This window comes from Solea senegalensis, linkage group LG10 (genome assembly GCF_019176455.1).
Source record: "Solea senegalensis isolate Sse05_10M linkage group LG10, IFAPA_SoseM_1, whole genome shotgun sequence".
NCBI lineage: Eukaryota > Metazoa > Chordata > Actinopteri > Pleuronectiformes > Soleidae > Solea > Solea senegalensis.
Genome location: NC_058030.1, coordinates 9,684,971 through 9,757,059, shown reverse-complemented (window position 1 = coordinate 9,757,059; position 72,089 = coordinate 9,684,971). Strand labels below are relative to the sequence as shown.

The 72,089-nt window shown below is 41.2% G+C and overlaps 1 protein-coding gene across 1 annotated transcript; it reads left to right on the top strand.

Moving 5' to 3' along the window:
* The first annotated feature begins 19,085 nt into the window (after positions 1–19,085).
* On the top strand, positions 19,086–71,488 carry cspg4 (chondroitin sulfate proteoglycan 4). Its single transcript, XM_044037073.1, has 11 exons — positions 19,086–19,214; positions 49,010–49,173; positions 51,593–55,150; positions 56,813–57,001; positions 57,138–57,413; positions 61,040–61,216; positions 64,860–65,058; positions 65,368–65,499; positions 66,336–66,496; positions 68,338–68,521; positions 69,030–71,488. Exons 1-11 carry the CDS (start codon positions 19,148–19,150, stop codon positions 70,856–70,858), a joined length of 6,936 nt encoding a protein of 2,311 aa, XP_043893008.1. The 5' UTR covers positions 19,086–19,147; the 3' UTR covers positions 70,859–71,488.
* Positions 71,489–72,089: the final 601 nt, after the last annotated feature.

Below are 72,089 nucleotides of genomic sequence, written 5' to 3'. Positions count from 1 at the left end.
GTTGAATGGTTGACCTTTGTGAAATAGATATTTATTTTTATTCTAGGTTTGCTAGGACATGGGTACAGTAGTCATATGAGGGTGTTTCTGGTGGTGGGAAGGACGAAAAGTCCACTGGTGGAATACCTCCAGTGCACTGGCTGATTCGAGCACTACATCACAACAGTGAAATTATGTTAGTGTCTGATTGTATATAAAACAACAACAACAAACAGTATAACAAGGTTAATATTCCACACATGCATGATCAGCTTAGTTCAGCTGCTCAATCACGCACCTTACTACGTGGTGTTGTTCCTCCTACGCTACGCATCTCAACAGGCATTTGAACGAAAACGTGGCGGACACGGTGGAGAGTGAGCAGTTGGTGGCTAAGAAAAATGGCGCTGTCATTTTCCTAAATAAAATGTGTACTTTTACTCCAATACATTTCCCTTAACCATCTTCGTTACTCGTTACTACAAAATAAAAGTTGAGCTGGCGACGTAATGCCTGTTTGTTGTCGGTAGTTTTTAGCGGCGCCAGCTGTTAGCCGCGGATTTCGGCTCCGAGTGGACTTAAAACACATCAGCGGCTCGTTGTTTACCGTGTCCGACACCGAGGCTCTGGTCTCCGGGTTTCTGGTCTCCTGTCTCCGGGTTTCTGTTGTACACTCCGGACGCCGGGTTTCAGCTCTCAGCTGAGAGCTTAGCGGCTAACCGGTGAGCCAGCGAGCTCACGCTAGCTCGCAGAAAAAACACAGTCTGAATTAAAACACAGTGTGTAGAAGCTCCACAGACTCCAAAAGTTCCGAAAAGTTTCAAAAATACAAGCAGACACAGGGAATTTGTCACTTTCATGACAGAAGGTTAATTAATATTGTTTTAAGTTGTTCGCCTGTACCTATTATTATACTTTTATTGTTAAGAAGCCGCAATAAATGTCATATTTAAAATTGTAATTGCTCACTTTGTTTAAATACTTTTACTTCGATACACCGACTACACGTTGTTCAAGCTTCCCCGAGCTGCAGCATCCTCCTCAAATCTAAAAGTGCCATTAGATATTCAATCTAAATTGAAAGAGGATGAATCAAAATTAGTCGTGCAGCTACTACTGTATATCTTTATAGTGACAGTATCAAATAAATTACCTTAACAGTTAGGGACGAGCTGGTGAACGTAATCCAGATGTTGGAAGCTACAGACTCCTTCCCATATAATTTAAGACTAAAATTGGAGACAAGGGAATGAACATAAATAAATTTGTTTCCCAACACTGATATGTCATCACCTTACAAATCTGCCAAAGAGCATTTTTCATTTAGCCATCTGTATGTATACATAATATTAATAGTTAATGCTGTTTTTTTTCGTGTCCTAATAAAGGCTTGATGATGTCTTTTGAAAGCCAGAATCTCACTAAGCTGAAATATTACATTACGCTTTCATTTATATGTTAAATCTTTATTGCAGAATTATATTGCTCTTCCATTATTCATCAAATTAAGCTGTAATCCAAGTGCAGCTCCACAGCTGATTTTAAGTAAAAGCACTTTCCCTTTCCCGTGATGGTGGAGCGATAGGAAAGAGATGTGAGATTAAATTGTTGACCTCTTTTTTTATTCTGTGCATAACTGAATATGAATATGCAGCGCGTTGTTGTTGTTGACACACTCGCTTTCTGACTTGAGTCAGCTTTTGACACTAAAAGATGGCAGCTCCTGTTTTTCCACTCCTTCTCTCGGTGCCTTTGAGCTGTGAAAGAAAAGTGCAATCTGTTTTAGTGATTACTGACTGACTCATGACAAACTGCCCGCACTGAAGTGCTGAAGGTGTCTCGCCTCCATTTTGCAGAAGCCTTTTCTCCAGAATGTCTCGTGGCGTCTTTAAAGAACGAAAAACACTTCACAGTCAGCCGGAGCCTGCTTTGTGGCTGGGCGTTTTGTCTATTATGGAACACAGAGTGAGCAGTGTTACACTAAATCTATCTCCTACTGTGCGATGGCACTTAATGTTTACATACATGGAAGGAATGAGACTCTCCAGCCGGTTAAATGCTTGTGAAACCACTCATCACGTGGCAGCTGTACGTCAAGTTGTAGCTTCACTCTGGCGCACATAAAATACAGAAATATCACGGTATTAAGTGTGTTTTATGACGGTATATATGAAAGTGTCAAGTCAATGCTGACTAATCACTCCTGCCATTGTTACAGTAGGTATTATGGTTTCCTAATACTTACTTATAGCAGGTATTATAATAATTCATAGAATAATGTGTTTTCAGTGGAGCTTTTCTTCCAAAAAAAATCTTAGGACCGCGTTGGAGAAAAACTGTGCTATCATTTACATATTCATTTGTATGTCACACTAGGTCTGCTTCAGTGTGATTTTGTTCGGTTGACGTGTCCCTGCATATATTGTGATATGTGAACTTCAGCAAATGGTGCATCTAATTGTTGGCTCAGCTCAAGAGCCATGTTAATTTGATTCCGTTCCTCTTCGCATCCGTCCGGCGATTCGCGGTATTTAAATAAAATTTAAAAAATAAAAATTAATAAAAATATTAATTGTAACGAGCCAGCGGCATTAAAACAATCACCATTATTTTGAGAGGGGGGCACAAATAAAACAGGCCCAGCCAGCAGTTTTTAAGAGATAATGAAAAAAAGAGGTTAGGAATGCAGCAGAGGAAGGAAGTCATGTCATCAAGCTGTTGAACCATCTCCATCGGGTTAAGTGCCTAAACTCCTGACACTCTGATTGCAAATGAGTTCTGTGAGCTCCCATGAGCTGTGGTGTGAAAAGCTGCCTCTCCACAGACTGAAAAACTAGCCCTCTAGTGGTGCCTGGTGATCTGCTGATCACAAGGTCAGCAGATGTTGAGCTTTGGGCAACAGCTCCCCCTCTAGGGCCCAGTCAGTTTTAAAATGAGTGTCACAAATAATGTAATAGGAAGTAGGGCCAATTAGAATTGGGTCTGTTGAACTATATAGTCTAGGTGCCTGGAGGAGGATTTTGGCCTGTCTCCTCTTTCTTTCCTTCCTGAAACAGAGCAAATGGTCATTAATATAATTATGTACATATACTATACATCTCTATACTGTGCTCAGTTACTTTAATAGTACAAACAAAACATATGCTATGATTTACTAACTTTCTGCTTTCATTTGCATATGCAAAGTTGCATTTTTTTGCTTAGCACACACATACAATTTAATGTTCTGATGACTAAATAAACCCAATGGTACTTTCTTTTTGCATGCATTTTGAAATTGTGACTTTTCTGGTGCTCAGTCTTACATGTGTCATGCGTTTTCACTTTCTTATGTACATTTTATAGCATGCACATTACATTCTTAGTGTTTCCAGAGTGTCTCAACCGAAAATAGCCACTTCAACACAAGTATAATAAATACATGAAAGTGGAACATAAGGTCGGCAGAGCTTGCGAACAATACATTTCATATACATCAGACAGTGAATATGAAAAATGCACAATGATTAATATTTAATATTCGCTAATGCCCTCATTGTTTTCATCCTTAATGAGCCAAGAAAGACCCAAACGGATTTCATATTCCCACTGCTGTAAATATCCACCCATTTCAATTCCTTGTATGGGAGCAGTTCAGAGACATGAGCTGCTGCTCTTGAGATACTCCATAGTTTGCCAACTCTGCCTCCTCCTCACAGAGACTGATTTCCCCTTGTTTCCTCAGCATCTCTCACCTCTCTGCGCTGCTCTTTCTCTCGCTCACTTGAGCGGAGAAACATGTCTTTATCATAATTGTCAGAAAGCTGTGTGCGTTTGTTCCAGTGCTTTTCATATCTGATTGAAACTGACACTTTAACCTGAAATTCAGGTTAAAGTGTCAAAATGCTCCGATGATTGGTATGTATCCCCTGCTGGTCTACAGTTTTTAACATAAATGGATTGTGTACTTATGCCATACTGGACGTATCCTCATCATCTGTTGCCCTCTCCCTTGTGTCCTCAGATGTATCCTCCAGCATGGATAGATAGCGGATAATGCTATACCTGCTGAGTGTTCTCACGACCAGGCTGCAGGACATTTGTATGAAGTATGAGGACACAATAGCGGTGGAGGAAAATATGAAGGTGATGTGTGTTTGTGGCTGTAAACTTACATGTGTATGAATGTTTGTCATTAACAGGCAGTGTGGAAAGATTAACTAAAGTATGGAATAATACAACAACAATAATAATAATAACAATAAATAATCCAGGGAGTGAGAATTTGGTTAATTATGGTTAAACGTTTGAGTTTGAAGTCGGGCTTATTAATTTTACCACATTTTTTCCAACCATTTATGGGAGAAATATTTTTCAGCTTCTTTTTCTGTGCAAAACAAATTACAGAGGTATTGACACTTGGAAATGTTGTGAAACCCAAGAAGCAGCTTTATTTTTAACACTGTGTTCGACACATTGGTGTTGCTGTACAATACACACACATTCGGTTACTATGGCTGTGTGTGTTCACGTTACCCCTGGTGTCTAATCATTGTGATATGTATTTTCACTTAAATCCACATTGATTAAATTAGTGCTCTGTGTTTTAACACCTAAAGTCTAAATATGGTCGGCCTTGGACAGACTAAAGTCTTTTCCTGCTGTTAGCGACATACTTGAAATAACAAATGTCTGCATTTTCAAGCTTGAGGGACAGTTCCTTCAGATAATTGTTAATTTTTCCCCCCTGTGCTCTGGTGTAGTCAGTTCCCAGGTGCTGACAAGTCCACTTTATATTTGTAGACATTTGTAGAGCAGTCGGTTCGCTGTTTGTTTGCAGGTGAAGGCTTATGGGCAGAGTGACACGCAACCTGTCGCAGAGCACTCAACCCTCGATGAGGAGAGCCTTAGGCGTGTTGGAATGGAGCCTTCACCTTACCTTCCTGTGAGTCTCCTGCACCAGTGTTTCACTCATCGATATTTGATGAGCTGACATGGCAAGAATGTCTCAGAATAATGCTTTGTTTGGCATTGTTTTTCTTGCGTGTGTGTGTGTGTGTGTGTGTTTACGCATAATTTAGTAGTATTAGGTATAGGTGTGTTTGGTTTTGGGAAAGCGGGATGCTGCACAGTTTGAAAATGAACCCTGTGGAGTGTCTCACCACTCAGAAATGTGAGCTGATGTAGCTATAGAAAAAATGCTCCGTTTCCTGAGACCTTTTTAACTATTAATTATTTGAGACAAAAACTGTTTAATTTTGACATCATTACACACCACCAAGGTCACTTTTTACGAAATGTTTCTTTGCAAACATCCAACACATCATTATGTTGCGAGGATGCAGTAAACATATTCTTCATAAGACTCTTACATGAAGGTTATATTTGTGCAGCATCACTTCTGAAGGTCTTCTGCAGTCACAGGGCATTTATTCTCCCTGAAAGTTTTCTTTGTCTTTCAGACCAAAACTTCACCCTTCATGTTAACTGCCATTTAAGTAAATTATAGGAGCTGAGGCTTTGCTATTACCTTCCCGCTTGATAGTCATCAATTTCTGTCATTTTCAGAGTGCGTAGAGGAGCCGAAGACGAGGTTTGAGGAGTCAAGGGTTTTATAGAGTTTGAAAATGAGGACCGCTTGTCATTTTTTAATGGTTGTAGAAATAGCACTTGTACTTTGACACAGACTTTTCACCTTTAACTTGATGTGTTTTATAGATTAGTTAACTGGATTTTGATTTTTATATTTTTAATACATGTTTTTATTCAGTGGCCAACTTAAATGGCGCTTGACATTTGGAATCAACAGCCAAAGGTAGATACCTCATTCCTCAGTGGTGCTTCCACCCTCAACGTGGTGTATCTTATCTAAGGCCAGGATGTTCTCCCATACCTCTATAACAAAAAGCAGAAGAATATTTACTCTTTTTTTTTTTTGATGTAACAGGTAGTGTGAGAGTGGATGGTTGTTTGTCTCTATGGACTGTCGACCTGTCCAGTGTGTACCCGCCTTTCACCCCATGTCAGCTCGGATTGGCACCAGCGCCCGTCACGACCCTCATGTGGAGGATAAAGGTAAGAGGTGACGTTCTCACATGTTTAATATGTACTGTATGTTGCTCCAAGAAAGATGACTGGTGTATACTCAGCTTATATTGTGTGGCTTTCCAGTTGCAATCACTCATCTTATGCACAAGCACCAATGCCCCCGTTGCCGATTTAGTGAAAGTGTTGCGTTGAATTGTGATAGTGTTTGGGATATTCACCTTTTTTTGTTTACCATAATTCAAAGCCAGCACTGTGTATGAAGATATTATTGCAAATACTTATACAACCTTTTAACTCTTGTCTACTTCTTCTTCGTGATGTGACTGAATTGCATCTGAAGCTGTGGCCTTTCGTACAATTATGAGTTTGGTATCGCATGAGTACGTGGAACAAAGGTGGCTAATTTTTTATGTTTCATTATATTACGTGGCTTTGATTTAAGATACAAGAAACAGGGCTCTGCTGACACATGAAAATGTGAACTGTGTATTTGTATTTATATTTTTGAGAGGTCCAAAAAACATGGACATTTTGACCTTGTGGGGACATTTTTGTCAGGGCCTCATTATTTTAAGGGCTTTTTCAGGCTTAAGACCTGGTTTTATTATTAGAATTGGGTTTAGGTAGGGTAAGGAGCTAGGGAATTATGTCCAAGACTAAAAATAAGTTTGTATGAATTAATATTAATGTGCACCTGCTCGTATTTATTTCGTATAGTTTATTTGGTAAAAACTCTCTGGATGTGTTTACACCTGCAAAGACATAACATTCACACCGACAGCTCTTTTATCTATATGTGCAAACAGGATCTGCTTTTGAGGGATGGTTTAATAGGTCAAGTCAATATGTTGGTACTATTAAGAAAAACTAGGCCATCAATAACCCTTTACCGTCATTAGAAAGTAAAATAAGTCCTCCACATTATATAATGGCCCTGGATAGATATTGAAACAGTAAACCTGTGAAGTTCTACTTGTAGAGGGCCTGATAAATCACATTCAAAATAAGAGGAAAACGAAACACTTATTTATTTTTGTGTGTACTTGGGAGAAAAATAATGATCCGCCACTATCCCCTTCCACCTCCTCTTAAATGTCTTTCAGCTCTGTCTTTAGAGCTCTTAAAGCAAGGAGAAAGGATTAGCGGAGGAATTATTGACTAGTTTTACTTTGAGGCGAAAGCATGGAGGTTGTCCATTTGTCTCTGGCTCGGATTTACCAGGTGCAAAAGTCCAGTAATTACTTTTCCTCCGACTCTGACCTTAGGGAGCTCAGGAAAGTAGGTTTCTGTAATCCTTGCTTTTGTGTGATGGAAGTAGAGTCTCCTTGTATTCACTCCAGCTTACATTAGAATTCACTGCTCATGTTGAAGGAAGTATCTCAGATCAGTCTATTCTGAAGGTCTAAGCATGGAGAGGCTTGACGGTTCTGTGTAAGTGTTGTTTAGCTGTCAAGGACTCCATTTAATTAACAATTGGTGTATTTCTGTAGCGCTAATAAGCATGTTATTGCTTTTTCATATTAAATTACACCTCTTTGTATTAACACACAAGAAACAACATTGTGCGTCACTTTTTATTGATTCGTCGAAAGCGTTTGACACTGTAGACCACGATATTTTAAAACTTCGTTCACCAGTTTAAAAGCCTCGTTCACCAGTGCCTGGTTCCTAAATGACCTTAGTAATAGAACTCAATGCATTAAATATGATGGTCAGTGTTCTGAGTCGGTTACTGTCCACAAGGGGGAGCCTCAGGGTTCTGTATTAGGTCCTCTCTTGTTCAATATTTATGTCAATGATCTGGGTTTAAAGGTGTCGGATGCACACATTTATGCTGATGACACAGTTAGTTACTGCTGTGTATCAACTGCTGGCCATTGAATCCCTGCAGAAAGCCTTTGTTGCTGTCCAGCAGTTGTTACTTAACCTGAACAATGCAGACAATGTTGTTTTCCAACTCTAGGAAGTGTCTACAGATGATCCCCTCAGTGTCCACAGATGGTTCACATGTATAAATACTTGGGTGTCACAATTGACGACTCCCTCTCTTTCAAATCACACATGGAGAAACTCGTGAAGAAGCTGAGGTTAAAATTGGGGTTTTATTTTTCGAAACAAGTTGTGTTTTTCTTTTGTTGCAACAAGGCGGCTTCTCAATGACTTCAAAAGTTTGACATTTTTTACCATGCATCTCTGAGATTTATTACAAATTGTATAGTGACAAGACACTATTGTGGGTTATACTCTCGGGTTGGACCTGAAAGATTAGTCATTTGTACACTTTCATACATAAGGCAATACTCGGACTACTGCCCACCTACATTTGTACCCTAATTCTTTTTTTCACTAAGAAGTATTGATCCATACTTTTCCCGTTCACAAGATCATTTGTTGCTTTCTGTTCCATACACCTGTACTGAACTGGGTAAAAGGGCTTTTGTCCACCTTTTACATGGTATAAGTTGCAGAAAGACTAACTTAAGTTAATTTCATTGATCGCTTTCAAATCCAAACTGAGAATTCTTGAGGCTGACTCCACAATATGCACTTGTTTTTCATAATGTGCTTGTAAATTAAATCTGGATTCTTGTGTTTGTTTTATCGGTTCGTGTTTTAAATGTGTAACTGTCAAGTGTTTTGTATTTGCTGCTGCATATCTTGATCGGGACTCCCTTGAAAAAGAGGTTTGTAATCTCAATGGGATTTTCCTGGTTAAATAAATATTAGAAAACAGCCACTTTCATTCTTGAGATGTGCCTCAACACACTGGCGACTCTCATGTGGAGGATAAAGCGGTAAACGATAAATGAATTTCACCTCAACAAATCGCGCACCATTTTTCTAACTTTATTGCGATGCTTAATACACACAATGATGATGAGGCAATAAACAGTGATTGAGAAAATCTGCTATAATGTAATCAATGGCGTTAATGGAATTAGATCTTAATAGAGATCTAATGTCAGTCAGTCTCAGCTGCAGATTTGAATGGAAAAAAACGATTAAACCATCTGGAAATGGAGCACAATGGCTGCTGCCTGATATGCCAGTAACAATGAGTATTCCTACTTTACCTAAGCCAATCCACGTCAGATAAAGAGCACTGCATGGAGGCAGCTGTCGGTGACTTGGTTGCTCTATATCTATATCTCCTCCCCTGCGCTTATTGTGGAACCTGAGTTTTTCCGAGCATGTCTTTAATTTTTTCACCTGCCATATACAGATCTGCTTCTTCTTCATCATCTCATCAGTCTCTATTGGTGCAAGTAGGACAAGTCACAATGCTATTGTTTTCTTTTAAACGGGGGCATGATTCTTCAGTACATACAGAGTAGTGTTTCACCGTTATTTAACAGTAGAAGACATCTATGACAGCATCCAAACAAGGTGCAACAGACTTTAAACTGTCTGGACACGCATCCTGCACAGCTGCTCCACGTTTAGCTATTAAGCCGGTCAAGTGCGAGCACACTGAGCTGAAAAATGTACCTGACAAAGTCAACATGAGCTGTTTGTGAAATAAGTAATGTCGTGCATGTTTTGCAGTACTAGTAGGGGTGTAAGAAAATATCCGTTAATATTTCATGGTGTGGAACTGTATCTGGACAATCCTTCCCTTCCTTCCACTCCTCACATTAGACAAAGAAAACAGTATGTATTTTTTTTATGTTACTTTATGTAACCTTTACAATCTGGATTTGCTTCATCTAGATGCTTCACACAGCTACCTTACATATATAATCCATATTACATGCTGTTTGTGTTTCTGTCTTCTCCAGAGGCAAACTGAAATCAAAAACTCTGGCTTATTGTGTTTCTTGTTTAACTAATGAACAGGAAGTTGTATTGTACTTTTAGTGGTTTTTCCTTTGTAGATGTCTAGATAACTGCTGGGTATACTGCAATAACTCATTAACTGTCTATCAGTCTGACATAAAGAAGAAAGTTGGAAAAAGAGACAAGAAAGGGGAAAGTTGTGTACAGTATGAGGTGCAAAATGTACAAATGCACATTTGCAGTTAGAGCAGCGCAGAGCTTTACTGCAGAATTGTCTTTTGGCCGTGTGTGAGGCCTTATTATTGCAACAGAAGCCAGGAATCCTTAATCCACAGGGGTCTCAGTGGGAAGGAAAAGCTTCATGAACAATCCCCGGTCGAGGAGCTTGTGGTGAAATCCAGCGATCAGTCAACCCTGAGCCCCTGAGCCTCCTGAGGGTTTGGGACGCGGGCCAGTGTTTTACAATGGGCCCCATGCATTGAGAGGAAGACAAGGGGGGAGACAGAGGACATCGATGTTGGGACTCCATAACTCTCAAACATAAAAAAATTGGCCCAACATTTGCGTATTCATAGAACTGAGATACAAGGCTGCCGGGACACAGGAGAAGGTGTTAATTTCATGCAATGCCTACACATTCATATACACATCTCCACATAGTTTATCAGTATCACGCTGATGCAATTGTGTCTGGATTGAAATCTTTGCACAGGGGACCCCCTTTTTTTTCTCTTTTTTTTTGTTAAACAACTCTGCCTTTTAGACTTCACCGTCAATACCATTTCAAGACATCAGAGTCCAACCGAGGCGCGCAGGAGGCCATCGTGTTCATTTTAAAACTGTGATTTAGAAGTCATTCATGCTGCACTGTGCATAATCTTGCTATGGTGCTTAGCAGAACCTCTTCTATCACTCTGCGCTGTTGTATTGTTGAATTGTGAATGGGCTGCCACATGGCTGTGCACAGCTCATAAAATAAGAAAGGAGGCTTTTGAATGATGGGAAGCCTTGTTCAGATTCACTCTTAATTCACTGAAAATATGGGCTGTGGTGGGGTTTTTTTTTTTTATTCATAAAAGTACAGTGAAAAGTGAGAAATCACTTGTTGTAGCACATGTACATGCAGTATAGTTTCATACATAGCAGTTTGCTCTGCTCACACAAAACAGGACCATTTTCTTTTCTTTTTTTTTAAAGTTGCCTTTAACTAACGTCAACCTTTGACCACAAATAAATAACTTCACATGCATGATCCAGTTTCACAAGCATCCTGCACTGCCTTGTTCCCATTGACCCACGGAGCATTTCTGACCATTTCGGCTTAACGCACCGGAAATTACTGTTTACCCACCACAGTTTTGTTTATACGGTTGACGCGTTGCAAAGGAAACATAGAATGTTTCTACTCAAGACTTTGAAGTAAGAATTCTCTCATGGAATAATGTGTGTCTGACAGGCTCCTTAACAGGGAAACACCTAAACAACAGTGATTGCAATGTCACATTCAAGTATGTGCAGGCAAACAGGCCTGATGGGTGGTCATCAAAGCTCATTTGATCCTCCACCAGAGGGCAGTGCTAAGTGCTCTCTTGACCTCAGAGCTCTGCTCAACCCCCAGGTGCTGCAGTGGCTTCTCCTCCCAGAATCAGAATTGTGTTTATTTGTGATCAGTGCACACAGTGCATGCGATATAGTCTGTTCTGTAGTCCTGCAGTGTACTCTGGTATTCAGGAGGCAGTGTAAAGCATCGTCAAACTTCCCTTTTCCTCGACTTTACAAACCTTCATTTCCTTTTTCACAAAGCATAGATAGGAGGTGCTTTGGGTCAGTGCCAGAAAAGAGGATGCACGGCGTCATTGAGTGTTGCCATTGAGCTTATTTAAATAATCGCCTCTTCGCACTGTGCTACGCCTTGAGTCTGAATGTGTCTTTTGTGTTAAAACAAGCTCGGAGCAAACACAAAAGGCAGTCGAACAATTTTCTTTAGGCTCTCGGCAGGTGTCTTTTTAAATGTGAAGGATGTCGCCACACGGTACCGTCGATCAAGGTAACAGAATAGAAGGTAATTAAGTCTTTCAAGTCTGCTGAGTGCATCATGATGTTTTTCTCCACGTTTTGACAGAAGCCCAGAGCGACGACAAGCTAAAGACAGGAAGTAAATGATGTTTAGAGGAGGATAATGCAGGTGTGTAAAGTCTGTCTTTGTCCTTCCACAGTCTAAAGACATGCAGCTAATTTAATTAAGTTAATTAAGACAATATACAAATATATGTATTGTTTATAATGTGTCGTACACCCAAGCAAACAAAATAAGACATTTTGACAAAAGAATAAAACACAAAAACCAATTTAAATTGCATTTTTTATCAGTAGTTTACTTTTAAGAAACCTGAGTGCGAGTCGAGTTTTTCGTCTTCCTGTTTATTCACTGCTATAGCTGTGTGTCGTGACCCCTGGAAAGACGAGTGTCTCACCACCCACAGCCTGGCATGCAAGCTACGTCTTGACTTCACATTTTGAGATATACAGACCAAAACAACCGGAAAACTAATTGTGGGAACTGGATGACAAAGCCCCTCCATCTGTAGCGCGTCTGGTGTTATTGTATATGAACATAATGTGACTGTGTGCTCGATTGAAGACCTGTAGCAGGATTTTGGACAGCACTCTTCACCCCCATCATCAAAATCCCAGATTTTTGTATATCTCTGGAAGAATGGTTTCTGTCCCTCCAGTAGAGACTTGTAAAATAAACCTCTCTGAGACACTAATAAATTGCAGCTCTGCAAAGAAAGAAGGATTCTATATACAGTAGTATGTCTGCAAAGAAAGATGAGTTCATGAAGGATGAAATCATAACATCAGGGAAACTTGATTTAAGGCTTTGGATGGCTAATGTCCAGTTCGGCTGTGTCCACATCTGTGGAGCTTTATTTGTGTCCTGTCTGAAATGAAAGCCTTCATCATTGTGTAAGTCAAGTGATCTAAGAGAGAACTGCAATTCTGCATCTCTCCTAGTCTCTGTTTAGTCTTGTGGAAATCTGGCCTGTGATGGCCGATTTCGACCAATCACAAAGCAGTTCAGAGAGAGCAGGTGCTCCTATTGGCTGTTCTAGTAAACCCACAGCATTTAAGCGTTCCTTTGGTGGAAACATTAGTATAGCATTTGAGGCAACTATACACTGAAACAAATCCATGTGCATTCTGATGAGGCTTTCAGAGATTCTGTTGGGGGCAGGAGCTCAGAACAGAGAAATCTTAAATCCCAACGACAGTTTTAAAAGAATAAATGGGGTGATTGATAGCGTTTCCCATTCATTTTTCATTTTTCTGTCTTGTGTTAAATTATAGACAGATTAAAATGGTGCTTATCCAATACAACATGCACCACAGTACAGTTCAAACATCATCCGTTTGGCTGTCGTTCAAAATGTGTTTACTTCTAAAACTCTGATTTATACAGACAGAAACAAAGCGTGTTTGCTTCTGATAATAACCTTGATGGTTTTGAACTCCTCCACATGCAGAATGTCCACGCTTGTTGATCATGGATTCAAGTTTCCATGACTAATTAATCACATAAGTCTAAGTTCACAACACTCATGCATCCCACCACCACCACCACCGTGAAGAATACATCTACATTGCTCTTAACTTCATTCCTGGGGTTTTTCAGTATTTGCTATCGCTACTTATTGAGGTCAGTTGAGATGAGAACATTTACAAAAATGTTTTTAGAAAAGAAAAAACACTTTCAATCACTGCCCAACTGTCTCTCCAAAGATAACTGACAGCTTCATATGTTCCGTCTTCATGCTGCATATTTGCTGCTTGGAAGCACAGTGATGTTTCGGAGCTCAGCGGGGAGACTCGGTGTTAACAGTAACAACATTTGCCTCGCTCCCATCTTTCCTGCCATTTAGCAAATCCACAGGCGAGCAGCTGAACAAATGACACTTCTCTCCATCTAGTGAAATGGTGCTTGAAAGAATTTGGTTCTGTGTGTACGCAGACATTGGCACTTGGTTAATTGGTAGAAAGATTTCCGTCACACTGCTGCTCGGTTGGCTCTGATGACGGAAGATCCAGTTTTAGTCGATCAGCTGCAGTGTTTGTCTCGCGGTACTGCTCGTGTTTTGTTTTTTTTTTCTGTAACAAAGCAAAGATTTGTCACAATTTAAATTCAGGAACAACAGAAATGGTTATTTGTGTTGGAAATCGTTGGGTAAGCGATGCGAATCAGCTGAGGCAGAGAAGAGAATGAAGTGCTTTTCGTAAATACAATCCTCAACACTTCTGCACAGTTATTCACCCTGTGTGTCACACCTAAGGAAACCCATCTCTCTGCAGACAGTATCCCCCGTCATAGCACGCCTCAATTAATGGAGATTCAGTCAAAAAACCTGCCAGGAAAGAAATAAACAAACTGGATGGTGATGCATTAGCTGAGAGAAGCAAAAGAAGTTGATGCCAATGGATTGTCAAAAAGGAAAAGTAATAGGCTTATGGTGAGGAGATACTACAGTAAGTGCCTTCTGATTGTGTCGTAGCACAAAATAGAAGGTTTAAGAATTATATGCCGTGCTTTTTTTATCATCACTAAATGTTTGCTGTTGGACACTGACTTATTTGAAACTTGTGTCCTGTGAGTGAACGGAATTAATTAGCGACTTTCAGTCAGTGGGCAGAAAACCAGTGTAGCTTGGATGATTTATTAATTAAAAAACCCTTCACTAATTTGTACGGCTTCCCTGTAACTGCTTGCCATATAAACACCGGGCTACAACATCAGACTGGAAGTTCAATCAACACCTCGACAGCAATGTTACGCGTATTTATCGCACTGTAACACCTCACTTTCTGTAGGCAGGCAGATTCCCTAAGCTTAAAATGGATTTATTTGAATTAATACTCCACTAAAATGTATCTATATAAGCCTGTTAACATCGTCTGTGTATGACATATTTAGCTGTTTGGCAATAAGCCCATGTGCCAAATTATATATGGGACTTTGGAATTATCTTATCTTAAAGCCTCTTTGGGTTCCAGAGCTTCTTAGACAGAAACACTTAAAATTCATAAACATTCCCGCCATGCGTCATGTCACGATGTTGTGAGAGCAGGGAGGTAGTGTGCACACTATACGCATGTGAAGAGATTACTGATTATTATGAAGTAAAGGTATAGACAGTGCTTAACACTGTTTATTACACCACCACCCAAAGCCATTGCTGCCCTAAATTAACAGCATTGATCTTTTTTGTTTTATGTTTCTGTAATTGTTAATATACCAGTATGTAGAGGCACATGAATTTTCAAATGAACCTCCCCCCCCCAAAAAAAAAACAGTAAAATACATTGTTATTTTATATTGTTATTTTATATTGTTTTCTCGTTTTTATGACGGGTGAATATTTATGAAACATCTGGAAATAGTTGGTTACATCTCAAGGGTGTTTTTCAATCTAAAATTGTAAATTGAGTCAACTTGCTCACAATGGGCCCATCATAATGTGATATATAAACAATAACCCATAAGTATGACTTATTTCATCCTTTCTTCTGTTGTGGCCTTTCTCCAAAATGAATGATCCATCACAGATTACATTGTGAAATAACCTTCTTTGTCCTGCTCAGAATCAAGATTCCTGTGAGCTTCACCTCTCTGTGCTGTTTTCCTTCACACCTCCTCAAAGTGTTGACGTGTTGTTAACTGACGGGGGTTGCAACCTGCAGTCTCCCTTTTTTTAAAAGGCTTTCTACTCTTGCGTGGGACCCGTTGACGTTGTGCAGGTAGTTTCAGTTTATTCTCATTCTGGTGGAGGAGTCACAAATGACTGTGACGCAGTCGAGATCCTTTTTCCATGCACTTCCTTTTTGAATTGCCCTCAAAGAACAACGAGAGCTATGACAAGTGAGCCGCTGCACTGTAACTGAGTGGGCTCATTTTAAAGCATGGGAGAGTGATATCTTCTGAACAAATGAAGTCATTTTATAATGAAACAATTCCATTGTAGCGTACTTTGTAAGGTTCTATCCCACTGAAGTTCTCTCTGTTTCTGAAACTACTTGATTATTACAGAGTATTGTAAGTCATTGAAATCTGCACAGACTGCTGTAATCATCTGGAATTTGGCTCAGGACCGTATCCTGCTGTTGGAAAAACAACGCTGACATACTCACTGCGGTTTAATCAAGTCTGGAGCTTTTTGCGAAGATAGCGGTGGTCTGGCCAGACGGGTGCAGCAGCCACACAGGAGGGTGATATTTGAGAACGTGCGGTGAAAACTGAGCTCCATCGCGCTGCCCAAGATAACTTGCTGATATTTCAGCAAAATGTCCCCAGTTACCTCTGTGTGTGAAGATTACATCAAGTGGAGAAGAGATTATATCTCATACCCACTCCAACCTCAGTGGATTGACTGAGATAGAGTAGGTAATAAGATGAGATGCTCGAATCAAGTATTTTGTGCGCCTATTTTTGGGATATGTTAACATTGTTTAGGTTTGTGATGACACCATTTACGCGATGGTGTCTTTAATTCAGGACGTAAGTGAGCGCTGTAATCAGTGTGATCAGCGCTGCGAGACTGTGCAGTGTTTTCCTCCCCGCCATGAAGTGACTGGGAGACAAATTCTACTGTCTGCTGCTTATCAAAATGAATTCTACACTTTATCTGATGCTCACGTTGGGTTCCTGCAGACTGAGTTGGTCAAGTGGGGGTCTTGACTTCCTTTCGAGACAATCCCCCCCTGCTGAGCCAAAGGCAAATAAGGGATTTCATACTAAGAAAGATTGTGTTATTTTGGGAGATTGGCCCTTGGTTTGTTTAATTCAGACTGCTGATGTTTCACATCGGCCTGTTCTGAAGTGTTGAATCAATGTTTGGACTATCTCGTCCTCTGTCTTTCCACACTTGTAAGGGATTAGTTCACTGTCGGTGTGGAGGAGGAGGATTAATCACGGTGACCAATGACACTTTCAATGTATGCACGGGTATGTGCGTTTTGAGATGAACATTGATTTAGTGACCCTCATAAGGACAAAGAGTTACTACCAACGAGGCAGTTCTGTGTCGCCTCTCTTTCCTCATTAATTTGGTTTCTTGGTCTGCAGACTCGGCTCATTTTTTTTACATCATAGTGATCGCTTTGGGCTGAAAAGAGCTCTTCTAAATGTGATGTACAATACCTGACCTGTGCCAAGCAGCAGATACTGTAGACACAGTGGACCATTGAACAGCATAATAACCAGGTCATTTACCCGGGAGTAGAACAGTAAAGCAGCTCCAAATGAATACTAATGTTACTTGGTGTGTGCTGGATGTATTTATCAGTTAATGCCGAACCGTTAGGAATAACATTTTATATCCGGTGATGCTTTTAGCTTGTTGAACTGCGAGATATGTTAGTGTTTGTATTGTTTCTGTTCATGCAATGTTTTTCATAAGTGAGTTCCTGTGTTGTTTTTTTATCTCGTCCTTAACCAATGCGAGGATTTGTATGCACAGCGGGGGGGGGGTTACATAAATTAAGTTTCACTGTAAAATGTTGCACTGAAGATATAAAGGTAGATAATGAATGAAAGACGAGTGCATGCTGATAAAAACAAAGCACATTCACAGGTTTAAAGGGGTTTTTATGAGGAGGTAAATGCATTCAACATGTTTTGGTGTTTTGTTAGTCCTTCAGAGTACAATGATGGATTTTTGGTGAGAACAGTTGACCATAAACAAACAACAAGAGGCTTCTCTTTACATTCGGCTGATAAAGACTCCACACAACACGCACACACAAAATGAAATAACTACATAATAATGTCATGAATTGATTTAACCTATTTTCATGAAGTGGGGTTCACGCACTTGTACTTTCATCATGTGGAGTGCTCGTACTGAAGGAGCCACAGATTGCATAAGACTGCATGTGCTCTCACATACTGCAGGAGCCCACTCATATCAGTGGGTGACATCCCTCTTGGGCAAATTATGCATCCCCGGGGAGGCAAGAGCATGACATTGGTGCAAACGTTTTGGCTTAGCCTCAGAGGGAGCATTTTAATTGTAGCTCATGTCATGCCGGAATAATCACGGAGGCTGTAGTGTCAGAAAAGCTTCTCTGCAATAAATTGTGTCATGCTGGAGCTGCCATGTGCTAGTTTACAGCTTTTCCTACGGCTACAGTCATTCACACTCTTGTGTTTCTCTCTGTGGCTGTTTTCCCAACAAGTTAATACGCCTCCAGTATGGAACAGTTAGGTCATGTGCCACTGGAGGTGCTGCTGGTCCAAAGGAAAAGCCCTCAGATTGAGTCAAATGAATGAGAAAAGCCACACAAACATGATTTAATTGTTCATAAGACAGCTAATATGAAGGTAATTTCTTAAGGAACTGGGTTTTTTTTCTCTCCAAAGTACTGACGAGAACTGACATCAAAGTTATTTATCACATCAGAGGCAGTGTTTAGAAACTAGCAGACAATGCTGAGACTTTCATAGTGAATGTAGCAACTTCATCTCAGCATTCCACCACAAAACATGAATCCTTGTGAAGAGTGTTGCCCACCTCATAGAGGAAAAATAAGCAAGTAAATGCACGGCGGAGAGCAGTCAGTGACGGCACTCACCATAAGTGAATGCTTTAGAAAACTTCTCCAGAGTCCCTGACTTGATCAGTGGAGGAGAGATAGTAAATGCAAATCCAACACAACCTCAGTGCTACTCCACGCTTAAGTGTGAGTTTAATTCGCTTGAGGACTGAGCTTGTTGAACAAAAAATATATAGAATGAGACACTGATCAAGGGAAAAGCTTAAAAAAAAAAAAAAAAAAGTTAAAGCACAGAGTGAATAAAGCAACCTGATTTTTTTTCCCTTCTTTAATTAAAAGTAAAAAGGTTTATTCTTGCGGAGGGCTGGTCTCTAAAGTCCACTCCAATTACTGAGTTGGACAAAAGGAAGGATTCTACAGATTCAGGAACAGAGAGAGAGAAGAAGAGATGTGTTGTTTCTGTGGCTGAGCATGACTTGTATAAATGTATGTATTTGTGTTTTGAAGGGATGGGTTTGTATGTGTGACATTTTGCACATTTGTGTCTACCGACAGTTGTTGTGTAAGCGCTGTGGCAGCAGAGAGGGACAGGATTTGATGTTGAAGATGTGTGTGAATGTACTGCAGAGTGTAGGCCTGTGTGTGTGTGTGTGGGTTAAGTAAAAAAGGGCGTCCCTCTTATGGTTCCTCCCCAGCCCTGCCCCTTCACATAGAGGAGTATCCTGTAGCAGGTCCCAAAACTGAAACTCATTCAGTCCCTGTTTGAATGGCGTGTCTTTAACGTGAGAGTTGAGGACTTAACTTTCAGCACGAAAATATGAGAGCCCTTCATTCAGTCCTGGTCCTGACCCTGCTGCTCTGTCTCCCCAGCGCTGGTCATGGAGGTAAGTGAAACCACATATGACTGTGTTAGTATGCTGTTCCTCCATTCTGCACACATTTGTCACAGATGCATGGTAGGAAATCAGATAACTGTCCTCTGAGAGGCTTCCCCCTGAATACTTAAGTCAAAACTGATTCCTCGAACTAAACAAACTTTAATGTATACCTGCAACAATTACAATATTGGACACAGAGTTCAGGCATGATCGTATTTTCTTTACCTTTTTTTCGTTCTCCATTCTCTCTATACTGTACCCGGCCCTGAAACCTTTATTTTCCTGGATGAAACTTAATACATGGGTGGAAAAGATGTGCCAAGGGTAAGACCCTGTTCCAAGGTCTGAGACAACATCTGTCGGACTCTCATCGAATGCCTTTTTTTTCCCTCCAACTTTAATTCTGTTCCCAGTTGAATGTGTGAATGCATTTACCTTGAGAATGTTTGCATTGAAAGTGTTGCCAAAGGCAGGAGCGAGTGAAGCTGAAGCCCTCTGTGGTTAAGAGGTGAGCCGAGGTTTCTCTGCCAGCAGCAATGAATGCCTCTTTCAGAGGGAAGTGCACAGTGACAGCAGGCACTGCGTCCACTCCACCCAAAGAGGAGAGATGAAAGTGAGTGAAAGAAGGAGAGGGGATTGAGGGGAGACTGTGAGTGTGCACTGCACATATATGCAAGGGAGGGGAACGCTAGGAGGCCAAATCATACAATGGCCCTATACAGCAGCAGTAAAGTCAGCTACAGAAGACCTTTCTCATGCAGTAGATCTTCTTGTATTTTCCCTTGAGTACGGGGTAAATCCACTATGTGGATGTACTTCTGCATTCTTGAAACCGCTTAACCACCTCAGTGAAAAAACTGCACATATGGAGAGTTTGTGGGATGAGCCGTGGACTCCGAGCAGCTGTTGAGCCCATTGTTTTCTGTCGGCTGTCAAATCTGCAGACTCTCGGTGCAAATTTCACTCCTATTAAGTCTGGGCAAACTTCTGCATGAGAGTCTCATTGGCAGCCAAAGTAGAAAAAGAAAAAAACCGAGTCTCTTCATCAGAACAAAGGAGTATTGCTTTGTTTCAGTGGCACAGAATCAAACCTCAGCTGCGGAGTTGGATGCAGTTTTGTTTTTTTTCCTTCACTGTGATCTCTTCACCACAAGCATGAAAAGAGTCATCTGCCCCTCTGTTTGCTCAATTATAGATAAACCCCACTCTCTGCTGCGCTTCTGCTAAAGAATAAGACATGCGCCGGGGTAAACAGTGGCTGCTGATTGAGTGTGGTCACTTTGCATTTGACGGCAATTTACTGAACCCTCTTGCATCACTCTGCAGTGTCTTTATGCAGATATGAATACAGTAGTTGGCAAATAGTGCTCATGTGTTTTTCCCACATATAAACCAAATGTTCCTCTAATCAAAATTATGGCACAATATAATGGGAAATAACTGAATGAAGGAACAATTCCTCCTCATCTAATTATGTGCTGGCACAGTCCTTGCTGCCTCAGTGTGAACAGAATTCACCCACTGACCCTGGAGAACTAAATGCTAATGTTGACCAGATGTACCAAGTCACTGATTAGATTTTGCCCTCCCCTTTTCTCAAAAAAAACAAAATGCTTGCCACAAGCTGTCGGGGGACTCGTCTGACTACGCAGCAGGCTTGCAGAGGGAGTCATCTCCTCCCCGCGTTTACGTCTTTCAAATGCCGCAGGCCACATGCCACGTGATGTCCACATACCTTAGTGCTTTATTCAAAAAAAAAAACAAAAAAAAAACACACAGCCCATGCTGAAAAAGTGGGTCTGCAACAACCCAGAGACTTTTCTCACAGAAGCAGATCTGATTCAAAGCAAATCGTCATCACGGAACAGGGAATTATGTTTTGGTTATAGCGTTTTCATAAGTCTTCTTAAGTGGTGCAACAAACGATTTCCCGTGGTGTGAGCTCACCAGATCGATACTGTAATTTCCTGAGTTAATGTGTTCTATCTTTCATTCTCAAACCTCCTGCTCAGTGCGTCTATCTATTACAAACTTCCATCTACCTGGGTTGACTAAATACTGATATACTGGTGTCAGTGAGTATTACGTTCCGACTGAATTTAGAGTGGATGCCACGCAGGGGTTTGTGTTCGACAGACATGTGACAGGCTTTTTTTTTTAGGGCTGATATAGGGATGAATATTTTATCGTGGCTCAATCTGAAAGTGGACATGACATGTTGCTGTTTGGAGTCTAAAAAATGCCCTGCAGCTCTGCATTTCGTCTGTGGCTATTAAGGCTCCCCTTTAACCACCACTCCGCCAGAATTTGGAAAAAATGACAGGGCAGCTCTTTCCGAACCATAAATGGCTCCCTTGTGCTTACGTGTTTTTCAGTTGGCCTGGCAATAGAAATTGTTTCCTGTCTCTCTCTCTGTCGATAGACGCACAAGGTTTGGACGTTTCTCGTGTAGATCGATCTGCTGCCACTTGAATGTGTGTCAAAAATTGCTCAAATAACGTCCGACGCAACAAAAATGATCACATCTGCTACACACGAGGCTTATGCAAATGTCAGTATTTTAGAGATGTCTTGCTCCTGAATGTGTTTGCACTGTCAGCTGCAAAACTCAACGGAGGGATTTGCATCCTGAGACACCATGAGCCTGCTGTCTCCCCTCGAGTGTATTTGTCACTATGGTTACAAGAAAAAAATAAATATAGATTCTGCCTGAGCTTTGTGAAGTGTCTGTATACAAGGTTGCTGTGTGTGCCTTAAGAGTTGGCAGAGAGAACGGTGTGACTACAAGTGTCTGCACAGAAGATTATTAAGTCCAATATTTGCATTGGGAAATTGATGAGATTAGAGTTGCGAGCGCGCTATGTTGGTCCCACAGACGCGCCGTGTGTGACCCTCGCCTCACCTCTTAGTTTAAACACCACACAATGTTAGGACAGAATAAAAACTGGGCATTGGGAGTAGATCCATGCAAGGAAATCAGTGTTTATAAATGCAGAGCTTCTTGTCTGTTCTTTCTCCAAGGAAATCCTTCCATATGTGACCCAAGGACAGAATGTACAGAAACGAGACTAGACACACTATGAAGCAAGTCTTAGGCGTACGTTTTTGTATGCTGTTGTCATTTTCACTCGCATCAATGAATACTTACAACTCAGCACGAAATGATCTGTTTGTCTGTCTAATCTATCTAACTATCCCATAACTGGTCCTTCGGGGTCTTCTCTGCTGCAGAGAAAGCACCTTCCCTCCTGGGTAATTTGTAAACTTTCTGCTTACAGAAAATGAAAGCATGGGAGACAAACATTATTTTTCTACTTTCTATTGTGAAATAACTTCCTGCATTTCAGTGAGTCATAGTAGTTCATTTCGTGTTTTTCTGGGGAAGTCTGGCTCAAGGCGAACATAGTTGCAAGACTCTGTAAAAGCTGTATGAGCAACAACCCCCCCACTCCTTTCTTCTCCACAATTTTGGTCGAGTTTCTTTTATCTGACCTGCAGCAATGACGCGGGAAGCACATATGTCCAGTAATTAAACAACATGTCTATAATGGAAATGGTTAGAGGCTTGATCCCTACCAGCTTTAACTCCTGTTTCCTTGTGCAAGACACTTGACCAATGTTGCCTGATGACAGGGAGCTGCTGTCGTCACAGAGATGTCGGCTAAAGGCCAGACGTGCAGAATCAAAGTGTCAAAAGATTTTGATACCGCAAGAAATGTGAGCAGACTAACAAGAGGACATTGTACGAATAATCCAGTTGGTTAGGGTTATTTTTTATGTGGCTTGATATGGCGTGTATGTAGGTCAAAAGTGATCTGTTCACTGTTATGGATGTTTACAACCAACAGAATGGGTAGGAATGTTTCTATTCATGTATTTATTCCTCTTTCAAAAGTGATTTGTCTAATGTTGCTGCAGAACTGCACAATCTAATGGCAACTCCCTCAACAAGGACTCCTCTGATGTGTAGAGCAGCATAAATCTCGTTTAACACCTTTATTATTAATTTCTACTAGTTTTAGATCATGCATACACCCATTTAACCTTCACATTGAGCTGGCTCACCACACTAATCTCTACTGTCATTCCACCAAATGCATAAACAGTGCAAATAGAATTGAAGACATTAGTGATCAACAGGCACCAACCAGTTGATTTTTGCCTCAAGGTACCAAGACTCTTTATCAGACCCAGTCTGCAGTATTCTTTAAAGCTAGTCTGAACATCTTTTCCTCCAAGTGGCATCTTTTACACCTTCCAGAATTCATTTAGCAGGTAAAAATACTATAATTACTAAGAATATAACAACAAAAACAAACGAAGAAACCAGTTTTAATTAAGCATAATTATCCTTTAAATCGGGGGAAGCATGTGAGGAAGCTATTGTCGTTCTTCACAGGGCTGCACATGTGCCAGATGCACAACAATTCATTCTCAGTGTGTTGTAAGAGAAATACTGCCATGTCTTAGGCCTTGAGGACTCTATACTCTCCAGGCAGATGATCTTTTCCCACATACATTGCTCTCTTTGAGTTTGCTGGCTGTCAATGTCTTGCTCAGATTATATTTTCAGGCCATAATCTGTTCATAGCAGGCAGACAGCCCACACACAGACTTAATTTAGCCTCGGGTTTGTACACAGAAGATTTTCTGTCCATAAACACAGGCCCAGATTCTGTCCCCAGGTGGAAGGTGAAAGGCTATCTCACGATGTATTCCAGTGTTGTTTTAACCCCTGTCACATCATGATGGTAAAGAGTTTCGCGGTAGTTTAGTGATGAATGGTTTGCAGGACCTTACCTGCAGCAGAAGCAGTGTGAGGTGATAGTTGTATGAATGAAGGAGGAAAATGCGCTGTGTTCCCTCTATCTGGAAAAGCTCTGCTATTATTCCTGTACCCAAAAAAGCAAGCTGTAAAAAGAACAATGACTACCGTCCTGTAGCACTCACATCTCTAGTAATGAAGTGTTTTGAGAAAATGATTATCAATTTCTTGAAATCAGTTGTTTTCTAGATCCCTCTCAGTTTGCATACAAGAGTAACAGAAGTACAGATGATAGGCACTTGGAGGATCCTACCTCAAGTGCACGCCTCTTATTTGTTGATTTTAGTTCGGCTTTTAACACGCAGCAGCCACATCTCTTAATTAAGAGGTTGAATGATTTTAAAGTCCTCCCCCTTATTATTGAATGGTATCATTCATACTTAACCACTCATAGACAGCAGGTCAGTGTTAATGGGACTCTATCTGAACCTGTGTCAGTTCACCAGTCCTTTTTACCTTATACACAGATGAGTGTAGAAGTTTTTATTCAGATAATCATATCATCAAATTTTCAGATTTTAATCTCTATTGAAAAAGAACTGCGACCCATCTGACTACTTTATGGAAATTCAAAGGTTTGTGAATTGGAGCGAGTACGATGATCAAGTTAAACGACTCTATTTATTTATTTACGACTAAATAAATACGACTAAGTACTGAATGTCGCAGATGCTCGTCTTCAGACTTTTTTTTGTGTGTGTATTTCTTAGGAGTTGAAGGAGCAAACCATTGACCATGAAGTGTATTTAATGAACAGTTCTCAAGACCCTGACCTACATTTTGGCATAGACCATGGTAAAACTAACTTCTACCTTTATTATACTTAATCATTGTTGGCTGAGTCATGGACACAACGAAAGTGTCCTGGGGAAAAAAATGGTGCTTTTGCCAACAAAATTATACTCACATACTCAAAAATGTGCATTATATTATTTTGAGTAATGACATTGGATTACCATACACTAATGCCATGCTCATTGGGGTATCTGCTGCATGACGAAAGAGTCAAGGGGCCATGTTTTTACATTAATGATTTAAATGATATTAGAATAACAATACAGGGGTTTACAAAATAGTTCAAAACGGTAACGCCAATAAAAAAGTATGTTCTTCCTCCACAGCAACTGCATGAAGGGAAGTCAGTGTGTTTATGATGAAAATTCTCATCACCACTGAACAGCCAAGTTTTCAATAAGCAGCAATTATGCATGAGTAGATGGCCTCTACTGGTTTTAACCTTATTCATTTTTCAGATATGTTTTATCTCTCTTTTGGGGAGGCAGGTGGAGTGAATAAGGAGGAATTAGTTCTCTCCTGGCTGCCATTGGTTTTCCTATCCATTGGAAATAATTAAAATGGAAAGTGAATGGCAAACGTGTTCTTGCTCCTAATGTGGAATCAGGTCACTTGCCCAATCCACACTCATTTATCATAAATGTTATCAATTGGTAATGCCATCATTATCGTACGTCCTCATATTAAGAATTGGAATATGATATTTTTCCACACAAACCAGTTAGTGATAGTGAACACACTCTGCGCCTGGGGAGCATTAGAGATTGGTGGCCTTGATCGGGGGCATTAAACCGGTGCCCAATCCTTCTCTTCTTGGACATGTGGCTGCCCCAAATTATGATGATAGAAAACAATGCCTGCTTTGTCGTCTGCCTCACAAGGCACGATCAGTAGCTTCAGACTGTTGTGTATCATGGGATACGTCTCCTCTGTTGGGCTGATTCGTCTGAGATGTGTTATGAGAAGAGAGGTTTCCACTCCAACATCTGGATGTGGCTCGGTCAGCTAATACCGAGCCAGAGCAGGAGGCATTAATCAAATTGTCCCTCTGTTTCGCTCGCCTAATATAGACAAAACAACGACAACGAAAAGTATGTGTGCGCCACAATTAGCCAACATTTGAAGAATGTTCGATGTGAAGGAGCTGCTGGAACGGGAATGGAGAGACGAGCTTGTTATCTGATGTGTTTTATGTGAAAGTTAAGCCACAAACAATTTCTTCAATATTCATGTGTACCATGTTACATATTACATGTGTTAAGTTTCATTCCACTCTCAGCTATTCCTTTAAGACTGGGGTCTACTATTTATATGGGACGGAACAGCTCACACATGAGAATGACTCACTATTTTAAATATAGAGAAGCTCACTGTAAGTCTGGGGACTCCCTCCAGTCCTGGGGACATATGACTCATAAACACAAGGCAGCTGTGGTTAATCATGAGACATCTGTCTATGAATTAATAGTTTTTGTGATTCTAATTAGGTCTTGTCTCTAAACATCATTAGCCTTTGCTCCAAGACAAGGGAAACAATTGAGCTTTAGCAGAAGGTGGTATTATGTGGCTCTAGTCTGTGCATTTGTTTTGTTGTTGTTCCCTGACATTTTTCTCACAAGTTGACTTTCTTTACCAGTGGGATGGTTTTGAGTCATATGAAATAAGTATAGATACCTTCCTTTCTCTTCCATACCGTCTCGACACGGCGGTGGGATGCTGCTGTTACAAACCCTACTTTTCACAACACGCTGACATGAAGGCATATCAACGCGAGCTCCCGTCTGGTTAAAAATCTTCATCAGCACCACTGAGGCACTGCCAAGGCACCATGAAGTGTTCAGAGTAATTTGATGCCAGGCGGCCTCATTACAGGCTGGGTTCAGACAGAAATGTGGGGCTAGGGATAGCACCAGGCCTGGGATCTACCAGATGACAGTCTGAAATAGCATGCACCAGATAAATATAGTTAGACAAAATCACTACATGGGTCTGACGAAAGATGGAAAGGGGGAGGAAAGGGGGAATCAGGGTGGGGATTGTGTGTGTGTGCGAGGGTGTGTATTCTGTTCGTGCTGCGGTTCACACAGACCCCAGTGTTAAGAGGCTCGAGCAAACGTCATCACCCTGCTGGTGATGAAGGCTTAAAATAACCAGAGGAAAAGATGTGTCCCATTTGGTTTGAGTGACTGTATGGCAGCGTATGGAGCAGAGAATAGTTGCACAGTTGAGCTGAAGCACACGTCACTGGTTCGCCAAAGCAGACAACCAAGCTCCTTGTGTAATCGTGTGTTCAATCTTTCACACATTTATGGAAGAAAGGATGCAGATAAGCTAAACAAAATACTTAGAAGAATTAGTTCAAATATGATCCTGAAGTATAAGCCAGAATAAAAGTATGTTCAGTTTTGCATATTTAGTGCTAGAATGGACACATAGGCTAAAGGAAATGTCTCACAGAAGATCATTTTATTTGTCAAGCTATAAAGAATAAAGACTATTTTTAAAATCCATACCACACCCATGCTGGATAGTAGCCTGTTGTCTTCAACTAACTGGGATCTGACAGAAAAAGCTAGTTTGGGTCACTGAAAGGTCACAAAATATGACCGCCAAGAGCTCTCAGGCTCACTTTATCTTCTTTCTTTAATCCATAAAAGCACGATAAGTGATATTTTTCCCCCTGTTAGCTGTTTTCCCAGATGCCAGGCCTTGAGCTAAACTAAATATAGCTTTACTGTAAGAGAACGGGATCAATCTTCTCATGTGAGCAAATAATGTTGTTCTCAAGGTATTGAAACAAATTACAGCGAACGTAGAAATATTGATGTTTGAGTCCACAGTTGTACTTTTTCATGTGACAGTGGAGGAGGCTCGGCTCAAGTACAGTAAGAAGTCACAGAGACAAATTAAAACCAATTGGAAACTGACAGCAACAGCTGAACACACTGAGAACAACAAAGCATCAGCCAAACCAGAAGAAATGCAGATGACAGTACATATGAATGTGCACAAAGAAGAACCTGTATTTTTGTGGCCAAGTGTGCAATCTGATGTTCCATATTGTACCAGACTTGGCAATAGGGCCTTGGGGAGGGCTACAGAAACTGGGAAGCTGACCATGTGACCATGGAGCATCAATTTGCAGCCAACATTGCATTCCCAAGCATCTCCTCAGAACAAATCTCTATTGTGTGAGTCACGACAGAGGGGACACACTGAGTGTTTTACGCATCACTGAGTTCAGTTAAGGTTTGTGAGCTTATTATCGTTTTGTTTCGATGGTCTGCTGAAAGGACAGTGGGGTTTAAACGCCATGGAGATGTTGCCACAACATCCATTTACTTTCAGAACAGAACCCATTAACTTGACCTCTTTAGCAGTTTCAGTCTAACAGCAATGTGGTCTGATCCTTGCACAGCTGTTGGATGGCTCATTTGCACACATACTGTATGTTGATCAACAACCTTTGGATGGTAATTAGCTCTTGGCCAGCCTTTTCTGACTGCCTGACTCTCTAGTGTACATCCATATATTATAATAAATGGGACATTCTTGGTGTTTATTCGCCCTGCCTTTGATTAAATGTCTTCACTTATTTTGTAGATGCTTTGAAAAGAACATTTTTAAGTAAATAGTTAATGGGTTGTTCTCACCAAATGTCCATTTATTGAATGCTGAATGAGGAAAAAGTCCTAGCCCTAATACACTGAACTGGTTTATATCATATAAATCTATATTTTATATATATATATATATCAACAGATGTATTCTGGTGGAGGCGACAGCCCTTTATGATGTTGAATGATTGGCCTCAGTTCACACTTAAAGACTTGTAGGTGAACGGGTGGAGTCAGGTTTAATAAGGTTGAAGTTATGAGTCAACTGGATGAAGAAGCAGGTTTAAGGGGAGTTGGTGTACAGTTTCACACACACACACACACACACACACACACAGGCTTCTCCTTGAGTTTAGAAGACAGTAAAAGAGAGGTCAGCAATTTAACGTGGAAATATTTGATGGCTAGAGACTGTGGTCCGGACTTTAAAATAGTTAACATCTCCTGTGACTACATTTTATTCGCGTCGAAACGCTGGTTTTTACTGCTCTGGCAAACTTTCCCAATCAAAATGAATGCTTTCCACTTTGCAGCCAGACATAATCGGACTAGATACGACGTCAGCTGGTGTGTGCAGAGAACTGATGACTTTGATACAGTCAATCGTTGAGAAATATGAAAAGTTGCTTAAAAAATAACACCAAGAAGTATTCTTATCTCCGTGGCAGTAAATATTTCCCTTCTACAGTTTGTCACTTTGTGCGTGTTGGGTGAAAGTCCTAACAGTGACTTGCTCAACAGCTGCTGTTGCACAGAAATCTTAAGTGTCATCCAACTAGCAGCTACTCGCGAGCGCAAATATTTTCCTGGCAGCCGAAAGTGGAATAATCTTGGTTCACTCTGACTTGCCAAATTACAGACTTCGTTTCCAGCCATTGAACATGGATGTCAACAGCGCACTGTCTTCAAGGTTGTATGTGTAGTGTGTCTGTTTCCCTGTTGCATTGACGCCATAAGTCGATACGTGGCAGAAAACATGATTATGTTGGTGATTAATCAGTGTGATAACAATGCTTGGAAATTATACATAATCAAGAGGGACTCTGAATAGTAAGTGAGTGATTGGGCCTAATTACGAATATCCTTATTACTGACTTCACAACTACCACTTATGCTTGAGGCCCTACAACTAATGCGGTCATCAAAGACATGTTGGCATTATCGTGACCTTCCCCTCCCGTCTAATTGGAGCCCGTCACTTATTCTCTTGTGATTTGCTTTCTTTTTGCACAGATTCTGCGGGGCAACCAGCCATACCTTGCAAAAAAAGATATCTTCACAAATGTTTTAGTTGGACTCCTCCCATCCATATATCACACTGCAGAAGAGGCGTTTGTCAACATAACAGCTAAAAATTATGATGTTTGAAAGATAAATGAAAATACAGTACAGCGTATTTTCTCTTGAAATATGCATTACTGCCAGGGAAAGTCCAGCCGTTACCTGACATCTGTCTTTGTGTATGCATTTCAGCATTCCTGAGCCGTCTGTTGGGCTGAGTGGATACAGTTAGGGAGCTGATGCAGCAAATTAACTGCATGGATGTGTCTGTGGGGTTTGGGATTTAGTCCCGAGAGGTTTTTGTAAGCAACACCTTCACCGATTCCTGGCGTCTAAATAAGAAAAAAAAAACAACACCATTAAAGGATAGATTCACATATCTTCAAGTCTTTCCTTCTGTAAATAACACTTGTGTACCCATGAGTGTTGTTAAAATATTGGCCCCTGTCTTTAGTGCAAGAATTATTGCTCGTCCAATCCAAGAGTTGCTTTGAGAAATCCCCAGAATCTGCTCTGTGGAGCAATATTGTCTAAAGATAAAAATGTAAGTTTTGCAAGGTTGTGGGGTCAAACATACTGTATATCCATTGGCTATAGGTCAGCCCATCCAGTGCAACGTTGTCTAAAACGAGATATCTGATTTTGTATGCAGTTACAAGACAACTGATCCTAATGAATTAGGGAAATCCCTAATGTAACCTTTAGTTGAGAACTACATTTTGAGTATGGGTGGGATTTTCCACTATCTTGTACATAAGAGTCTTAAATTCTTGGATCATTATGTGTGTGTGTGAGTGTATAACCATTTTAATCTTACAGTACCGTTTCACTCAGCACAATTTCAAAGTGCAGGATCTGCATAATACTAACTAATGCATTGAAGCCCTTTATGATTAAATAAGTGACCCCTCTGATTATCAGCCACCTTCTTTAAAGCCAGTGGATTCAGGCCTCTGTGGTTGGTGATGTGAATCTGTGCTCCCCTCTAAGGCTGCATGTACTTTATGTTATATCAAGAGAACACTGTGGTTTTACCTGAACCCGAAGAGACCTTCTCAGCTCTCCTTTAAATGCAAGTCATAAACTATTGATTTTGGTCTCTGTATGAGCTTCCCGCTGACTCCTGGATCGCTCCACAGTGAAGTCATTTCAAACGTAGTGGTATGCACTGGTATATGTACTGGAACAGGCGTATGCACTGGATTTATGAATTAGGCATAAACTGCAAGCAGATGTCCTTTGTGACAGATCGTTGACTTCCTTCCTGTAAGTATTGAGCTTCAAAATGTTGATTCGGGGCTCCAAGACATTGTTGAGCGAAATAATTGAGAAAAAAAAATGGTTTGGGACACATGGTTTGAGGGCATCGAGCACATGTTGGTGAGGTGGATGCTGTGATGACACAGAACTGGACTATTCATTTCCTTTACTGACCAGGACTGACTCTTCACTGCCCAGCTCCAGCCCTGCCACACCCTTCTCTGTTTTCCTCTGTCTCATCCTCACACACCCCAAACAGATCTTGTCCAAATGTCAGAAAAATAGGAAAGTAGTGATTTATTGTTCCATATGACGTCACTGATGCGGTTACTTGTTGGCAGCGAGAGAGACAATGTTATATAATAATTATAATAATTGCAAATATCTTATTTGTGTGTCCTGTGCCTTCATCCAGTCATAACCTTTACAGATATCTGAAAACCTGTTCCCCAGAAGTGTGGGCATCAACTCAGCGACAGTCTACAATCAGCATGTGGCAGCAAATCAAAATTCCATTGTCTCAGAAGAAGTTGGATGTCCAGAATGATCACACAGTGTTCATATAGTGGGTCATCATCACATTTCTGTGTGATATTCACAACGTGTCAAAAGAGTGGTCACCTCATTTGACCTTAAGCACAGTATGAACTTTCCAGAACCAGTTTTTCTATGTTTATGAAAATGTTGCAGTGATGCTGTTATTCTTGCTGGATTGAGCTCATCTGCAGAACATCTGAATGCCAGCTGGGTGATAATGGATGCCTTTGGCAGGATTATTGAGAATCAGTACATATTTGCGCAACATTCATGAATGTCTGGAGAAATTCAGTCCTTCAACTTAATTTGAGTTGGACGAAACCACTGAAAATGTGTTCAAAACTCAAGGCCACAAGTCATTTAAACATAAGATTCATAAAGACTGAGTTAGTATTCATTTGTAACACAATCTTTGTTACATACATGTTTCCAACGTATTGGATTAGACTGTGTGATTCAGTGTAGATGTAATCGTCTATCTAATAGAGATGATTATCATATTAGAATAATGTAATAGAGCTAACAGTGCCATGGGAAGAGTTGTTAGAAGGGAAGAGGGTGAAGTACGCAGACGTGGTGGCAGAGGGCAGGGAAGGCAGATGGGCTGTGAAGCTCTATCCTGTTGAAGTGGGAAGATAGAGGCTTTGTTGGGGGCTCAACATCACGTCTCCTGAAAGACCCAGGGCTACAGGGAGCCGAACTCCACAAGGCCACTAAGGAGACATCAGAGGAGGCGCAGAAGGTCTAGGTCTTAGGTCTAACTCAGGGAAACAGACATCCCTCCCATGCATAGTCATAGGAGATATGACATGCCGAGTCCACCATTATCGGCTTGGCTTAGATAAGTTTGAGCTGTGAGTGTGCTTTTTAAGAGAGGTGGGACATTTGAATTAATTGTATTAAAAGTAAGAGATTTCTATAGTGTGATGGAGAAGCTCTACATTGTTCGCACCAGGTGCCTTTCTTCACGGCAGCCTCGCTGCACTCAGTGTTTCTACTTGTTGAGATTAGCCTTCGCGGTATATGATTTGGTTATAAGTGGCTAAAAGCTTGAAATGGGTTTTCAGCAGACGCGTGGCAAGAGCCACAAGCATCGCTGTCCATTAGCTGTTGTTCAGCGCTGCCACTCAATGAGAGGTGTTCACGGTAAGGATTTCTTACCCGTGAACAAGCATTGCCGTCAAAGTAAATCCACAATATGTGCTTCACATTAACTGCAGCTTCTCATTGACCATGACTGCTGCGCGACGCATTGGCCACATCAGATAACTGAAACGGTTAAAAATAAAACACATGATTAAGGTCTTATGAAGCTGCTGTCGCACCGAAAGTGCCGCTGCTGGAAACGAGACCAACGCCCTGACAATAAGCCAAGGCCTTCTGGTGAGGCAGCAGATCAGAAGCCTCAGGAAGGAGCTCTCTCCCCCCCAAAATATATCTTTACTGCTCACCAGAAAATCCCCTCCTTCCACTGGGTACATGGCGTACTTTTCATTTTGAGTATTTCTTTCCATTTGTCCTTTCCTTTTCTGCAGTTGGGAAAGTGTCGGTTGGAGCAGCCTTTTGAGTACACAAAGGCTCCTTTTACAGTAGCCATGTGAAAAATAACGTTTTGTGCCATTTGTTTGGTGAGCTTTTTTGGGGAGGCGGTTTCCTCCACAGCCTGGATTGGATGGCCGCTCCCGTTTGCGATGGAGTGCCCTGCAGCTTATAAATGTTGTTTTTTAAAAAGCCTCCTGCGCTCGTCTGAAAAACCACCTCAAAGCTTGGCAGTGTTGAGAGACAAATGCTGGAAAACACAGCAAACACATTACTTGTCACCATCTAAAGGATGTGTGTTTGATAACCGTAAATCAGCGTGAGTCTGCGTGCGATGCCGTTTTCCAAAATCCTGTCAAGTTTCACGCTTGGTGTTTATTTACCACGCCCCGCGTGAAGCTGTGCAGACATTTTCTGTCACTGAATGTTCAGCTGCTAAATAACATGATGACTTTAGATGCCGCGTATAGATTTATTGAATCCATTTTCACAACTGTTTGTTTTCCGTGTTGCAGAACCATAATTGCTGATATACAGAACCCTCCATATGGCAGTTGTAGAGTGTGATGAGTACTTGGAAATGCGGCTCCGTGTTCATGTCATTAAGCACATTCACACCAGGGAGCCACCAGTCTTAACTACTGTACGTCATCTTGCATAAAGTCATGTTTTTTTCCTCGAGGACACCTCATTGGACCTTTGAAGTGGGAGGACACAGCTTTACTCAACCCTCAGCTTATTTTGTATAATTCAAGCCGTCATCCCTGTAGTCAGAAACCCTCCCCTATAACCTTCACGCCACCAGCATAAGCATATGATTTTGCTTAATCATGAGATCCTTCATCTGTATCAAAGGCTCTATTTTTTGCATCTGGCTTGGTCTGAGTGAGTTGCAGTGAGTGTGTCTGTGGTTCACTGGGAGGATTCTTTGAGAGCAGGAAATGGGGATCCTTATATGTTTATGTGTGGATCTTTGAGTTTTCATGTGTGTGGCCTGCTGGAAGCACGAAGGCAGAGGGATGACTCATGCTGTAGATTTGAGGCTTCTCACTTGTCCTCCTGCCAATGCATTCAGTTCCATTGTTTTATTTTTATCCACATTTATGTCTTGCGGTCTGTGAAAAACTTTTTTTTTCACAAACCTGTTTGCCAGAAACATGGTTTAGAAACAAAATGGATAAATATTTCCTTCAGGAAAGAAAACCATTGGGTATTTGGTGAGAGCAATTATGCTCCCAAATCATACACTACTAAAATATACCTTAACGGACGAGAGATCTGTGCAGTTGACGATAGAAGTTAAAACAGCACCGTTTGTGCAGTATAAAACAACACTATAGCAACTAAATAACTGACTGGGATGCATCTGTGATCCAGCACCACACCCTGTATGTGAATCAGAAAAAGGAAACAAATGGTCATGCGGCTTTTAAGCATTGTGTGTGCCTTAAAAGCCAATTCTGCAAAAGAGAGCCATATACACGGCCAACTTTTTCAGTAGCAAAGACTTGTTAACAGTTTACACTGCTATTACCGAGCATGTGCACATTAGATTGAACATAAACTGTCTCAGCAGGTAGGGACGCCAATAGTGAGAAAAGTGTGGCTTTTTATTTGTTGTCGGTTTTAAATTTGGAGATGTGAAGAGTAGCAACTCATTTTATGTAGCAACTGGTTTTCTGAAGACGGAGAGAAATGAGCTGGCTTTTCCAACCTTTTCCTACCTCCTGTCATCTACATATGCTGCTTGTTCTTGGCCTGGACCAGCACAGCAGTATGAACAAACTGTCTCGCTGCTTTTTAATTTGTCAAAAGATGCCTCAAAATCAAACCATCGGTACATATGCAGCATCAAACCTGCCAAGATAGGCTCTTCCCTCCCTTTGTTTTCTTTCCTTTCGACATTTGTGTTTGTTATTGCATCTGGCATAAATTTGGTTGTGAGCTGTCACCGGTTTAAAGTTGTTGTTTTCTTTCGAAGAGTTGCTGGGATCAAAGCGATCAAAGAAAGTCCGCAAACACCAAGAGACGGAGATAATATAACCCACACACGATGGGGAAAAATTGCAAGTACGTTTTTACGAATGGTCGGCCTCTAAGAGTATCACACTGAAAACATGTGTTCACACATTAACGTTAAAAACAAAAAGACACACTCCTCAGTCTATGATTAGTGCAAGAAACTCCCAAAAGGCCCATTATCATGAGAACTTGAGAATGTATTTAAAATCCAGAGGAATTTTAATGACACTCAGATAGCTTTCAACTGGGTTGGCTTGGGTTAAATTTACGGTTTCCTTGAGCTGTTTTCGTTTATTATGCAAACTCAAACCGGAGAAAATAAGCAGACAACAACATCACAGGTAGCCAATGACTCCTTTCAATTAATAAGAACGTAAATGTAGATCGTATTTGAATGCAGTCTCCATTTTACATAAACTGTATCAGACCCTGATGATTGGTTTAGTGACTTGAACATGTCACTGTATGTTTCTCTTAAAACTCTCATCTTTGAAAGATAATTAATAATTGGAGGTTAGACGTGTTGTGTCAAATGACTTGTTCACTAAAGGCTGAAGCAGAAGCTGAAACTTTTTAGAGGAAGCATTTTTTTCCTGCTTGACGGATCATCCAGATCTGTGGGGCAAAAAAAGAAGCTAATCCTCACATTTATGATTACTGTATGTGCTGGCATGAATTTGCCATCTGCCTGTGAGGTGTGACATGTAAATAAATGCATATGTTCAGACAATGTCTTGCCTGTAAGCAGCAGTAAACACATGTGCAGATGCTTGGCGCTGGCCTATACTGTAGGCGGCTTCCTACTCCGGTCGTGATTTTTTTTTTCCCACAGATACGATAAGTATATTACCTGGAGTAGAAATGTGTATTTTATGCAGCCAGTATTAAAGTAACAACCAAGGAATCGCAGATACAGCTGAAGTCTTGTCAAAGGGGTTGTCACTCGTTTTTTTTCCCTGTTACGGTCCTTGATTCAGAATGAGCTGAGGAACAAATCAATACATCGCTAGACAATGGTTGATGCCAATCAATGAAATCTTCAGCTACACCAGACATGACCAACATTATCAGTATCACAAAAGAGGGTCTCATGAGGGAAGTGTTTTTAGCTATACCCATAATAATATGTCTTCAATAGCAGTCAACATACACATACAGCGCTGTATAATTGACCTACAGGCGCGTTAAACACGTGTCGTCATGGCGTTGGTGTCTGTCAAACGACAGCATGTTAAGCACATGTTCACGAAGCATTAAAGAGACAATGAGAAGGTGAATTACAGAACATTCGCTCCAGAAGGGACCATTATCTGTAATAGTGCCGCCCTGACTTCCATACTCGCCTATAGGGAGCAGTAGATGGCGATTATTTAATGAGATTAATTTGCATATATGGTGCATAATTAGTTTTTAGGAAGGTGAACGCAAGTGTATGGGTTCACGTGTCCGTGAAGAGACAACTAATGACCAACTGTAAATGTTCACGCCACAGTTCACAGTTTATCATACAGGTTTTAACAGTGAAGTTGTTTGCATAGTGTAAAATGAGGTGTATAACACGACGTTAGCTGCTGAATTATCTTGCACCTGCTTTAGAGCCATTGATATTTACACTTTATTTTATCTTTATTAAATATGCAATAAATATTATAATATTTACACATTTTATAGTGTCAGTACTTGACATTATTAACTATCCAGGTGGACTTTCTATGTTTCTGGGGTTAGGGTTATTTATGTTTTTTGTTCTCTGCAACATCAAAGTCCACAGTGTTTGCTACGATCCAGTTTTGTTTCAGGCTACAGGTCCTTTGTGAAGGTGAGCATTGATTGATTTTAGTTTTGAGCTTTGTTTTACTCTTCAGTGCAGATAGTGACTGTCTCAATGGAGTGTTTTCCTCCAACAGTGAATAAAAACACGTTGTTTTTTTGTTTTTTTTAGGCACTCTGCAGTGTTGATGATCTCCCTCTCTCACACTTGCTTGCACTGACGCTGTGTTTCAACATTGCTCTCTTCCAACCCCCGAATTCATCAAAGTCGGACAGTCTTGTCAATACTCACCGCCCCAAAGTGGGCAAAAAGCCATCCAGAGCCTCAGTGTGATGAACAAATCTGCTCATAAATCTAAATATAGCCGAGGAGCTGTCAGCCTTGTATGTAAAATTATGTGTAGTGATGCGTGTATTATGCACAAAATCTTCACAAGCCATCTGTGCCTATGGCGCGTCTTACTTATACCATCAAATGACTCACCTGTGTGTAGCACTCCCATCAGTACATACAGTTGTGTCATGGCGAGATTAAAGGTTTGTCTACCTGATGATGGATGAAAGGCTGAAATGATGCCCCAGATTTGGATCATCAGACACAATCTGACACGGTGCACAATGTAAGACAAAGGCCCCATTACTTTGTGTCTTTAGAGACCCGAACAGGACCTAAACAGTCAAAGCCTTTGGTGCTTCCAGGTCACTCACCTCCACAGATCAGTGTCGTGACTGAAAAGCAGTCAACTGATCTGATTATCCTTGACGTGGGTGGTACCGTTACTTGTTTCAAACAAAGTGCGCAGCAGTCGGTTGAATCAGCCATGCACATTTGGAGATTATACAAAGGAAGCTTGTGAGCAGCTCCTCTCAGACTAAATGAAGGAATAACACAGTCATCACTTAGAGACAATGAGGTGCATTACGTGTGATTACATCTGTTGGATAAACGGAGAAGTAGCTGGAACAACAGCCCACTCAAACTCTTCGCACTTGTTATCATCTAAATCCAAATTGAGTGTAACAAGGACCTTGTCTGTCTATCTGTTGGAAGTTGTGTGCCAACTTGCTGGGAAGGCAAAATGAAATTAAGCTCTGCAATGTAGCTCGCAGTCTTTCTGTATTCTCTCTTTGTGTTTCTACATGGACTGATGCAGTGCAGATGAACCCATGGTACTGTGGTCCTTACTCCTGACCTTGGTCTTGTCCTAAGAGTTTCACATAAAACAAGGAGACAGCATTTGCTGTGTATTGAAGGCTTAAGATAACCTGCGTGGACATTATGTCCTGACAAGAACGCTGGGATTCAGAGAGAGACCCTTCTTGTTGTGAGACACCAGTGCTGACCACCAGACTGTACCCCCCCTACATTTAAATCTAATTGTTTTTTTTATTTCATTTTAACCAACATTCTGTCGTCTAAATGAGTGTTTCTCATTATTTGCACCTTTCTAAGATGATGGTCCATTGCACTAAATTCACAAAATAAATCATGAATGAGTGTATAGTATAAGGTTTCTGACTATTTTTACTGCCATTTCTGTATCACCTAATATTATTTAATAAAGCCTAGTATTATTTAGGGATGATACCACTTTTTTGTGTCCGATACTGACATCACAAACCCGAGTATCTACCGATACCGATATTTGTCCAATACAGTCGTTTTTATTATTATACCATTTATGAAGCTGTGCCGAGTCATTTTAAAGACATACTTCACCCATTGTGTTACAAATATTGTTCTCCCACAAAGAAGAAATAATGACTCGGCGAAAATGCTTTTGCTGATTTGTATTGACAGTTTTACATGTGATATATAGGCTTTTTGGCCTGTATTGGATTTTAAATTTATATCTGACCGATATCCGATCTAGTGATTCTGACCAGTATCGGAACCAATACCGATACTGACCGATACCGATTCCCTTCCCTGGTATTATTTCGAAACAATACCAGGGAAGGGAATCAGTATCAGTCAGTATCGGTATTGGTTCTGATACTGAAGGTATTTAGACCTTGAGTAAACTTGCCTTTCATGATCCACCACTGCAAAGCCTTTGTTCTCCCAGTCACCTGTCATATTTTTTTTCTTTTCTAAACAAAGGGTTTTGTCACATACGTAAACAAACACAGCTGCCAAATGCATGTAAACAGTGGCCTCTGTTAGAGGACACACGTTGCCACAGCATATCCTCAGGTTTACTGTGGTGTGCAGAGTTGTCACTGTCAGTGAGTGATTTGGCAGTGATGCAGAGTTTGTTACCCATGGGGCCATTTAGTCACCACATGTTAAAACCATTGCCAGAGATGCGGCATGTTGAAGTCTTATATGCTATGTGTCTGAAATGGATGGCACTGAGGGGGGAAAAAAAAAGCTTACTTTTATTTCGGAACAAATTTGAATGACGGAAGTTAAAACATATCGCTGGTTCCTTGAGTACCTTACCTCGTGTATGGAACCATGTGCTGTCAGGCTCCGTTAATCAGTTTAAAGAAAGGTTAGATAAATAAATTATACGTTTTCACATCAGACTAAATCCCCAATTGTGCTTCCTGGTGCCTTTTCAAATAATCACGGCTGTTTTGACTATTCTGGTTTGAGTCATAACATTTCAACAGTATGTAATTATTCACATGCCACTCCGCAACAAAAGTAAACCAATGTGTAATTCCGTCTTTTAACAAAACATCTGTATTGCTTAAGAAATGTGATTTTTGTGTATTTGTGTCAGTTGTATCCCATTGGACGCACATCATAGTTTGTCTTTCTCTCTAACTTGAACCCTTGCAACAAAGAGAAGTCGGTTTCACTTTTAAATCCTCTGAGGCTTTTTATGTCAACTATACCAGCGACTAACATTTTCCACTGAAACCAGTTCTAGCCACCCTGTGTCCTTTCAATAATGAAACCAAATTGTGGAAAAATTAAACTGACATGTGTAGTATGCCGGAGCTGGAATAGTGGAGTGCTGTTCTGTTCCAGGTAAGAGTAGATTGGAGGGTCATGAAAAAGAGGTAACTGTGAGAGGGAGTTGCTCCAAATTTTCGACTGAATGAGAGCTGAGCTGGAGAAAAGTGTCTGGGTTGACTGGGTGGAGCAGGGTGCGCCTCCTCAACAGTAGCCTGGTGGAAAATGGTTGTGTGAATGGCGGGAGACTGTGGGCTGACTCAGCCAGTAGGTTATGACTATGTGTATGTGTGTGTGTGTGCACGCACACATGGCTGAGTTTATGTTTGCATCATGTACTTCTGTCTGTGGGTGGGTGCACTAGAATGGTTTAGAGTAACGCTGGCTGATGGAGGGGTTTGAGATCTAGCATCTGGATAAAGCATCTATTTAGGAGGCATAATTCAGTGGAGTTAAGCAAGAGGGAGGCGTCTCCAGGGTTCAGGGGCTGGGGGGTGAAGTGGTGAGTTCAGGGAGGGGGTTCAGTCTGAGCTGGACAGGGTCAGTCTGGTGGAGTGTACTTTCAGCTGGTTCTCATTACGGGGCTAATGTGACACTCTGATCTTGAACACAAAATGACTTTGCAGACCCTAGTCAAAGCCGGATATGGGTTTTTCGGAGGCCCCTTCACTGCAGCTTCTGTATCACAGTTCTGCTACTTGGAGTCTGGTAAGACTCATTTACAGAAAGGCTTCACTATCAGATTTAGTCATGGAAAAGTGTCGAGTTGAGGAGCTTGAAACTGGTGTGAAATCCAGTCTAAGGACTCGAGGCATTAGATCAGTGTGAAGTTGAAATGAGGTCAGGAACCTTCTTGAATTGTTTGGTTTACTCTTGAGGTGGTGAATCTGTGATGAACCATGGAAGCCGTCCTTTGGTCACATTCCAACTTCATGAACTCCTTTATTCAACCTAAAAAAAATTTTTTAAATCTGAATTGAACAACTTTCTGGTTTGTATTTGTCAGATTTGTTAGAAAACACATAAATGTCGTTTCACAGCAGGTAATGTGCTTATTGTCACATGACACATTCAAGGCAACATACCACTTACAAGCATCTTGCTATGAAGGACACAAAAGTTGTCTGTTGCTTCTTTAAACTGGCTTATATAGAATACAATCTTTCTTTCATGGTGTCTCAAGTGGCAATGGCGGTATAATGCAAGGTGCTGGTCTGGCCATTGGGAGCAATTTCAGGTTTATTGTCTCGTTTATGGACATTGGTTACCCTTTTCTGAAAGTAAACCAACCAAAAGGTTTAGCTTTGGCCTTTAAAAGAAACTCAAAACGTAAAGAATACCATGGCTGTAAAGATCTACAAATCATTTTGCATTTTTCTAAATAAATGGACCCTTGGAGAGAGATAAAATACCAAAAAAAACATGCAACAAAAATAGAGAACATCGGTTAACATATTGGATCTGCCTGGGAACCTGACTTAAACCTAATCTCTATCCAGTGTTTCCCCATCTGAGGGACGTTTCTTTGAATGCGAGTCTTAAATCTCTTTGTGTTGATGTTTAAGTGGAGGGATTTATGACAGTCAATTGCTACTCAGCAAAGTGTTTTCCAGCCCACTGCAAAGCCTATGTCATGCTGATAATTAGTGGTGGAGTGACTGATGCCTGCACTCGTACTCATAACTACAGTCATAATGGCACTCTGTGTGAAGACTAAATGGAGCTATGAATATGTCAGAAATGACCGTTAATGGTAGGTGAATCAGACCGGTGTGAGGGCAAACATGCAGACATGTCTTTGCAAAAGTGATCCGGACTCATTCGTACCTGCAAGTGTGAAAATCCTAACACCTTTTAACAGCTGAGTGTGTGTGCGTGTGTGTGTGTGAGAGAGACGGGAACATTAGGCGGTTTGTTACAGTCAGACCATTGTCAAATGAGTTCACACAACACAAAGAAGTGCCCACAAAAGGGTTTCAGAAATGAATTGTAATGTTGTAATGGTCATCAATTCGTTTGAAGGAAATAATAATGGTAGATTGTCAAAGGCAGCTTTGACTGCACTTAAACAGCAATGACGCTTTAAAACCCAATGAATGACCTAGAAGTGCAGTCTGGTGACATTAACTGAAGTTGAGGGTTTTTTTTAAGTCATGGCACTGGGGCAGTGGCTACATTCAGGATAGTGTGACTCCTCGTCTGAAAGCTGGAAACCTCTACTTGAGGATTAAAGTAGTCGACTCCTCCACTGAAAATAAAAAATTTCGCCCATCAAATATTTATGCTCCCCCTCAACAGTCTCGTTAGAATTCTTGTCGAGAGGTAGATAAGAAGATCAACACCGCTAAAGTCCGAGTCCAAACCTCCAATAAGGAGTTGGCGCCTGGAGGCTTTTAACTTAACTTGCTCTACTGTTTACTGAGAAAAAGTTTAACATAGGCAACTTGTTCTGAAACTTAGTGGATATTCATGGAGGTTGGACTGCAGCTCCCACACGTGACTCATTCAGTGCATTTTCCCAACATTCTCTATTTTAACTGTAAATGTCAAATCTGGTATAATACTCCTCTGTGGATCTTAGCTTATGTTGCTACCTGATAAATCGCTCACAAATGCAGAAGAGTGCAGGTGACCCAGATTTTGCTCAGTTTACTCTGGTGGCCAGGACTGAAAGTCAAAAATTCTAAGATGTCTGACATGCAAATATTGGTTAAATTATTCAAGGTGTTTTCTATATATAGTGTTGCACAACCATTGTTCACTGGTTTCCTTTTCCTCTCTCTTCCCTGTCCCTATAACCACTTTCATGTGTTGGGGTTAGTTCTTTCACGCTTCCTTGCAGGTGAAAACCATAGGAAGATGAGAAAGTGGGTACCATAATTTGTTCTGTCGTGGTTTAAAATGATGTCAACTGAAATTGGCTACAATATGTAGCAACTGTAAAAACCATAATCTATCTTTGTGGTGATTATAATTGAGGATAATTTGGTGTTTTTGGGCACTACATGTATGCACTTGGCAGTATTTAAAGAACATATGACAATGTATTCAAATAATGGAAATTTTAAAAACATGGGGATGATTTCGATATCCTCCAAGCTTCAGACAGTTTCAAAAAAACTTATTTTTTACATTATCCACATTAATCAGTAGGTATAACAATAACACGGAACACATAACCTCTTTGCTCTCCCTCTTTGTGTTGACATTGTAAATATTAGACTTAAGTGACTACACTTAACTGCTCGCTAATTTCTAGCTGCTATTACTTTAGACAGTGCTGTGGAACAAAGCCAAAGCAGGCTGCCCAATCATGCATTATATAATGTCCACTGTGACTGTATAAGATGACCTGTAATTACAGGTGTAGAGGAGCAAAAGTAGAGTAGAGTGATGTAAGTGATTCACTTTGCTGTTTTTCTGTCTTCCTTTCTATCCTCTCCCTTGACATGCTACACAACCCATTTTGCGTGCAGCGAGATTTCACATTGTAATTCATTACTGGTATGTTAAAATGTCCTTCAGCTCAGTCTATAAACAGCCCCGCTCGAGCTGAGGGAAAACAGAGAAAGTCACAGCTAAATGTGTAAAGAATCACTTGTTAGAACAGTTCTTGCAGTAAACAGTATTTGGCAAATGACAGTGTGTGTGTGGGTGGGAGACTGTGTATGTGTATGTGTATGTGTGTAGAGGGGATCAGCTGGTGTGAGGAGAGATGTAGGTTGACATAGTATAAGGGGGGGGTCAGTCTGCTGATGTCACGGAGAGATTATTTTAACAGGACCCACCCACCGGGGCCTTGGCGGTCGATGGCTTCCGCAGCGCGGCTGAGCTGACAGAGGCTTGCTTTGTATCGGCCGGTCATAAACTTCTGCAGAACTCTGAGTCACGACAATGCTTCTGTTCACGGCTATGTTTGTCTTGCAATTTTGTGAGGTGAGTGAAATCATCAGTCCAAAGTCACTCTGACCTGTGGCTCTTTTATTTGAGTGTGATGCGCCAACAAGCTGCATTTGTCACACACCTGAAGGAATTACGTAAGCGCGAGTTTGAAAATTTGAGAATGTCCCATTGTGCACTTTTGAAGACGGACAATATATCTTTTCTTTCAAGCGCCTTAAAATACAGAACAGTAAAGTTAACGTCGACCTGAAATGCAGCCAACAGTTTTATGGAAACATTTTCCTTGGTAAGAAAGTACAGATTGTAAAAAAAAGAGTGTATGGGGAATTTGTGAAGTATAAATCAGACAGACCCTTCTTTTCCCGAGATAGGTATGGATGTTATATGATCTTCCTTATGCTTCGATTCCTCCTGATTCCTTTCTCTCTGTCTCAGTTCAGGATTTGTCTTTAAAACATACTGAGAAAAGCCCCCTTCCCTCTTTTTTTTTCCATATCCATCCTTAAACATGGCCCTTTCTGTTCATTTTGTGTGGAAACCCAGCCTCTCTGAACCCCTCTCATTAACAGCACAAACCCAGACAACACTGAGTCCTTCACATCCTGCCTCTCCTCCCTTCACTCACAGGTCCATTTTCCTAAGCTGAAATTACATTACACCGCCATTCTCCTTTCACAAGGAAAGGTCATAATTTTTCGTAGCTGTTGCCACCCCTTTACTGTTCTGTGTAAGTGCAAGTTTGACAAAGAGAGAACCTGACAAGTTTGAATTATTACCAGAGAGGGGGCCACACGCTGTGGCTCTACAAGCCCCTTTTTTTTTATGTATTGAATTGCTTCACTTTGGCGAGCACTGGACTGACTCTGATGCAGAGGTTGATGGGGATGTGAAAGAGGGCTAAAACGATGCTATGTGGGCTTTCACACTGACATAGCCTGGTCTGAGAAATGGCTCCATTAAGCCTGTAAAAGTGTGTCCCTGGTGACTTCTGAAAAGTCAGTGGGGAAGGAGTGGGTCCTTATAAAGCAGTGCTGTCAAAGTATACAGAGTTGTGGTTCTGCCCTCTGCTGTTTAATGGTGCTGGAGTTAGCAGTATTTTTTTTACTACCGCAAACAAAGTCTGGTCTGTAAACATGAACGCTTGCTTTTAAAAGCAAACTCGTGTTCTGTAATTAGTGTGCGAATATCTATCGCTGAAAAAATGTCTGATTATCCAACGTTCATATGACTGTGGGTCAGTCATTGATCTGGATGAACACACAGTCGGTTACCAAACAGAAACGAAATGTTTTTCCAAGAATCGCAATGGAACGACACTCGCAGTTACAGTAAAGTACACATTTGCCACAACTAACTAACAACAGAAGACACTGACTATTAATTTGGCTTCCTAATGTTGTCATTACTGCATAGATTGTATTCAGCGGCAGCACTTTCATGTTTTTCTCAAAGCAGGGAAGTCAGATCAGATCACAAAGGTCCTGCGTGGAGGTTTAGGTACATGATTCAAAAGAGCTTGGTCATATAAACAATACAAGAATCACTGTTTCATTACATTACATTACATTACATGTCATTTAGCAGACGCTTTTATCCAAAGTGCATTTAAACATTTGGGTACAAACAAGAGCTAGAAGTAAGTAAGAGCTTCAAGTAAGCCAAACTATAAAGTGCTAGTCATAAGTGCGATATATAAGCAAGTGTTTTGGGGTTTTTTTGTTTCAAAGTGCAACAAGTACGCTACATCTGAAAATAACCATTTAAAAAGAACTTGGATGAACGTTAACTCAAACTGGATGTTTTGCAAAAAAAGAATCGCTTTCATTTATTTTGTTCACAAAAGGAAATAAATCGAAAATAAAAATGTGAATTGTGAAATATTTGTTTAACTTTTTATTATTAGTGGATGTAATTTGCAAAGAATTCCAATTGTGACTGTGTCATTGGTTACTTCTATTATAAACTAATCTATAAATTATAGTTGTCTCATTTTGTCCAACAATCACTGCTAAAAAATTAAAATGTTTGGCGTTGTTGCCTAAAGAATTTATTTAGAAGATACATGTTCCATCAGTCAGTGAACAAATAGATTTATATACAGGTGGCAATGATACATGTAGCGCCATGTTGCCATTATGTTAAATGCTATTACACCCGTCAAAGTTCTCCAAATCTGTCTATGGTTAACAACACCCTATCCTTCATATAATTATATTATGCCCTGTTGTAGAAGACACAGCCCTGCAAAGGAAACAAATGACCAACATAACCACTATTTATAGTCAGGCTAACCATATTTTAACCATGGGTTATGCACGTAGGTGGTTTGTTTGGATTTCAGACAGTGTTACCATGGTAAAACACACATGGCGCGTCCTTGCCTCTGCCTAACACTTACACGTCATACTGTTTGAAAAGACTGTGGAATGTCAAGTCTACAAAATAAGAGTCCTAAGACTTTATTCTGCATGACTGATGTGACTGTGATGCATTGCCATGGAGAAGTCACAGGATGAAGTCCACTGAATGTCTCAAATCTCCCTGCACATGTGCTCAGTGTCCCTTTCGTCCCCATAGCGTTTCCGGACATACTGTATGTCTCTCAATTGAGACCAAAAGAGGCTGAGGGAAGAGGAGGAGAAGGTGGAAAGGGGAAGAAGAAGGACAACAGGGTAATTCATTCAGCCATCTATAAAAGAGAGGAAGACTCCATTTCCTCAAAGCGTTATAAATACAAGCGTAGTCAGTCATCAAATTATAGCCATCTGCACTGGCCTGAGACCAGGACTCTGCTTGACACACAATAAAGTAGTGTGAGGAGGGGTGTGGTAGCTTAAGGGGATCAGAGACTGTCCTCTTAGATGGTTCAACCTCCATACGCAGACTGACACCGACTGTGGCAGCAGACGTGATTCTTTTCAGATAACGATGCCATGTCGGCAAAATCACCTCAGCTCGATCCCATCGGCTGCCACCCAGGAGTCTGTGGAGCGTGGAAAAAATATAGCTGACTGTCACGTTGCCGTAGAAAACGTGGGGCTTGCGATTCAGTCCTGCTCTCCGAAGCCATACGTGATTCTGTTTTTCTTTCATCCAGTCGTCATTCCCTCGTCGCATGTACCTGCTAGACAGCGTGAACGCGGGAACCATTTAAGAAAAGGCGCAGGGACAAAATCATAGAGTCATGTAGGGCATTTGAAAACATGCCTTTGCCACAATTCTCTACAGAGCTTTGAAACGGCTTCGCTGTGGACTAATGAATGCCAGTTCCGGGTACACTGTGGAGTGAACCCATTGTGCGTATCATATTGTAAGAAAATGTCCTCTTTATCTCGAAGGCAATAGCAGCAAGCTGAATTTGAACCAGAAAATCCTCTAGCAGAATTGTCTCGGCATTGGCTCTCTCTCCTTCCGCTTTTTATCCCCGTGCTTAGTGAACAATCCAACAAGAGCTCAGGTTTAAGAACAAGGGAGCTCATTGCATTTTTGTGTTAATGCAATTGCCTATAAGAAATGATTTTGCCTCTGAGCAATTAGTACTGGTCTTTTTTTATCACGAATACTTAACCTCTAAACTCTCTGAGGCTTTCACACTTTTACCTACAGCCTCTGAAAAAAGGACATTTGAGGAAAAACACATAACTATGATCATTTAGTTTGATTTGGTGTAGTGTGTCCGTCCGTCTTTGATATTAATGCTCTAGTTTGTCTTCACTCAACATGGATCAACATGTGATCGCGCATCCTGTGATATTTATTCCTGTCGGCACCACCGAGGCATTCCTGTGACTGCAGTCTGTGCTGAGACTGTTCATCACTGACTTTGTTCATAAGAGCGCAGCCCTGAAACCAAAAGCAAATGCCTCTGAGTGAAATCATAAACGCCTGGGCATGACGGTAAAAGCTTTGCTTTTAACCTCCCTGACATCAAAATGATTATCTTTCTTCACATTTCCAATATTTGCTGCAGAAACTGGGTTGGAAGAGTTCACTGCCAGGATGAAAAGCCAGAGAACAAATGTAGCCTTCCACGTTATGACGTTGGCAGCATGGCATTTTTGCCCATGCAACACAAACACAGGTTGCCCTCCAAACGGCTTCAGTGTACACAACGCTCTCAGATAAACACTTTCAAACGGTCTTGTGAGCTTTTTTTTTCGATTTACTATTTCATGGGAAATTTGGATACCACTGTATGAAAGTGAACATTTAGTTTCTTGTGTTCTCATCGTCTATTTTATGACTCCCATGTCTGTAAAAGTTGTTTTTTGGCCTAATGGCATTCATCCGTCATGCTACTGGACGCTGATGTTGTGAAGTTTTGGCCTTTATGATCTCAGCAATGTTCCAGCTTTGACACAGCAGTGTCTCTGCTTCATTATTCCAAATTTGCCAAGTTTTCCAATGCGATTCTGTGTCTTGAAGTGTCATCCCAAAGAGAGTGAGGGGGCGACTGATGGAAAGCCCCCTTTCTTTGTCTCTTGGCTGAGGCCGTGGAAACCCCATGCTGCGGAAATAGGGCCCTGCAAGTGGGCTAGTTTAATCTCGGAGCATGTGCGCTGAGAAAAATGACTTCCTCAGTTTACATTTTATCGAGGGCCCCTGACAGCACAGTCTGAGGCAGGTGGCTGGATTTGCATATTGTTGGAAATGAGATGAGCTAAAGCCTGGGAAATCCTGCACCCCAACACTCTATGTGCCCAGAAGATGTCCACAGGGGCATTGACTGATGTCTCAGTGAGAGAATCCCTTTGAGACCAGTGGAGCTGCTCTTAAAACCAGGAGCAGCTGAAAGACGCCTAATAATACAGACATTAGTTCCTGAGCAGTTGCACTGCAACAAGCCTATAAAATGCTTGTTCTCCTCTTTCCATGTTAGACTAAGCAGAGCTTCCAATCAGCCCTTGTAGGCTTTTACTGACGAGTATGTGTGGGTTATCTTTAGGAAGAGAACTATGTTATGTTGCCCCAGTGACATAACAGTTTTTTTCTGTTTCTTTCTTTTTGTCAGGAGCATTTAGTGTCTTTCCAATTCCTAAAAAGAAATGTATGTTTGCGCAGTTAATGAAAACGATATATTTTTCTGAAAGCACTGTGACGTGTTACTTCCACTAACACTTAAGTGTTCTAAAAGTCTAAATGGATCCTTTAATGTCCCCTTAATCACATCCTCTCCAAAATCAAATGTGTTCTTTTGTAGTTCATGCCCCACTCTGCCATAGAATTTCACCCAAAGTAGTTCTGTTGCACTAATGTGATTTACATTAACCTCTGGACAGACATTATACCTATTTACCTAGTATCTTTATACGCTGTATAAACAATTTTTTTTACTATTCCACAGAATCCTACTTTGGGGACAGCTCCTGCAGTTTACAAGTCTTCCAAGACGTCTCCACCTTCCACCTGTCACTGCAGATAAAGACAAGTCGGCGAAGTGGGCTACTGCTGCTGGCTGCAGGAATGGAGGACTATCTGTTCCTTGAGCTCCAAAATGGCAAAGTACAGGTGAGTGTCTCACAAACTGTGGTGAAGCCTGAAACATTTCAGATTTTAATGAATGTTGGCGGGTCTCGAAAGTTGAAAAACTTTAGGAGTTGCAGTAATACTACTCTATTTATGGTCAGATAGAAGCGCGGCTTAAAATAAAAGTTGAAATAATGGTCACATAATTTGCACATTAGCGATAAATAATTCAAGAAACCCTGAATGATGAATGAAACAGTTTTGGTGCTTCTTCTTCTTTTTCAAATCAAGCAATTGCGTTTTTGATTGGACCATGCTAAGTTACATTTAAATATGTTCTTTTCCTGTTGTCATCTAACTGGAATAAAAAAATATTTCCACCAAAGTCAATGACGATGCATTCAAAAATCGGCACAATTAAGTTTGCAATTACAGTGATTTCACCCAAAAGCCAAAATATTTGCTTTTAATGTAGTGGCTCATGGTATGTGTGAATTATTCTTGTGTTCATTCTGCTTGTGAGCCTGTCGTGCATGTGCATGAACTGTAAGAACAATGTTTAACTAAGAGCGCAACTCGGGTCTCTGATGTTATCAGTGAAACCTCTTTGCCCTTTTTCATTTTTAATCTTTAATCTATGGCTTAGTCAACATGTTAATGGGATGACTCAGTCATGAATGTTAATGTTATTTCAGTTGTGCTTAGACTCAAGTGAGTCATAAGTGAAGGTTAGTTTGGCGTGTATGCATATGAGACAATACTCATTACTTTGAGAATGATCATAACTAGTAAAACAGGAGGAGAATTTGACTGTTAGCCCATATGATCCAAGACCTCAGAGGAAATAGATTCGCTGTTCTATTCTTTTTACACACTCTACCATTCTCCTGATATTAAAGAGCTCATTCAGGGGCCTTTGGTGACAGATTGGTGTTTAATCAACCTCTAATAAAACATCGCCTGAAAGTTTGGAGACATAGACCTCTATCTGTTAACTCACATACTGTCCTCCATTTTGGCTCCTGTCGGGTGAGCCTTTTCAAGGAGGAAACACATTGGAATCAGCATTGACTGCCAGTGTTAAATGGAACATGAATAACAAATTACAAACATTGCTTACCATGTTGTCCTTACCAGCTGTTGTACAGTTAAATTGCACAAGTGATTTTGGGCTTGTTAGTGTCGACAGAAAATGATCTCGCTTGGAGCTTAAACATTCGCATGAACAGAGATTATTTCAATTTTAAAAGTGTTATTTATGGCCTTACTGACTTATCTGCCCTCTCCCTGACTCCATCATGTCTCGCGGTCTAACGGGATGGACACCAGTGTGCACACTGTCCTGCTGTGTTGCACACATGGCTGCTTTGTGCCTGTTTGTGCACTGCTGAGAGCAGGGAATTCCTCTGGCTGTACACCTGTCACCACACTGGCCGTGTGACGCTATTTCACAGGCATTTCTCTCCTCTGGCAAGGCGCCCCTCAAGAGTATCAGCATGCACTTCACCAGGGAAATTTTGTCCTGCACGGTTTGCATGGCAGAATGACAGTGGAAGACATTTGCACTGCAGATTCTTGGATCTTTTACTTTCATCCATTTTCGTCTGCAGACTTTCTCCCATCGGTCTGACTTATTGTGTTTTGTGGGAGTGATTTATAATGGACGTTTTAAATGTATGCTTACTTTCCTGTTCGTGGTGTGTGAAAAGCCACTTGTCTTCCGACTTTGGTTCCCATTGGATTACCACAATGTGTCACTTTCATCTCCACTTTATTGCAGCAGTAGGCTTTATTGTGCCCAATTATTCTAGCTACCATCTCATCAGAAAGAATGTTTTTTAAGAAAGCTCACTGCACCCTTTGAGCAGGTATGGGGCCCTGTGTTACCAGACAGAAGTCTAAACCTGTAGTAATAACCTTTAATTGTGAAAAATAACATCAGATGCTGTGATCATAGTCCTTCAGCCTCTTCAGGCTGTGGGGCTTTCTGGACTCTTAAATGTTTATTGTGAGTTTCTGTTTTTGTTTTTGTGAGCCAATTGTTCAGTCTCAGTCAAATTTATACTTAAGATAACACCAGGCTGAGACCCAGTGCTCAAGCAGGCATGGAGTCAAATTGCTCTCAACATTTAGTTATTGTTGGTGGGTTCACTCTAGCAGCACAGAATACATTGTATCCCATTTTAAAGACGAGTTTCCATGATAAACATAGTTTGATCTGGTTTTAATCAGTTTTAATGACCAAACAAATGTCAAACACTTAATACTGCATGTGCCACAATATAAAAGCTCATGATACCAAAACCAAAAAAGGCTGATGAAGGTCGAGTGTTGTAAATTTGCAAATAATAAATTTTGCCGATGCAAGTTGGACAGTGTGTGGGATATTTTATCTGTCACACCATAAAAGCATAAGTGTGTGCCTTATATTTAACAACCTTATCTTTTTCTTCTCCTTTAGGCACGAATGAATTTAGGAGCTGGTGAGGTAACACTGTCCTCATCCCAGGGAGTACAACTGAACAACCTCCTGGACCACAAAATCTCCCTGGCATTGCAAGATGACAAGCTCACCATGATAATTGATGAGCTCTTTCCAACATATGTTCCCGTGGATGATGATGGAGAACAGCTTAACATTGACCTGGGCATTTGGCTTGGAGGAACAGGAGAATTGTCTGCTCCCTACCTCAGCAATGCCATCCCCCCTTTCCGTGGGTGTATGACTGAGGTTAAATTTGAGTCACATCAGTTTGATATTCTCAGCACAGCATATAAACAATGTCATGACACAAAAGAATCCTGCAGCAGTGAGTTTGAGGCTGGTGATGGTGAGGCAACTAGTTTCAGCACTCCTGATTCCTTTGTTTCCTTTCCCACCTGGAGTGGTGCTAGTGGTGCTCCAAGGGTCTTGGAATTCCTCATGAAAACTACCATTGAGGATGCATTGCTTGTATTCCACCCTGGAAGAGATTCAGACTTTATTGCTATTGGTGTCATGAAAGGCTATCTCAAAGGTGCCCTGGACCTCGGTAATGGCTTGGAGGTACTGGAGAATACCTGGGTGCAGCTGGATGATGATCAGTGGCATAGAGTCAAGGTTCAAATCAGTCAGCATTCTTTTGTTATTAATGTGGATAGCAAGCCTTCCTACCTCCATTTCAACTCATCGCAAAACCTCGACTTAGTTGGAAATCTGTATTTAGGAGGCATCCACGGTAAAATGAAGGATGTTTTCCGTGAAAGCGGGTCCTTGAGTCGTGTAGAGGACGAAATGACGGCTGAATCCTTCATCGGTTGTTTAGGGGAAATCAAAGTGAATCAGAAGGACCGAAGCCTCCAGGATGCTTTGGTGACCAAGGATGTTCACGTTAAATGTGAAGGAGAGGACTATGACTACTCAAGTTATTATGATGCCGACACAACTACCACTTCTCCCCCTGTACACATATACACATATGCCGATCTGGACTTGAATGACCAACATTGCTACCCAACAGATGAAACGCCGGACATATTCAAAAACGTTACAAAACTTCTGAATGTCACACCATTGCTTGTGCCGGAAGGTGGGGAAGCATTTCTTGATATCAATAACTTAAGCCCAACGTTTGACCTCAGTGCTGCAGGAATGCGGGAGTCACAGATTATCTTTACTCTCCTGAATGATCCTTTGTATGGCCTCGTTGATGTGAACGTCAACCTAAAACGCACGCAAAAGTTCACTCTTCTGGATGTTATTAATAAAAAGATTAAGTACATGCATGATGGAAATGAAAGGCACGCAGATCAAATCCAACTCGAGGTGGTTGCTCACAGTAATGGTAATCTTCCAGAATGTCTAAAGACGGCCCATGATTATATCCTTCCAATTGAAATCCTTCCTGTCAATGATATACCACAACTTAGTGGAGAAGAAATTATCATCACAGAAAACGGCAGGACTCGACTGAGCTCCAGTATTATCAAAATCATGGATTCTGACACCCGTTGTGATGACTTGGTAGTAACTGTAACCTCAGAGCCGTCCATGGACGTTGGTTACTTAGAAAATGGTCAACAGCCGGGAAGAAGCATCTCCGAATTCACTTGCAGGGAGTTGAAAGATGGAAATATATATTTTGTACATAGAGGGGGTATTGCTGCCGGCATTACCCTGGAAGTGTCTGATGGAGAGTCAGTAAGCCATTCAACTACTTTGAAGATGTCCGTCACCCAGCCACATATGACGCTTGTCACGAACACAGGCCTTCTCTTAACTCAAGGCAGCAACTCGTCCATAGATCTTCAAAATCTAGCTGTTCTTGCTCATCCGCGTAATGGAGCTATTCTATATAACGTCACACAGTCATTATTATTTGGTGAACTACAGATTAGAGCAAATGATGGGACGTACACGCAGGTTACGTCTTTCCATCAATCTGACCTCGAGCAAAATCGCCTCTTCTATGTCAGCACAGACTCAAGCGACCAGGAAGATATTGTTGTGGAGCGCATTCAGTTCAACACCCACCTGGGGTTGTTCGCAATTTGGAACAACACCTTCTTAATAAAGATCAGTCCTGCACCAGTCAAAGTTTCAACCCTGGTTCCTTTGGAGATGGAGGCTGGGGAGGAGCGAACAATTGGACTTACAGAGATTCAGGCTGAAGTCAAAGGCAAAAACCCAGATCCGCTACACGTAAAATACATCCTTGTCAAACCACCAACGTTGGGTAGTCTCCTCTTGTTAGACAAAGAACTATATGAGGGTGATATCTTCACCCAAAAGGACATTTTGGACAATACTGTTAGCTTCAAGGTTCGAGTGCAAAGCGCTGTGGATAGTATTGACCAGTTTCAGTTCAGGCTCTTCTTTGAGAATCAGTACTCTCCTGTGTACACCTTCCCAATTAATATCCTTGCCAATGCAGATGCTCCTGTTTTGACCAATGAGGGACTAGTTGTCCTCCAGGGTGGTGAGCAAACTCTGAACAGCAATTACCTTTGGATGCAGTCGCCAACTTCAACAGATTTTCTTTACCGGGTCACACAGGGGCCAAAATATGGTCGACTGATGAGGGACTCACCTCCTGGTCAGCCTAGATTTGAGGGGGCAATTAGAGTTTTCAGTAATGAAGACCTGGATCTTGGCAGGCTTGTTTACAAACATGATGGTTACAAGACAGACAGTGACGAGTTCCATTTCTCAGCCTTTGATCAATCAGCAGAAGGTTCAGACACACAGGAAATGGCAAATGGTGTCTTTAGAATATCAATCCAGTCCAAGAACGATCATGCTCCTGTGAGGATTGTGGAAAAAGTCTTCAACGTTGTCCGCCACGGTCAGCGCCTACTAACAACTGATGTCATCCAGTTTAAAGACGATGACTCGGGTTTCAATGACACCCAAATTGTCTACGCTCGGGAAGGAATTCTCTCAGGCAATATTGTCTCAACGTCTAATCCATCACAGCCTCTCTTCCGTTTTACGCAAGCTGACCTGCGAGACAAGAAAGTCCTTTTCATTCACCACGGAGCAGATAAGGAGCGTTTCTCACTCCAGGTCTCAGATGGTTTCCACAAAACCACGGCACTGCTTCAGATCCAGGCCGGTGAGCCCTACTTAAGATTGGTGAGCAACACAATCGTTGTCATCGACCATGGAAGCACTAAGACTCTCAACACAACAGTTTTGAGCGCCGACACCAACATGGACATCAGGGATGAAAGTGAGATCAAGTTCCAGATTACATCCCCACCTAGTGATGGCAAGATTATTGTGAGTGGGATTGAGGCTTCTACATTCTCCCAGAAGGACCTCAAAAAAGGTGTTGTGTCGTATGAGCACAATTATGAGAGCCTGAGGTCCAAGGACTCGTTTGGCTTCACTGTCCAAGCCCATGGATATCATGAAGAAGGCACATTCAGGATTAAAATATTCAAGCAAGGCTACCTCTCTGAGCCTGAGGTGATGACCAATGAGGTCCTAATTTCCTATGAGGGAGAACATACCATCATCAGCCAGGATCAACTTAAGGTAACTTTTACTGATGGTGGCATTGGATGTTCTACCATAGACTTTTGTATATGATTTATTTACTGGCATTTAAATATAGTTTATGTTCTCATAACCATCAGTGAATTAAGTTGTCTGTGAAAAAATAAAAATTACAATCCTGTGTCGGTAGCCCTCACATTAAAACACAACCAATAATTGAATTCAGTCCACAATGGATTGATTCACTCGTGTACCTGTCACTTACCCATGCAGTTCATTATGATAATGTTTAGTCCTGCAAGTTTCTTTAAACCCCTACTGTTTCACATGTTTTCCTTTTTTATATATTCTCGACAACTTGATTTATTGATGGCTATGTTGTTTCAACAAATAACATTGAAACATTTTTCTGGAACAAATTAAGCACTAAAGCGTTAACCCTCGCAGTTTGTTTGTTTGTTTGTTTATTTTAAAGATATAACTTAGTGTTATTACAATGAAGTAATAATGTGACAGGTTTATATCTTCAGCCCCTCGCATGACTTTAAACTCTCTCCCTAATCTACATTATTACCACATGAAAGCAGCGCCAAATATGACTATGCAGTTACTTCTTTTAATCTAGTTTGTGAACTAAATTAGTGTCTATGGAGTGTGGAAAACAGAGCACTAAGCATCCCCCGAGGAGCCTTCTGAAGCCCACTGTAATTTATGAAAGGAGTCTGCCTGCACTTCATCTTGAAAGGGATTAATGAGGTTTAAATTGTCGGCCCATTCATTACATATTCCCTGTAAATATAGCTTGACTTTAGCAGTTTAGAAATGAAAGTATTCTGTCTTTTAAAGTTCAATTTCACAATAGTTCATACATCTTAAATCTACAGTATTGGCTGGGAAACACCCTTAACAGCTTGTACACATTCTCTTGAAATATGCGTTCAGCAGAGCCTCAGCCGAATGCCCTTGAAAGACAAAATATTGACTTGGCTTCCATAGACATTTCCACTGAGTCTCCTTACTATGCAATGGAAAATAGTATGATCACCTGACACATTGAAAACACCAAGGCATCAAGGAGTTCATTCAAACTCCTCTACCTGTGTTAGAGTCTGCAGCAGAGCTTTGAATGTAACCCAAAGTCACATTAACTTCTTCATGTTCTGCCGTACTGTACTCAAACTTCATCAGTCTACACCATAGCAGGACTACTTTCAATGCACTCTGTTTGTATATACAGTATAGTACAGACATTACAGACAATCTTCTGACAATAGCAGCAACTCTGATTCCATAATCTCCACACACACACACACACACACACAGAGGCACACATGCTTGGTACAAGGTATCTAACTCCATGTCATTCACGCTAAATTTAGAGTAAATGGCATTTGCTGTTTTGATTTCTTTTACCAAGTGTCATTGGCAGAGCTGCATACCCTTATGCTATATTAGAGCTAAAAGAGGTTCATCTGCTTCCATTGTGTGTGTACTTGGGGACAACAGTATCTGTCTTCAGAGCACAGAAAGGCTTAATCATCAGTTTAATTTTCACAATTTGTATACTGTGTTGACAAACATCATCAAAATGATATGTGTGTATGTTTAACACTTCAATAGTAAAGAAATTATATATTTTACTCTCAATTATGTCAATGTTGTAGACTAACTGATTTTTGAACTCTGCCTTTCTCTTTTGAGGTGGAGCAAGCCGATATTCTGCCCACAGAAATGGTGTTCACCATTAAACAGCCCCCACAGCTCGGTCACGTGGTCAAGCTGACAAACAGTTCGGACAGCATGGCCTCACCTGTCCTCGACTACATTAACACCTTCAGTCAAGAGGACATTGACCAGGGACACATCCTCTATGTGTCTGCGTCCGTTCAGGTTTGTTGTCGTTTCATTTATTGTGTTACAGTACATCGTTCCCCTCTCATACACACCCCTCTGCCTCTCATGTGTTTGAAGTGTAAGGGTTTACGTTCAGTATATCATAACGTATTTATACTTCCATTTCTTTCAGGGCAGTGATGCCTTCACGGTGGACGTCAGCAATGGTTTTACCACGGTGGAGGACTTGCAGATCTCGGTGAACATTGTCCCCCAGCTCATCCCCGTCCAGACCTTCAATTTAACTGTGAAGGAAGGCCTCAGCAGAGCAATTAATGCTGAGACTATAAACATCTCACATCCCTTCTACAGCTCAGCAAACATAGACTTTTTCGTGGAGGAGCCCCCGGAGCACGGAGACATCCGCTACCTCGATGGAGACGTACTCTCCTACTTTACCTGGGAAGAGGTATGTGGTTTCATTAAGTGAGGAATTTAGAAAATAAACATTCACACATAGACAATAACACAACGATGACATATCTAAATGTTGCTGCTCCTTTTTTTTTTTTCAACAATCAAGATAATTTCTGTGCCTCAACATGATGATGATGCTCTTCTGCTGCTGGCTGATGAGCAGACGGTCGCTTGCTGGCAGTTAATGAACCTCTGAAGCTCCTTTGATTAATGCACTCATTTTAGCGTGCACTCAACGCGTTGGTTCAAATTTACAATTTACATTTACATATAAGCTCAAGGCTTATATGTTGGTGCTGTGGCCATAGTGTTTCCTGTTGTGTCACTGTTGTGATGGTGCAGAGACACCAGAGCTGCAACAATTAATCGATTCATCGATTATTAATCGATTACGAAATTAATCGGCAACTGCTTTGATAATCGAGTAATCAGCTCAAAGCTTTTTCATGATCAAAACAAAATTTCTGATTGTTTAAGTTTCTTAAATGTGAGTATTTTCTTCATTTCTTTGCTCTGGATAAAGAAAGAAATCATTAAAAGTGAATCATTCTGGTTTGTGGACAAAACAAGACATTTGAGAACTTCATCATTTCCAGGTTTGACGAACACCAATCAACATTTTTTTAAGGTTTTCTGATATTTCATGGACCAAACGATTCATTGATTAATCGAGAAAATAATCGACAGATTCATTGATTATGAAAACAATCGTTAGTTGCAGCTCTAGTCTTGTGTAGATTTGGCATCATAATGACACGTTTAAGCCAAAAAGTTGTATATTCCAGGTTTAGTCATGTAAGTTACTTTTACCTCTCAAGGACGCAACAACCTGGCTCCACCTGAGTGGAGCATTAAGCGTGGGTGATCACGGTGATTTGATGTTTTTCACTTTGAGCAGCAGTTTTCACAAATTGTAACATTATTCACTGTTGATAGGAAACTATTGTTTACACTTTTCCTTTTCCTTCAGGCATTTGTTTTTGCTCTGTTCACTTTCATCTCGAATCAAACTGTTTTAGTCAGATTGCATCAGATTCTAACAAAGACCACGCACCACATATATTGCCAAAGCTACCAAAACATTAAATCCTCCATTTATAATTTCCCGTACCAAACAGCTAAGTTTCTTCAGATTCATGCGCTTTATTCCGTCTGCCACAAAACTAAAGCCACACAGAAAACACCCCCCAAAAAAAAGCAATTATCTGTATTTTATCCTGTCTTAGTAACATCAAGAAGCAAAACATCTTCCTCTCTCACAACTAGGTCATGGTGGTTTGTTCAAGAGGATTGTGACTGCATGGCATCACTGTGGAACTTTCCCCAGTTACTACTTAGCACTGTTTGGATTTAATATGAGATAGACTGTGGAGCTGCTGCTGCACACTTATCTGGTCTCCCTCCATGTGGTCAAGGCCCCAGCTTTAGGAAAATATTAAAAATGCATGAGTAGCTACCAGTGGAAAAACCTCATGCATTCTCAATGGACCACATAGTTTAGTGGAACACACATGTCTGGACACATATCTTATAGCTCCTACATCTCGCCGTGTTCTCCCTGCCTCCTCTTCGCTCCTCTTTGCCGAACCATTGTGGAAAAACTGACGATGCGATTGACCGCCTGGAGCCAAAATAAACTGGCCCAGTATATTCCTATAATAATGTGAGAGTGCACAAAAACCTCCTGTGGTTAGCTACTGCCAGACACAGTGTGTATAGTGTGTCACATATCCTAAAGTACAGCTTGAATGGCTTCAGAACATAGTTGCAATTATGTTGCCGGTGAGGAGATGAACGTGCATCATCATCTTCCGGTGTGGAAAGGTCACAAAGGAAAAAAAAAAAAAAATCACTACTCACTGGAGACTTAAATGTGTGGCTTTTTGTACTATTAGCCTTAGAGAATGAAATTGTCAGCTCTCCCAGATGATGATAAAATGCCCACGCTTCAGTCGGCCCTGCATTCTAACCAGATCATAAGTGTTCCAACAAGGCAGGGGCAGTAAGATAACTACATCGAGATTAACAAGAAAATGTGTAACATAAGGCTTCAATCAGTGGAAGAAAATATGTATGGCTCAAACCACAATACTGACAAGATTAACTCCGGCTTTGGCAAACAAAGTAATCATCGTGATAATAAACTTTATATAGGACCTCTCAAAGAGTGCTTTACAAGACACAAAGAATGAATGCGAGGCAAACGAAAGTATTTAAAAGCAAAATGCGGGAACATGTATCGTACAAATGAAACGAGATGGGAAAAATATCAAAGCATTAAAATAGCAATCAAGTATAAGAGCAAAGTCAATATAAAACAGTTTGGACAATAAACGCAAGCAACGTACACATTCAGTAACATAATGCTGCTTTGAGTTGGATCCAACTTGAAGAAATGCAATTTGCTGAAATACAACATTAGTCTCCATTAGTTCCCCTAGCTGTGCAAAGCCATTCAAGTAAACACAGGTGCCTTTATTTTTCACAAAACATAAAATGGTTTCAGAGGACATTTACGTGGTTTATTTCTCTACTTTCTCCCAAATACAGCAGGTAAGCATCCACCATTATTTCACAATAATCCCCACAGAAAGGGAAATAAACCGCACAGCAGCTAGTATCAAATATTGACACCCGCGTCAGTCTTTCTCCCGATAAATCCGAGGGCCACATTTCACAACAACCACCCACTGTTTATTATGCCAGCATGCAGACTGATTGTCTCCCCAACTTTACCCGATCAGTAATGATGAAGGGGGTTGTTATTCCACAGTGATGCCCGTCATATGGTTTCCATTTGACACTTCCTGCTCTCTGAGGCGAGTCCCCTCATAGCGGCTCATTGACTTCATCAGACAACAGCTCTCACTGTCATCCCAGCGGGAGCCTGAATCTTTGTAAATTTGTCAAAAAGGATCAGAGGGAAAGGGATAGATGGAATATTATGGGATATAGTAGAACAAGCACACAGCCACGCTGGACTCTAACATTCTTCTTCTGTATATAGAGTGTCAACAGAGCGGGCTTGTCCTGGCCACAGGTGCTGTTTTCCATCGAGCTCATTCAACACTATGACTGATTCCATTGTGCATCTGGTTTCCATCAAGGTTTTTGTTCAACAGGGGAGATTCTCCTTGATCCTGTGCTGCTGCCAAATGTTGACTTTGCCTCGACTGTAGTCTTTATATGGGAACTTTGCAAACAAAGGAACATTTTCGAAAATAAGCCCGTAAAAGAGTTGCTTGACACTGGAGATTCACTTGCCACAGTGCAAGAAACAAAACCCAGCAACACACTCCGCGTAAACACTTGCACGCTTCAAGCTCCTTTGTGTAACACAGACTGAGTTGTAAATTTGTAGTGTTCATGCCAAACAGGAGGTTCTTTTATCTGAGGAAAGTCCAAGTACTGGAATCAAGTACAGAAATTCAGCACAAACCGTATTTTACTTTTCCCAATTGAGTGTCTTCACGTTTTCCCAGGACAGAGTGGTGTTCTTTAGTTATAGGTGTTAAGCGACACCGTGTCTGTGAATGGAAAACTGTATTCCCTTTGTTTCCTCGCCGTCGCATCTGATTCAGATCTGAGTGACATCTGGATCCTTTTTGTGTTCTCCAGGTGAAACTTGGAAACATCTACTACATGCATGACAGCACTGAGAGCACCGAGGACAGCTTTACACTCTCTGCCTCGGCTTATGAGATTGAGCGTCGCAGCCTCCCTCTCACCATCTCGGTGACTGTCATACCAGTCAACGACGAGCCGCCAAAACTGACACGTAACACGGGCCTGGAGGTAATGTATTGCTCTTTGATAACGTGCAAGCTGTTATTCTGAGCCGTTCCTCGAAAAATGCTCGACGGCTTTAAATGTTAAATGATGGGGAAATCTTTTAAACCTATAAAATGTACAGTTCCAGTTTTGTTATTTTCTTTTTCTACATTTCAGCTGATTGGAATTCAAGCGGTCCTTTTTTGAGTGATGGTGGAAGAACACACTTTTTTTGTGTTGTGTGACTGTTTTATGCTTTAAAAATGACAATGTGCAAACAATAACTTCATTCCCTGCGGGGACATTAATATTTTAGACCATGTGAGTGAAAAAAAGACTTGTGCATGTGTGATTTAAGATGCCGTAGACATTCCCGCCCGGTCCAAGACTTTGCATCGTTGGTCTGATGCTCAAGACATAAAGAATCGTGTCTCCTATTAAAAATAAGAGACAAAAATTTCATGAATTTCATGATGTATAGCTGCCAACTTGAGTAACATTAGATGTGAAAACACATCTGGATCATTTTAAGATTACTGGTTCCAGAGTCCAAATGGTCTGAGCTGATATTGGATGATAGATTGAACTCCATAATTTACTGATCTTGTCCACGTCCATATTGTGTAGTTCTGTCAACAGCCTACAGTCCAGAATTCAACATGCACACAGTTGTGAAAAGACACTTTTTATTTCCACTCTAAAGAATACTGACCTGTCTGTTTGTTTTTATTAAGACCCACAAGTGGATTAGCATATTCTCAGCTCTTTAGCTCTAACAAGTGGGAAAATAAATCACGTACGCCACATACAGCAACTGGAGGAGAGTAGGAGGCAGTGATTCACTTGTGTCAAACAGACGCTCCACTATTCAATACCCTCTTGTTTAATTAAGTCTATAGGAGGTACACCCTGTGTGTTGTGACACACTGTCACATTTAATTCCTGTCAGTCATAAAAGAAAAGTTTTACGCAGGATGAGGGCTGTTGGAAAAAAGGCAGCAGTAATCAGCTCACAGAACTGGAAACCAACTGTGTCATCCAGCCCTCTCTTCCCGCGTCTCCGTAGCAACCCGTATTTTTGGAAAAACCAAGATGGTCGATGAGACCGCAGCTTTTCTGGCAAAGCAGCATTAGGAGCAGCATCCAGTCCCCGTGCCTCCTCTGCTGGTGTGTTTGTGCCGGACTCAATTCCATGAGGATGTTCTATCCCATACACGGGAGCCAAGGCTCGCCCAGCAGCATTTTGGATCGATTTAAAGCAGGAAGTGTGCAAGTGTGTACGTGTGTGTGTGTGCAGTGATGATCAGACATGGTGACTAACATGGTCGTGATCAGACTCTGTTTAAAGCTCAACATTGATCCTGTTTGGTCTGCCGGATGCAGCTGGTCTTGATTAGGGTTTACTCTCCATCTCTCTCTCCCTGTCTCCGTCTGCTTCAACTTGACTTTGGTGACCACTGGGTCTGCCTGTCTGTCCGACTGTCTGTCTGTCTGTCTGACTGTTTGAATGCCAGCCTAATCTCTTGCTATATTAGTGTTTTACGTCAAAAGTACGTTAAAAAAAGTAGTGGTGAATATCAGTGTCTCAGAGGAAAATACACAGGACGAGGAGCTGAAGTCACAGTGTCCTCATTCCTTCTAAGCTACAACAGCCACTATCATCATCCCTCCTGTCTGCCTGCAGCTTGTCCAGCCTTACCTCCCACTCCCCTACGTGCAATTAAAAACACTCTCTGTGCTTTGTACTTAAGGTTTCTCAGGCCTGCACAGAGACAGACACAGAGAGAGAGAGAGAGAGAGAGACAGAGGGAGGGAGATAGAGTTGTGGTCGCCCGAGCCGCACTCACAGTCTTAAACATTTAAGAGATGCTGGTCTTCTGTGGAGTCGTTTGTCTATGGTAACTCCTTCCTCCAAATGAAATATTACCCTTTGTGTCTGATCAAATTAAATTTGCAGCCCATCCTCTTAGGCGCTAAATGCATTGATTGTTATATAAACCCCTCGATCTGCAAGGCTGTTTTCAGGTTACCTGCCCTCGCCTGTCTGCTGCTTTGCTGGGGTTTGTAGTGGGATGATGAGGCCACCTAGTGTTGAGAACTGTGGACTGCACTGTTCAAAAAGTGCACTGACAACATGCACAGTGATGTGACCTCATTTGAACATTGGAACCCTGATTTGGATTTTTAAGGCAATTTAAAGACTGTTTATATTTATCCCAGAACTACATCGGGTGTTCATTATTGTCTTCATTGTCATTCTCCTGTAAATGAATCCTCTGTTACTTCCTTTCTATCTTCAACTGATTTACATTATACACCAATGTTGGATTAATATGCGAGAGTAAAAACCTGTGGAGCATAATATTGTGTGTTCTGGCATCTATTGGAGGAAAGTTTACTGGTTGGTCAGTACATAATACCGGTCAAATTTCCTCTTGACCAGTGAGTTTATATTGAGCTCAACAAACATCCCACCATCCACCTCAGCTAAACATTACACCTGTATGTACCTCTGACTGGGACTTGTGTGTGTCTTTGTGTGCTGCATACTTGTGAACTAAATTGTGTTTCAACATAAGTCTTCAGACTTGCACATACCAAATTAGGCTTTTAGGCTCTAACAATAAACCACTCCCCAGTGCAGCTGTTGTTAATGTGCCGTGCCTCTCTAGCTCACTTGCGTTATTTGGTGGTGCTGTTTGTAAATTCTGGGCACAGGTAGACACAGTGTTTTTGTGTATGATAGGAGCGGAAATATCAACAAGGCATTTGTGCGTTTTTAAATAAACATCAACAAAACCTGAGCCTTTGACAGCCATCCTCATTTGATGAATGAATTAAGTCATTAAGTCACAGAGAGGTGGATAGGACAGACGTGGACCTCTAAAGCTTCCTGTCTCCTGTTCTCCTGAGATTCTTGTTCTGTGACTTGTAAAAGCAGGATGAGAGAGAGAGAGAGAGAAAGGGAGAAAGGTATCAGAGGGCAAATGGCTTTCAAGACCGATGTTCACCTCTTACTGCAAGGAAGCCTTGTCTCACTTTTTCAGCTGATTCCAGCTATTTAAGAATGTCTTTTTGGGGGGACGTGGCCCATTTTTTTCAATTAATGTTCCTTTCAGCCAGACAACCATTAGATGTCCATTAGAGCTGCTTCACCCAGGGAGAATCATTCAGTCTGTGGTGCTGTGCTCCATCTTCTGAAAACAGGAGCATCCAGACTGTCACAGAGAAATAATTATGCTTTTAAATAGTTTATTTGCACACGGTTGTCTGTATTCTATTTTTGTGGCTTTATTTTTTTGTTATTATGTCACTTTCTCTGTAGTTTACCGTGTCTAAAAAATGACCTGGGGATAACAGCTATACATTATTGTATAGCATCTTATTTACACTGCATCTCCTCTAACAATCGGCAGTCTTCGCTTGAATTACAAACCTGCAAACATAACTCAGACTTTAATCTGTTCTCTTTCTCTCGGAGAACATAACATTTTGGATGAAGAGTTAATGACATTTTAGTTTGGATGGTAAAAATATGACTACAATTAAATGACTCTTCTTACAGTCTTACAGTGTTTTTTTATGTCATTGATTGTATCTACAACTAAAGAGTTTTGTCTTTTTTTAATCTAAAGAAAAAAATTCTCTTTTTCTTTCCATTTCACAGGTTCTTGCTGGGGAGGAAGCCGATATCACCTCCAGCATGCTGAACACTGAGGACGCTGACACTCCAGCCGAGGAGCTGGTTTACAACGTAGAGGCGCCGACCAGTGGGATGGTGGCGTTGAAGGAGGCACCGGAGGAGAGCGCCCTGAATTTTACACAGGCTCACATAAACAACGGGGAGGTCGTCTTCATTCACGAGGGTGAGGGAAACATAAGCCCCTGTTTATTTGTTTACATTAGCAGTGTAGTCACAATAATAGCAATCTGAGTCTCACTAAGCAGAGGCCTTAATATCTGACAAAGTAATCAATTGGTATTGATCAATTACTCTATTGAGTCCTGACAGATATGCTGTGATGAAAATAATTGTTCCAGTGTATCTAGTAATCTCTGTAATCTAGTGTATTAGTGTGTAGATGAAAGAATAACACAACAGAAGGAATAAAAAAAGCAAGCGAACACTGAGTGAACTAAATGGCCACTAACAAGCGTCTTATCTGTTGCTGTAGGTGAGGAGTCTGGTGGTTTCAGTTTCACTGTGACAGATGGAGAGCACACGTCTCCTCTCTACCAATTTGTCATCACAGCCAGGCCTCTCACCATCACCATGGTAACGCAGGAGGAGCTCATGGTATTTCCAGGTATTATGCCAAAACCCTTTTTAGAATTTAAACTGTGAAGACCACAGCGATGGAAAGATAACCATGGCGACTGCGTCTTTTTTTTAAAAAAACTGTATTTATATTTCTTCTGTTTTATTTTTGTATCCATATAATTTACAGTGTGTGTACTGGAATATATCTTCTATAACTCCACTATCAACACATTTAGACATCACAATCAACAATGTGCTATTGTGTTTCCTCTAGCTTTTTCCCCCCACATGTAAAGTTGTATATATCTTACTTAAAACTTTATGTGCTCTTATACGTTCTTACTTATATACTTTCTATTGCTCATATCCAACAAAATAACTTTGGAGCAGCACTACATTGAATTATTGCTTATAAATTCAACTCTTCATAAGACGATACGATTCATAAGATTGTGCTTTCAGTGACAATTCTCTTTATGTCACTGTGCCTGTAGAATATTTATTTCAGAAGCTGCTGTGCACCAAAGAGATATATTATTTGTATAATTTCTAGTTTATGATATAAAAGTGTGTAGTACAATAAGTGATGGTAAAAGAATACAGCACAGGCAGTAACCTAAGTTCTTTTCATAATAAATCTTTTATTGAAGCTCTGACAAAATGATGTCATGAAACTAACTACACATCAGGATGTGCTTCCTTACAGTGATGCGCATAACTTACTCCCGGCAATAAATGTTGTGACATTTATGAACTGCCTAATTTTACAAGCCTCAACTACACTGCAGAGAGAGAGCGAGAGAGAGGGAGAGAGGGAGTGCACTTTCCACAGAATCACCTGAGCAGTCAAGACCTTGTCTGTGCACGTTTGTGTTTTCACAGGAGCACGGCAGCCCATCACAAGTGCCAACCTGGGGGCTGTAACCAGCGAGGATGGAAACGAGATCAGCTACTCACTTATCCGCCCACCTCGTTTGGGAAGACTCATCTTGGCCAATGACAGGAACCAGTATGAGGAAATTACACGCTTCTCACAAACACAGGTAATTACTTTCTTTCTCTCTCACTCTCACTCTCACTCTGAGTGTGTGGTGGTGGGACACACACACACACACACATTAAACTAGTATCCCTTCCTTGGACTAGTGTTTCATAACAATAGTAATGATAACGACTCTGTAATGAAAGTAAATATTGAAACAACAATTATTATAATAGCGACACAGCAACAAAGACAGTAAAGATAAAGATAATAAATAATAAACATGTGTTTCCACATGTCTGAAAGTATATATGTATGAATGCATATATATATATATGTATATATATATATATATATATATATATATATATATATATACATATACATATACATAATATATGTGTGTGTCAGAGAAGATTTTCTTTTTCTTCTATCATGAGATCCATCGAAGTCACATGCAGCTTGCATTTTGAAATGCAGGTGTATTCTTGTCCGGTGAATTAAATTATACAGACTAATTTAGCTCAACTCAAATATTAGCCAGTTTTGCAGAAACTGCAATGAGACACATTTAAGTTTTAGGTAATTTATCTTATTATTTCTCAGTGCATAGATAAAAGGATAACTAAATCCAACAAAAGCTCCCAACCTGTCTAGCACTAGTGTGAAGTGCGACCCTACTTTATTGTCCCTAACTCAATAGTTATAGTCTCTTAAATCCTAACAGCACTTAGATGAAGAAATTACAAATTAGACATTTGAACTGTTATCAGTTATCAGTTACTCTCTGCAATCCTTACCCAGTCCAAACACATTAGTCCACACTCATTACTCCCTTTTTTTAATTAACATTAAACCAATGAAACCCTGCAACCTCATGCTGACCTGTTTTATCACCTGATTATGTACAAATTAAGTTTTATTGTGTGCTCTAATTGCAGTCTGCTTAGCACCAGGATCTCCACTCCCTTGAGCATTAGGCCATTATTTTATAGATTAAGGCAAATGATCGCTGCTACATTTCTGTTTATTCTAGTTTATTCTTAAACATGTGATGTTCCAGTGAATAAGATGATTGCATTCAAGAAAACATATATATTGATGGTGTATTTGATAGTGGTTTAAGATTATACAGCTAAACAAGTTGACCGTGTATGCATCATAGGCCGTATCCTTTCATCTCCACACCTGACGTCTAACCCTACTTGGACGGACACGGGAACAACTGCTCGGTTTAGATTATAGTGACAGTCGATTGAGCTGAAAACACGATTTGATGAATTGCACTATTCAGCAGTTTGTTTGTGCGTGCATACGCAGATATTTTCATGCACATTTGTTTGTGCAAGAGAGACGTAGAGAGGGAAGAGTTGAGTTTAGGACACAGTGACCTCAGAGAGTGAACGCAGGCCATCACATTCCACGTCTCCAACCAGTAACCCAGCTCAGCTGAGCCAAACCACTGCTGCAGCCATTTGAGCTCCCTCTTACTGTGGGTTTTACCAATGTCAGTGGGAAAGGGAGCAGTAAAACTTATTTTCAAATATATTGGTCTTTGTCTGTAAAATGACTTAAGTCAAAAAAATGATGTTATCAGTGTGACTGCAAACACAACACTCTAAAACCTGAGCTTACATTTAATCTATCTATCTATCTATCTATCTATCTATCTATCTATCTATCTATCTATCTATCTATCTATCTATCTATCTATCTATTCATCTATCTATCCATCTATCTATCTATCTATCTATCTATCTATCTATCTATCATCTATCTATCTATCTATCTATCTATCTATCCATCTATCCATCTATCTATCCATCCATCTATCCATCCATCCATCCATCCACCTACCTACCTATCTATCTACCTATCCTACCTCTCTATCTCCCCCCACAGTTGGAGTCAGGAGCCATCTATTATGAGCACCAGATGCCCGATGAGCCTTTCTGGGTGGTGAGAGACTCGGTAGAGCTCGCGCTGTCTTCCCAACCAGCTCCAGATGTCCGTCACATTCTGCCCATCACCATCTCTTACTATGCTGCTCACAGCAACGTCTCCTCACAGCTGTGGAACAACAAAGGTAAATATCAACATGACAGAGGACACAATATTTTCACATTAATATTATGTTCTATTCTTTGTTGAGTGTCTGATCCTGATTCAACACGCCGTCCTGCCTTAAAAAGCCGCTGATCTGAAAATGGCAGCCCCTTTTGAATCTTAATTTAAAAAAAATTGAAATCACATTTATGTCCCTTTCTGATTGATTGGCCATTATGCTGGGGAATGGCTTCGCTTGTCCTTTATTGTTCATAATTTGAATTTTTCATAGAGAGAATCTTTCTTATTATCTACTGTAATTGCCCGAACAGTCCACATAAAGAGATTTATCGTGCCTGCATCTGTCGCTGCCTAAACAACAAGCACTCTGCTACAGCTGTCTCTCCTAACGTGCCAACTGCCTTGATGTACTGTGATGCATAATTACACAGCAAAAGGAGACGACGTTGGATGGACAATATCTCCGAAAACTGAATATGATGACGTTTATATCACATTTTCTGTCTGTTTTTCTTGTTTCCATTCAGGTCTGGAAATTGTCCAGGGCCAGAGGAAAACCATTGATGATACAATCCTTGATGCCTCCAACCTTCTGGCTAGCTTACGTGAGGCTGACCAAGATGACGTGGATGTAGTTTTTGAGATTAAGCGCTTGCCCGTCCGTGGTCGTATAACCCTGGGGGGTCAGGACCTGCCTCGTGATGCGCCGACCTTCATGCAGGAGGATGTGAATCAAGGAAAGCTGGAATATCTCCATGATGACTCGAGGGCCTCTTTTGACAGCTTCTCTTTTAGGGCCCGTCTTAAGTCTGAGAGCCATGATGTGGCCTCACCTGCCGATGCTGTGGTCTTGGAGGAGATGTTTAACATCTCAATCAAACAACGAGGCTCTGATCCCCCTGAACTTGTTACTACAGACATGCTTTTGGAGGTGCTTCAGGGCTCCATGACTATCTTGACCAAGAAGCATCTCAACACTCAAGATGAGGACAGTCCACCAGATGAGGTTCACTTCAAGGTGACAAAAGCCCCTGGCAATGGACGACTGGTCGACTCAAACACGAGAGGCCCTATCACTGGTTTCACACAAGAGATGATCAACCGTGGGCAAGTGGGCTTTTACAGTGATGGAAGCCTTGTAGACGGCTTTGTGGAATTCATCGTGTCAGATGGAGAACACCAAACAGAGCCACACACGCTCCACATCAGTGTCCTGGCTCGCACCTTGTTTCTCAACAAAGCTCCGGAGATCAAGGTGAAACAAGGTGATGATGAGACACTTGTGACTGAAGAAATGCTGCAGGTCACTACTGGGGGTGCGGTGGAGGAAGACATCCTTTACAAAATCACAAGTGTTCCTAAGTATGCGGCTGTCATGGTGGACCGGCAACCCACTTCAGCCTTCACCCAGAAACAGATCAAGGAAGGCAGAGTGAGTGTCCGCTTTGTGAAGTCCACGTCACCTCGAGATAGTGTCGCGTTTGTGGCCCGCAGTCGTGCTGCTAATGTCTCCTCTGTTCTCAACATCACAGTGCAGCCACTGGCTAACATTGCTCAGGATCCTCTCTTACCCCAAGGTACCCTTGTCCAGCTGGACAGGAAGCTTCTGGATGCATCTCCACTGGCAAACAAGACCAGAGCATCCCCCACTTTCACTGTCATCCAACAGCCACGAGGAGCTCGTTTTGTTAGGTCTGGAGGTGCCGGTGAAGGTCAGCCAGTGGACACGTTCAGCCACAGGGACTTGGACGAAGGCCATGTAGCCATGGAAATCCTAAATCGCTCCTCTGGTTCACAAGATGGTGTCAGTCAGGATGAAGCCCGCTTTCTGCTCAAAGCCCATGGGGTGCCTCCTGCCGAATGTGTGCTGTTCTTTCAGACAGGCCCCTATAATGCCTCTGGTGTCTACCCTGTCACTCTGCTGAGGATTCCCTCAGGAGACCCAGTCGCCACTCCAGCCAGCCCTCACTGGAAAAGCAACATGGACTGGCCCCATGGAGATGCCGCCACTACAGCATCTTCTGGCACAAACTCCCATGGGAAACCGCATGTCTCTCGACGCAGCAACATCTGGTCTATTCTCATCCCCATCCTCGTAGTTCTCCTCCTCTTGCTGCTGGCAGCCGTCTTGGCCTACTACCTGATCCGTAAAAACAAGACAGGCAAGCATGATGTCCAGACAGCGGCTTCGAAGCCCAAAAACGGAGAAGTGGCCAGCGCCGAAACCTTTCGCAAGACTGACCCAGCCAATAATATCCCTATGTCCAACATGGACTCCAAAGAAACAGACCCGGAGTTGTTGCAGCACTGTCGGACAACAAACCCGGCCCTAAAAAAGAACCAGTACTGGGTCTGAGACACTTTGAGATACAAAAGCACACATTGAGGTGGATCCTCAAGTGTTTGGAAGCCTTCTCAAATCATTCCTTTCAGTATTATAGACCTCTTGCCACAGCAGTTTAAATGAAAATAGTTTTTGATGGCCATTGTTTACTTCACTAAACACAACTGTGGACAAATTCTCAGGCAATGAAACACTGAATACTTATTGGCAAAGAAAGAAGCTGTTTCTTATCCTAGAAGGTTCCTGCCATGTCTATTTATTTTTGTTTTATCATTCCTCTTTGTCAAAGAGCATGGACGAAGACATAAACATGCCAAGTGTTTGCAAAACATATTTTTTGAGTGTTGACTCTGTCCTTGTATTCGATATGATATCCTAAAGCAGTATTATTCGTCAGAGTGGGTACGCGTAGGTAATTTACAGTGTTGGTATTAGTTTGATTTTCCGTTAGTGGTTCATCGCAGAAGTTAATGTACATAAAGTGCATGATGAGGTGAATAGGTCGCTCCATTGTGAAGAAGATCATCACAAACTGCTCTCGTTGTTTTTTCTTCATTTTTAATACGTTAAGGTTACTGTTGTATGTTTCTTCTCAGGGCTAAGTTCAGTTTAAAGAAAGTTTGGTCATTTAATTTTGGCAAAGAAAAGTATGTTTACCCCAAAAGTGTGGTCACTAATTCAGCTCCCAACTCACAGCTCAACATGTTGTTAACATCTTTTACCATAGTTACGCTACTTCTTCTTAAAGGGGAGCATGAGATTACCAAACAACAGAGATGAAGACTCCCATAATGTCGCAATTTGCCGAACCCATGCTTCACAAGCGTTCGTGAATGATGTCCCTGTAAGTATAAAACCCCTCTCAACAAGAAAGTTCGCAAAATATCCAATCCTAAACATCATCACACAAATTAGTATGTGTGAAAAACTTTTATTTCTCCTCGAATTTAGCTCTGGGTCATGTCGTCGTCTGTCATGTGTCAATAGGTCTGTCTGCGTGCGTCCAAATTGCGTGTTAATGTTCACTGGACTGACACAGCACTGACAGCAAAACTACAACGGTAGACCGCGGGTGGTGTGTTTACTTCAGTAGTAACTGTCTTTAACATATCTGTGTTGTTCGACAGGCGTGGGTGAAGTCATGTTAGAGTGGGATGTTTCCAAGTCTCCAAGTCTGCAATTAAGACGTCATAAAAAAAAGATGGTTGGTTATTCCGGAGTGTGGATTATGAATAACATCCTC

Bases quoted from the DNA above. Each gene is read 5' to 3' on its own strand.
- cspg4 (XM_044037073.1), top strand. From the start codon at position 19,148: ATGAGAGCCCTTCATTCAGTCCTGGTCCTGACCCTGCTGCTCTGTCTC. The intron at 57,002-57,137 runs GTTTGTTGTCGT...CATTTCTTTCAG, and splicing joins ATGTGTCTGCGTCCGTTCAG to GGCAGTGATGCCTTCACGGT. The intron at 57,414-61,039 runs GTATGTGGTTTC...TGTGTTCTCCAG, and splicing joins CCTACTTTACCTGGGAAGAG to GTGAAACTTGGAAACATCTA.